The sequence below is a fragment of the Coregonus lavaretus genome (genome assembly GCF_964263955.1).
Source record: "Coregonus lavaretus genome assembly, contig: HAP1_SCAFFOLD_1843, whole genome shotgun sequence".
Classification (NCBI taxonomy): Eukaryota; Metazoa; Chordata; class Actinopteri; order Salmoniformes; family Salmonidae; genus Coregonus; species Coregonus lavaretus.
In genome coordinates, this window is record NW_028164227.1 from 29,903 (window position 1) to 95,112 (window position 65,210).

The following is a 65,210-nucleotide window of genomic DNA, read 5'->3' on the forward strand; positions in this document are numbered from 1 at the left end:
ATGTGGTCTTTCTCTCTGAGAAGGCTGTCAAACTGACGGTGATTCAGGCTTCTGGATCGGATGAAATGAACAGTTTGGATGACCACCTTCATGACGTTATCCATCTTTAATGACTTCTGGCCTCCTGGTGCAAAATACAGTGAAAAGTCCAAAAATCACGTCCTCCATTTGCAGATTGCACTTTCTCTCTGAACTTTGTCACAACGCCTGCTTTTTTCCCGATAATTGAGGGCGCACCATCTGTAGCCAGGCTGACAGCGCGGGACCAGTCCACTCCGACCCTGTCCAGCGCGCCGACGAGTGCAGTGAAAATATCAGCTGCTGTCGTTGTATCTGTCATCGGCACCAACTCCACGAACTCCTCGGTGACGGTCAATGTGTCATCAACTCCGCGGATGAAAATGGCCAGTTGTGCAACATCTGTAATGTCCGTGCTTTCATCAATTGCAACCGAAAACGCAATAAATGACTTTACTTTTTGCTTCAACTGGCTGTCCAAATCCACTGAAAGATCGGAAATCCTGTCTGCAACTGTGTTTCTTGTCAGGCTGATATTTGCAAAAGCCTGGTGCTTTTCAGGGCACACAATCTCTGCTGCCTTCATCATGCATGTTTTTACAAATTCACCCTCACTAAATGGTTTTGAAGCCACTGCGATTTCATTAGCAATGAGGTAGCTAGCTTTCACTGCAGCGTCACTGATGTCTCGGCTGTGAGTAAACACAGACTGCTGTTTCTTCAGACCCACCAACAGTTCATTCACCTTCTCTCTTCTCCGCTGTCCTTGAAAGTTGTCATATTTGTCGGCATGAAGACTCACATAGTGGCGACGAAGGTTATATTCTTTCAGCACTGCAACATGCTGTGAACACACCAAACATACAGCTTTCCCATTCAATTCCGTGAATAAATAGAAGGATGACAATTTTTCTTGGAACACTCTGCACTCTGCGTCCACTTTTCTCTTTTTTGACAGAGACATATTGGGGCAATTAGGGTGCCAAAGCACATAATGTTAAAAGTAGAAGCCGTAATAAATATCGCGGGCAAAACAAAGTAGCTCATCCGGACTGGCTTGCTTGACCTACTTGCTCTGCCCCGGTATAAACAGTTTGCTTGCTTAACACAATTGCTATTGCGCCATCCAGTGGACACAATTGGAACAGCCGTTTATTTTATTGAAAAATTGCAGCTCATTTTTATACTTTACAAAATCATCTCGCGGGCCGGATTAAACCCGTTTGCGGGCCTGATCCGGCCCGCGGGCCGGACGTTTGACACCCCTGCTCTACACAATGACTGCTTGTTTTGTCACATAAACAGAATCTAGGCAAACTATTAGAATTTTAGCAACCAGGAAATGGCGGTGTGATTTCTGCGTATTGCATATTTAAAGGTTTTAGGGTTAACTTGAGGGTTAAACTAATGGATTCTGGAAAATATAGTATCTTTCCCCATATTGAACAAAATGTAAGTGATTCATTAAATATAATTACATAGAATATTCACATACAGGTTTTGTTTTCCTTGTTCATTCATTTTAAGAGTTTGTCCTGAAAATCAATTGTTTCATCAATATTTCTATGCATGTGTATAATTACATTTTTGATGTTTTATGTACAAGATGTATACACTGAGTGTACAAAACATTAGGAACACTTGTTCTTTCCATGACATAGACGGACAGGTGAATCCAGGTGAAAGCTATGATCCCTTATTGATGTCACTTGTTAAATCCACTTCAATCAGTGTAGAAGGGGAGGAGACAGGTTAAATCAGCCTTCAGACAATTGAGACATGGATTGTGTATGTGTGCCATTCAGAGGGTGAATGGGCAAGACAAAATATTGAAGTGCCTTTGAACGGGGTATGGTAGTAGGTGTCAGGCGCACCGGTTTGTGTTATGAACTGCAATGTTGCTGGGTTTTTCACGCTCAACAGTTTCCTGTGTGTATCAAGAATGGTCCACCACCCAAAAGACATCCTGCCAACTTGACACAACTGTGGGAAGCATTGGAGTCAACATGGGCCAGCATTCCTGTGGAATTCTTTTGACACCTTGTAGAGTCCATGCCCTGACAAATTGAGGCTGTTCTGAGGGCAAAAGGGGCCGCAGCTGAATATTAGGAAGATGTTCTTAATCTTTTGTACACTGAGTGTACAATGTATAAGTATGTGTTTTCTGTGTGTGTGTTTGTATATAGTTGTTTTTGCTGTGTCCATGTGTGTGCATGTATAACTGTGTATCTCTCCATGTGTGTTTGCCGTGTGTAGCAGCGAGACCAGTCCAGGATTTGAGCTGCGCGTGGAGCTGTACAGCTGCTGTTCAGAGGAGGACTACTCGTCAGGGAGCACGCCCAGGAAACTAGCCAGCAAACTGAGCAGCTCTCTGGGCCGCTCGGCAGGGAAGAAGCTCCGCGTCGCCATGGACCCTGGAGCCTGCAGCCCTATCAGCAATGGAGGAGGAGCCACACTGCTGCTACCTCTGCCCTCAGTGGTGTGAGTGGGTTTATGTTGTACACACAGATATGTATTTCCAGGCATGTAGTGTACAATCATTCGTACAGACACACATATGCAATCATGCATGCAATGAAACACACACACAAAGTCACTGGCGGACACACAGACGTGTGTGTATTTAGTCCCACAGTCCCACAGCTCACCAGTGCCTCTGCCATGTGTTCTGTCCACAGGGGACCGAAGTACCATCTCCTGGCCCACACCACCCTGTCACTGTCACACGTCCAGGACAGCTTCCGCACGCATGACCTCAACATCTCAGGCAACGGTAGGTCACAGTGGGGATGTGGTTAGTCCATGTGCAGTAAATATGGGTCAGACTTCTCTTTCTATCTCCCGTTCTTTCTCTCCCTCCCTCTGTGTCAGTACCTCCCTCTCTCTCTCTCTCTCTCTCTCTCTCTCTCTCTCTCTCTCTCTCTCTCTCTCTCTCTCTCTCTCTCTCTCTCTCTCTCTCTCTCTCTCAGCCCTCCACACCTCTCTGATTCAGAGGGGTTGGGTTAAATGCAGAAGACAAATTTAGGCTGAATGCATTCAGTTGTGCAAATGACTAGTTTCCCATCTCTTTCTCTCTCTCTTTCTCCCCATCTCCCTCCCTCTCCCAGCAAGGATTTTAGCTGACTGACAGACTGTCATTGTCAAGGTCATAGTAATAAATCGGGGTCAGTGCTGTGTAAAACTCTAATGATGAGGTGTACAAGGGAGTAGACACCCTGACATGTGCTGCTGCTTTATTCATTGCCCCTTACGGCTGTAAGAAAGTTTGATGGGCACTCCACTGTTGTTCACGGCTCTCCCTGCAGCTGTGAGACTTTTATTCCCTGCTATTGTGTGTGTGTGTGGGGGGGGGGGGGGGGGGGGGGGGGGGGGGGGGGTAGATTATTATTTTTAGTTTAATTTCTTTCTCCCTCTATCCCCCTCTCTGTCTCTCCCTGTAGACGACTGTTCCTACTGGGTGCCTCTCTACGGCAGTGTGTGTTGTCGCCTGGCTGCTCAGCCTCACTGTATGACCCAACAGATGATGAGCGGCTGCTTGAAGGTCAAGGTGAGGGTGTTTGTGTCTGTCTGTGTGCGTGTGTGTGTGTTTGGGAAGATAGCAAGGCATGGCTCTCTCTCTAATTAGCGCCTCTGTCTCTCACAGCAGTTGGGAGGTGACCTTCAGAATTGGACAAACATCTACGGCGTCCTTAAAGGGACAAACCTTTTCTGTTACCACCGGCAAGAGGATATGGAGGCTAACGTAGAGCCAGTTTTTACCATTGCCATCAACAAGGTCAGTCAGTGGATGAAACAAAGTTTTTCCCACATATGCACACTCTCAACATGAAATAAAAAAGCATGCTAGCTGGTGGCCCCTGACCCACAGCACAAAGCCCGGTTTCAGCTTCAGACAGTGAGCGACAGTTCTGTGGAATCATGCATCAATCAGCTGCTCTCAGGATCAAGCTGAAACCTGTGAGGAACAGGACACTGCCTCCACCTACTGGTGGGGATGGGGAAATACAGTACCAGTCAAAAGTTTGGACACCTTTATTTATTACTATTTTCTACATTGTAGAATAATAGTGAAGACATCAAAACTATGAAATAGCACATATGGAATCAGGTAGTAACCAAAAAAGTGTTAAACAAATGCAAATATATTTTTTCAAATACCCACCCTTTGCCTTGATGACAGCTTTGCACACTCTTGGCATTCTCTCAACCAGCTTCACGTGGAATGCTTTTCCAACAGTCTTGAAGGAGTTCCCACATATGCTGAGCACTTGTTGGCAGCTTTACCTTCACTCTGCCTCCGACTCATCCCAAACCATCTCAATTGGGTTGAGGTCAGGTGATTGTGGAGGCCAGGTCATTTGATACAGCACTCCCATCACTCTCCTTCTTGGTCAAATAGCCCTTACACAGCCTAGAGGTGTGTTGGGTAATTGTCCTGTTGAAAAACAAATGATAGTCCATCTAAGCCCAAACCAGATGGGATGGCGTATTGCTGCAGAATGCTGTGGTAGCCATGCTGGTTAAGTGTGCCTTGAATTCTAAATAAATCACAGACAGTGTCACCAGCAAAGCACCCCCACACCATAACACCTCCTCCTCCATGCTTTACGGTGGGAACTACACATGCGGAGATCATCCGTTCACCCACACCGCATCTTACAAAGACACAGCGGTTGGAACCCAAAATCTCAAATTTAGACTCCAGACCAAAGGACAAATTTCTACCGTTCTAATGTCCATTGCTCGTGTTTCTTGGCCCAAGCAGGTCTCTTCTTCTTATTGGTGTCCTTTAGTAGTGCTTTCTTTGCAGCAATTCGACCATGAAGGCCTGATTCACACAGTCTCCTCTGAACAGTTGATGTTGAGATGTGTCTGTTACTTGAACTCTGTGAAGCATTTATTTGGGCTGCAATTTCTGAGGCTGGTAACTCTAATGAACTTATCCTCTGCAGCAGAGGTAACTCTGGGTCTTCCTTTCCTGTGGCGGTCCTCATGAGAGCCAGTTTCATCATAGAGCCTGATGGTTTTTGTGACTGCACTTGAAGAAACTTTCTTGAAATATTCCGTATTGACTGACCTTCATGGCTTAAAGTAATGATGGACTGTCATTTCTCTTTGCTTATTTGAGCTGTTATTGCCATAATATGGACTTTGTATTTTACCAATTAGGGCTATCTTCTGTATACCCCCCCTACCTTGTCACAACACAAATGATTGGCTCAAACGCATTAAGAAGGAAAGAAATTCCACGAATCAACTTTTAAGAAGGCACACCTGTTAATTGAAATGCATTCCAGGTGACTACCTCATGAAGCTGGTTGAGAGAATGCCAAGAGTGTGCAAAGCTGTCATCAAGGCAAAGGGTGGCTATTTGAAGAATCTCAAATATATTTTGATTTGTTTAACACTTTTGGTTACTACATGATTCCATATGTGTTATTTAATAGTTTTGATGTCTTCACTATTATTCTACAATGTAGAAAATAGTAAAAATAAAGAAAAACCCTTGAATGAGTAGGTGTGTCCAAACTTTTGACAGTGTACATTGGAGTACTGTCAGTTCCCACACCTTATACCAGTCATTTCCTTTCAAATCAGTGAAGGGAAGTGAGCAAGTGCACACTTTGGGAGGAATGAGAGATAATTGGGACGTAGCTGATAACTGGGACAGATTCATGCTTGAGGTTACTTGAGTGGACTTGACTTATATGTCACTCACCGCTCTTTGTGTCAGTAAGTGCATTCACGCACTGTGAGTTGACGAGAAAATAAATGACTATGCTTAAATGTATATTTTTGGGGGATATTGAAACATTTGGTGAAATGGCAACATCAGTAGCTGATTGTGTCTGTGTGCGTGTCCTGTATGTCAGAAGACAATAATAGGGGTGTCGGAGAAGGACCTCCACAGTAAGGCCCAGAGTATCTGTATCAGTAACCATTATGGAGGAGAGGAGGTGACACATACACTCTCGGCAGACAGTCGTGAAGAAACACACCGCTGGATGGAGGCCTTCTGGCAACAGTTCTATGACATGAGTAAGTAGGCTGATCACATGATTAGGGGCCTGAGTTCTTCATTCATTGGTGAGCTCAGGAAAAACTCCTGCCCTTGAGTAGACATGATACACACCTTACACTCTAGGTCCTGATATGCTCTTGTTCGTTTGCTCATTGGCTCCTGATGTGTCGTTAGTGGTTTTCTCAGCTTGATTGGATGTTGGAAGATGATTGACAACTTCCTTCTTCCCTGCAGGCCAATGGAAGCAGTGCTGTGACGACTTGATGAAGATTGAGCTGCCATCGCCCCGGAAACCAGCCCTGGTCGCATCGAAACAGGGTTCTCTTTACCACGAAATGGGTAAGACAGCGACCCAAACTGATTCAAGAACTGTTACTAATATTTTCCAAAATACTTTTTATATGATTCAGTAAGATGTTGTGGACACTTACACTTGAGTTTCTTTTCACTTTTATTTATTAAATCTAGTAATTTGATAGTTAGTTTATAGGTTTAGGGTTACAAAAATTCTAGCTTAATAATAGGTTAATAGGTTTACAAAAAACAAATAAAATCAATGAAATATATACTGAACAAAAATATCAACGCAACATGCAACAATTTCAACGATTTTACTCAGTTACAGTTCATATAAGGAAATCAGTCAATATAAATAAATTCATTAGGCACTAATCTATAGATTTCACATGACTGGGCAGTGGCGCAGCCATGGGTGGGCCTGGGAGGGCTGGGGAGCCAGGCCCAGCCAATCAAAATGAGTTTTTCCCCAGAAAAGGGCTTTATTACAGACAGAAATACTCCTCGATTTCATCAGCTGTCCGGGTGGCTGGTCTCAGACGATCCCGCAGGTGAAGAAGCTGGATGTGGAGGTCCTGGGCTGGTTTAGTTACACGTGGTCTGCAGTTGTGAGACCAGTTGGACGTACTGCCAAATTCTCTAAAACAACGTTGGAGGTGGCTTATGGTAGAGAAATGAACATTACATTCTCTGTCAACAGCTCTGGTGGACATTCCTGCAGTCAGCATGCCAATTGCACACTCCCTCAAAACTTGAGACATCTGTGTCATTGTGTTGTGTGACAAAACTGCACATTTTAGAGTGGCCTTTTATTGTCCCAAGCACAAGGTGCACCTGTGTAATGATCATGCTCTTTAATCAGCTTCTTGATATGCCACACCTGTCAAGTGGATGGATTATCTTGGCAAAGGAGAAATGCTCACTAACAGGGACGTAAACAAATTTGTGGCCAAAATTTGAGAGAAATAACCTTTTTGTACGTATGGATCATTTCTGGGATCTTTTATTTCAGCTCATGAAACATGGGACCAACGCTTTACATTTTGTTCAGTATATTTCCAGAGGATGATAGTCCCCTTAACAGCATACGTGTTTCTGACTGTTCTAACAGTGGTGGTCCATACCCATGAGCTCTCCATCAGACTCTATTCTACGCTGCCTGCTACCTCACTAGCACACCAACCAACCTCTCTGTACTATGGATGGAAGTGTTATTTTCTCTGACATGCTAACTCACTCTCTCTCTCTCTCTCTCTCTTCCTTTCTCTCTCTCTCCTTGTGTGTCTCTCAATCCTTCCTTTTTGGCTATCACTGTCCCATCTTTCTTCCCTGTCACTCTCCCTTGTTCCTGTGCTCAAATTACATTTCCCCCCTTTTTTCCACCGTTATCATTCTATTCCCATCATTGTTAATTTTACACTCCAATCGAATTCTAATCTTCATACATTCTAAATTAACTCATTTTTACCGTGTTATGCACATCATTTTATTCCCCAAATCATATATCACAACTTTATTTCACCTGTCAATGCACATAACACCTGCCCACCACCACCCTTCCTCACCCCCCTGCCTCATGGGTTGCCCCCTCCCCCTCCCCCTGGACCCTAGCCCCCCTCACCACCCCATCCTGTGAGGGTATCTTGCTGCAGGATAATGCTGTGTCTGCTGAGATTCGTGCTCTGCTCTCCTCCTATTACAATGACAGGTGAAGTACCAGTGGGGTCCACTCACACACTGCAGTGTTGAACCTGACCCCCCCCCCCCCCCCCCAACTAGCACCACCAAGTCTAGGCCTAACCTCTCTAAACTGTATTCAACTGTCTCAACATTATTAGCATGGTCTGTCCAACCACAATAATGACTTTCCTCCGCTCCTCCTAGTTATTGACACCTCTGATGACATCAACACGGTGACGAACATCCTGACGCAGCGGATGCAGGAGCTGGAGCTGAGGAGCCAGCTGGGGACCTCTCCTCACTGGATGTCCCTGTTCGAGGAGTCTCCTGGTCGCCCCCACACCCGCCACTGCCTCCCCCACAGCCCCCTGCGTTGCCCCTGGCCCGGCCTGCTCTCCTCAGACGCCAGCCTGACCTCTGACAGCGACAGCCCCTGCAGCACCAGCCCTTGCTCCCGCCACAGTGGCTGGGCCAAGCCCCTCTCCCTCTCCTCCCCCTCCTCACGCTTCCGTCCCCGCACCCTCTCCCTGGACGCCAAGCTCAGCACCCTCAGGGGCAGGGGGTATGGAGGGGTGTTACAGTGCTCCTGTCAGCCCCCCTCCTCCTCCTCCCTTGCCCCCATCCCAGCCCAAGGCGTTCCCCAGGCCACCCTGTCCTGCTCCAGCTCTACCTCCAGTAACAGCTCCAGCGAGGGCAGCCACAGCCCTGAGTTGTCAGACGGCACCTCTTTCTCACGGCCCTCTTCGGCCCGTCGGAGTCTCAGGAACTTGAGGGCTAAACTGGACCCCCGAAATTGGCTCCAGAGCCAGGTATAACCCAGCTCAGACCCCCAGATCACCCAAGGTCCTGGTAAGAACTGACAGGAAGGAAGCCCCCACTTCCTCTCTGAAGAAAGAGCCTTGGTATTAACTGGAATGACTTCACTCTAATGACATGATAATTGTGAATTGTCAGTGTATGGGAATGTTTAGTATCTGAATGTGGTCATAGGGTTGTTGGTGTTACTTGTGATCTATCCAAATGGCTACACCCACCATCGCCTGTAATAGCAATTCAAGCCTGACAGAAAAAGTCCTCTGAAACTACTAATACACTGATTTGCTTATTGCATGATTGTGCTCGAAGTCAAGGAATGTGTTGTTTCAGATCTTTAAACTGCTTAGAAAGTGAATGAATTGAAAGCTCAACTTAATGCAACTGTGCTCCCATTAATTTACTGTGCTACTTGTTGATACTGTGATAACATCAGGATCACTTACTCTGCTGAGTTTCCAGAACCTCCCCTATATTCATTAACACATTGTAGGCCTAATACACATCAACCAATATTTATGAGAGCTCACCAGGACATTCTGTTAAGAAACTGACTGCAATTATTTGTACCAATGTACAGTGAGGGAAAAAAGTATTTGATCCCCTGCTGATTTTGTACGTTTGCCCACTGACAAAGACATGATCAGTCTATAATTTGAATGGTAGGTTTATTTGAACAGTGAGAGACAGAATAACAACAAAAAATCCAGAAAAACGCATGTCAAAAATGTTATAAATTGATTTGCATTTTAATGAGGGAAATAAGTATTTGACCCCTCTGCAAAACATGACTTAGTACTTGGTGGCAAAACCCTTGTTGGCAATCACAGAGGTCAGACATTTCTTGTAGTTGGCCACCAGGTTTGCACACATCTCAGGAGGGATTTTATCCCACTCCTCTTTGCAGATCTTCTCCAAGTCATTAAGGTTTCGAGCCTGACGTTTGGTCATTGTCATGCTGGAATACCCATCCACAACCCATTTTCAATGCCCTGGCTGAGGGAAGGAGGTTCTCACTCAAGATTTGACGGTACATGGCCCCGTCCATCGTCCCTTTGATGCGGTGAAGTTGTCCTGTCCCCTTAGCAGAAAAACATCCCCAAAGCATAATGTTTCCACCTCCATGTTTGACGGTAGGGATGGGTTCTTGGGGTCATAGGCAGCATTCCTCCTCCTCCAAACACGGCGAGTTGAGTTGATGCCAAAGAGCTCGATTTTGGTCTCATCTGACCACAACACTTTCACCCAGTTCTCCTCTGAATCATTCAGATGTTCATTGGCAAACTTCAGACGGCCCTGTATATGTGCTTTCTTGAGCAGGGGGACCTTGTGGGCGCTGCAGGATTTCAGTCCTTCACAGCATAGTGTGTTACCTATTGTTTTCTTGGTGACTATGGTCCCAGCTGCCTTGAGATCATTGACAAGATCCTCCCGTGTAGTTCTGGGCTGATTCCTCACCGTTCTCATGATCATTGCAACTCCACGAGGTGAGATCTTGCATGGAGCCCCAGGCCGAGGGAGATTGACAGTTATTTTGTGTTTCTTCCATTTGCGAATAATCGCACCAACTGTTGTCACCTTCTCACCAAGCTGCTTGGCGATGGTCTTGTAGCCCATTCCAGCCTTGTGTAGGTCTACAATCTTGTCCCTGACATCCTTGGAGAGCTCTTTGGTATTGGCCATGATGGAGAGTTTGGAATCTGATTGATTGATCGCTTCTGTGGACAGGTGTCATTTATACAGGTAACAAGCTGAGATTAGGAGCACTCCCTTTAAGAGTGTGCTCCTAATCTCAGCTCGTTATCTGTATAAAAGACACCTGGGAGCCAGAAATCATTCTGATTGAGAGGGGGTCAAATACTTATTTCCCTCATTAAAATGCAAATCAATTTATAACATTTTTGACATGCGTTTTTCTGGATTTTTTTGTTGTTATTCTGTCTCTCACTGTTCAAATAAACCTACCATTAAAATTATAGACTGATAATTTCTTTGTCAGTGGGCAAACGTACAAAATCAGCAGGGGATCAAATACTTTTTTCCCTCACTGTATGGAGTAATTATAATGAATTGAAGGAAGCCAAAGGTAATGTACTACATAATCACGAGAAGCCACATTAACTCCTATGTTACACTGCCTCATTCAAGTACCGTGTGCAAATGTACTGACTTTGAAGAGTGTAGAACCTGGCAATGTGCATACATTGTTGATTTATAGCTTAGTTTGTGGTACTACAGTCATAAAGTTATGCAAACCGGTCCCAGAATTCTGCTGCAATACGATATGAAACATCGCAATCGATCAAGTATGCAATGCAGGAAAAATTGATCTATAGAAAATATTGTGTTGTGTTTTGTCTTAAGATAGTGTAGTCTTTCACCTAATGCCAACCAGCTGATTGTATTGGTTGTTAAGTGATGATGAGGTGGGCAGGGGTAGGTGTGTCCCTGGTCTGTGCAGTAAAGCCTATCAATCCCTCTGTGTTTCTAATGGACTTTATAACACGGTACTGTGTCCCAAGGGCTCACAGCTGGCCCACTCCTTTTTACTAAGAGTAAAACTTTAAAGGCTTCAAAGTGGCATTTGTTACTGGAAAGTTTTTTTCTAAGTTAACAAAACTCTTCTTCCTCTTCTTCTTTTTGTTATACATTATACATGATTGATTTTGTTATAAATACAGCTATATTGATTTATTTTAACAGATGATTGCATATCTATACCTGTGTCTAATAGATAACATTGATTGTCTTGCAAGAGTGTCTTGTGTTAGCAGACTGTCTGCATGCACATCATCCTAGGGGAGAAATAAATAAGAAGTATCAGTCGTTTTAAATACTGTATGTAACATAATGATAATAAATGATTTATCCATTCAGAACAGCCTTGGTTTATTTCTTCTGTCATGTCTTTCATTATAGTGGAAATGATATACATTGTATAATCACAGTAGAAATGGCACATCAGTAAGACATGGAGGATTAAAGCAATCCACTAACTCTAGATCAAACATCACCCTCGATCACACATCATGTGCTTTTTGTCAATGTTGACAAACTGTGTCAGTTGACCAAAAATGTATGCCAACATAGTCAAGTCACATTTTATTTACAGTGCATTTCACGACACACTTTACTAAAAATAAATAAATAAAACAAGAGTGCATGTCAACGTAGTGTTTTTAAAAAATAATTTAGAGACTGAATTAATATTTCATCCATTTAAAGTTGAAGTCTGAATGTACTCCAAGAGCCATTGACCTAGTTATCACGATCATTCTCTGCACAAGGAATCCAAGGCTGCATCCCGATTCTCCGTCTCCCAAAGGGTGCACTTTCACACATTAACAGTCATGGATTTTAAAGCATTGGATTGGTAAAATCATTGGCTAGACTGAGTTTCCACCATTGTTGAATCTATGATGTGGAGTGTAAAAGTGCACACTTTGGGAAAAGGCTGAAGAATCGGGACGCAGCCAAACTGTCACATGAATCTTTCAATGGGAATTTGTGCTTGTTGAAAATCTCCTTTAAAAGAAAAACCACACAATAACTGGATTGTCTCATTTCAAGAATGCGCTAACACTTTTATTCTATTGAGAGTGTGATGGATTATACAGTGCAGGGTTTTTTCTGGATTAAAATGGGTTTAGGTGGGGGGCGTGGCCAATGGTGCGGTCGTTGATTTAACCTCTTAAGGATCGGACCCTTTTTTTCAATTTTCGCCTGAAATGACATACCCAAATCTAACTGCCTGTAGCTCAGGACCTGAAGCAAGGATATGCATATTCTTGATACCATTTGAAAGGAAACACTTTGAAGTTTGTGGAAATGTGAAATGAATGTAGGAGAATATAACACATTAGATCTGGTTAAAGATAATACAAACAAAAAACATGAGTTGTCTTTTTTTTGGTTCCATCTTTGAAATGCAAGTTTAGGCTGCAATAAAATATTGCAGTTTAGGCGCAATTTATATTTTGGCCACTAGATGGCAGCAGTGTGTGTGCAAAGTTTCAGCTTGATCCAGTGAAGCGTTGCAATACTGCACTATTTTGTATCAAGTCTGCCCAAATGTGCCGAATTGGTCAATTGATACATTTTCAAGTACATATAGAGAACATATAGAAATGATATGGTAATACAACATGTAAGTTTACACACTCCCAGGAATGTCATACATGATGGATCATTAGCTTATACACTACCTTTCACACATCTAGATGGCCGGGCGGGGTGTGGAGCCAGAGACAGCAGGGGTTCAAACTGTAGAACCCAGTTCCTACATTTGAATACAAAAACAGATTTTATCAAACAAAACTATGCTACATTTTATCTCTGGGACACTTAGGATGACAAATCAGAGCAAGATTACTGAATGTAAGTACATTATTTACCTTCAGAGGTGAATGTATCAAACCAGTTGGCTTGATAAGTTTTCTGTTGTTGTGCACTCTACACAAACAATAGCATGGTATTTTTTCACTGTAATTGCTACTGTAAATTGGACAGTGCAGTTAGATTAACAAGAATTTAAGCTTTCTGCCCATATAAGACATGTCTATGTCCTGGAAAGTTTGCTGTTACTTACAACAGTCATGCTAATCACATTAGCGCACGTTAGCTCAACCGTCCCGTATATGGGACACCGATCCCGTAGATGTTAAACATTTAGAGGCCCTCCTGTTGGCCCCAGTGACAAAATGTAGCTGTTTTAAACCAAATGTCCTACAATTCTACACATTTTGCCATAGTTTATGCTATCTGAGTGACTCAGACAACAAAATCTATCCTCCCTGACTGTCTAGCATTTATTTCAGTGATTGTTAGTTCTCAAATATACATTTATTTAAAAATATATAGGCCCATTATCTTTTCTACATACTTTATATCTGGTTTTAGTCGTTTAAGTTTACACCCCAAAAACATTTCCATCCCAGAAAAATAAGCGGCCCGAAAAAACACTTAGGTGGCCCGCCCAAGACTTTTCTATGCAGAAAAAACCCTGCAGTGTTACAAAATATATAGTCTCCACCAGCTGGCTCTCTCCCTCTCGCTTAGCCTGGGGACAATGTTATAAAAGATATGGATGAGTCATGCCTTCTGTGTCTGTCTTTCTCTGTGTAGGTGTTGTGCTGTCACATTATTTCCCCTAAGGGAACTACAGTGGGGAGAACAAGTATTTGATACACTGCCGATTTTGCAGGTTTTCCTACTTACAAAGCATGTAGAGGTCTGTAATCTTTATCATAGGTACACTTCAACTGTGAGAGACTGAATCTAAAACAAAATTCCAGAAAATCACATTGTATGATTTTTAAGTAATTAATTTGCATTTTATTGCATGACATAAGTATTTGATCACCTACCAACCAGTAAGAATTCCGGCTCTCACAGACCTGTTAGTTTTTCTTTAAGAAGCCCTCCTGTTCTCCACTCATTACCTGTATTAACTGCACCTGTTTGAACTCGTTACCTGTATAAAAGACACCTGTCCACACACTCAATCAAACAGACTCCAACCTCTCCACAATGGCCAAGACCAGAGAGCTGTGTAAGGACATCAGGGATAAAATTGTAGACCTGCACAAGGCTGGGATGGGCTACAGGACAATAGGCAAGCAGCTTGGTGAGAAGGCAACAACTGTTGGCGCAATTATTAGAAAATTGAAGAAGTTCAAGATGACGGTCAATCACACTCGGTCTGGGGCTCCATGCAAGATCTCACCTCGTGGGGCATCAATGATCATGAGGAAGGTGACGGATCAGCCCAGAACTACACGGCAGGACCTGGTTAATGACCTGAAGAGAGCTGGGACCACAGTCTCAAAGAAAACCATTAGTAACACACTACGCCGTCATGGATTAAAATCCTGCAGTGCACGCAAGGTCCCCCTGCTCAAGCCAGCGCATGTCCAGGCCCGTCTGAAGTTTGCCAATGACCATCTGGATGATCCAGAGGAGGAATGGGAGAAGGTCATGTGGTCTGATGAGACAAAAATAGAGCTTTTTGGTCTAAACTCCACTCGCCGTGTTTGGAGGAAGAAGAAGGATGAGTACAACCCCAAGAACACCATCCCAACCGTGAAGCATGGAGGTGGAAACATCATTCTTTTGGGGATGCATTTCTGCAAAGGGGACAGGACGACTGCACCGTATTGAGGGGAGGATGGATCGGGCCATGTATCGCGAGATCTTGGCCAACAACCTCCTTCCCTCAGTAAGAGCATTGAAGATGGGTCGTGGCTGGGACTTCCAGCATGACAACGAACCGAAACACACAGCCAGGGCAACTAAGGAGTGGCTCCGTAAGAAGCATCTCAAGGTCCTGGAGTGGCCTAGCCAGTCTCCAGACCTGAACCCAATAGAACATCTTTGGAGGGAGCTGAAAGTCCGTATTGCCCAGCGACAGCCCCGAAACCTGAAGGATCTGGAGAAGGTCTGTATGGAGGAGTGGGCCAAAATCCCTGCTGCAGTGTGTGCAAACCTGGTCAAGACCTACAGGAAACGTATGATCTCTGTAATTGCAAACAAAGGTTTCTGTACCAAATATTAAGTTCTGCTTTTCTGATGTATCAAATACTTATGTCATGCAATAAAATGCAAATTAATTACTTAAAAATCATACAATGTGATTTTCTGGATTTTTGTTTTAGATTCCGTCTCTCACAGTTGAAGATGATGATAAAAATTACAGACCTCTACATGCTTTGTAAGTAGGAAAACCTGCAAATTCGGCAGTGTATCAAATACTTGTTCTCCCCACTGTATGTTATTAATCTCCAGTCCAAGCAGGCCTCCCTAAGGTTTCTTATATATGTTTTAGCCAAGCAATAGCACACCTGATTCAACTAATGATCAAGCACTTGACTAGTTAAACCAGTTGTATTAATGCAGGGTTAGAACAGACACGTGCAGCTGTGGGGGCTCCCGAGGTACTGCCATATGAGAGTCTGCCTAATGTGAAAGAGCATTCCAACGATCACACAACTTAATATTTATCTTAATATTACATAAAAAACAAGGTATATTTTCCAGTCTTTAATGAATCCCGTAATGATGGGAATCTCAATATTCTGTCAATCATTACCAATGAGGGCATTTTGATGAATCATTTAAAATAACATACATGGATCACATCAGTTTATAATAGACAGTACAAGGAAATCCTGTTCATTGAGGGGGTGAATTATCTCCCTCACGTCCCCCAGTCTAACTCTGCAACAGATTCAACCTGGGGGTGCCAGCCTCTTCACGGCTCCTCTTCAGATTCAACCTGGGGGTGCCAGCCTCTTCATGTGGCTAGCAGGCGCTGCGTGTGTTGGACGCCCGTAGCGCCAATCTGGCCAAGGTCCTCCAGGCAAAGGTGGAGAAGCGTGCCGAGCAGGTGCCGGCTCTGTCGATGTACCCCGAAGCGATGCGGTGGAGCCGTTTCGCACCAAATGTGTGATAGTGTCCCGGCATTACCTGGTCCACCTGCTCACTATCCACCAGCCCCACCAGGCGCTCACAGCTGCTGACGTAGTCACTGACCCGGCTGGTGGGCAGCCAGTCGATCATGGCACCGTCGTAGACCACGTCCCCGCTGAACAGCATCTTGTTGTCCCCGTCGTGCAGGCAGATGCTTCCGCGGGAGTGGCCGGGCATGTGCAGCACCGTCAGCTGCCTGTCGCCCAGGTTGATGACATCACCTGAGGGAGAGCAAGGAGAGCGAGAGAGAGACGGGGAAAATGGACACATTGAGCAATAACATACTCCAGCTGCATTGCAGCACTGACACAGCAGAAGTGTATTGACCGGTGCACAAATTACAAAAGGAAAGGACACTATGTGGGGGGAGTTTGCTCCAACTTTGTCAAGTGTGCAGCAATGTGTGAAAATGAACCACAAGACTGGTCAAAAGACCTGCTATGATGAAGAATATGGATTAGGAGTGTGTGTGTTAGATGTCTTCATGGGTCCAAATTCCAAAATGGACCTGGATCTTTCCCATCCGGACCCAATATGTATATATTCAATGCTCAAAAAAATAAAGGGAACACTAAAATAACACATCTGAATGAATGAAATAATCTTATTAAATACTTTTTTCTTTACATAGTTGAATGTGCTGACAACAAAATCACACAAAAATTATCAATGGAAATCAAATGTATCAACCCATGGAGGTCTGATTTGGAGTCACCCTCAAAATTAAAGTGGAAAACCACACTACAGGCTGATCCAACTTTGATGTAATGTCCTTAAAACAAGTCAAAATGAGGCTCAGTAGTGTGTGTGGCCTCCACGTGCCTGTATGACCTCGCTACAACGCCTGGGCATGCTCCTGATGAGGTGGCGGATGGTCTCCTGAGGGATCTCCTCCCAGACCTGGACTAAAGCATCCGCCAACTCCTGGACAGTCTGTGGTGCAACGTGGCGTTGGTGGATGGAGCGAGACATGATGTCCCAGATGTGCTCAATTGGATTCAGGTCTGGGGAACGGGCGGGCCAGTCCATAGCATCAATGCCTTCCTCTTGCAGGAACTGCTGACACACTCCAGCCACATGAGGTCTAGCATTGTCTTACATTAGAAGGAACCCAGGGCCAACCGCACCAGCATAGGGGTGGGCGATATGAGCTAAAATTCATATCACGATATTTTCCACTGTCCAGACGATATCGATATGATATCACGATATATGACGTAAAAAAATATGAATCACATTTTAATATCCCTTCTTGGTTAAATTATATTAGTTAAGGAAAAATATGTATTTGAACCTTATATAACCAGAAAGAGTGAGGCATTGGACCGTATGGACCTGAAAAGTTTTTATTTGTATTGTGCAAACATGCATTCCGTAAACATGAGGTAGGTAGGCCTATATATATATATATATATATATAAATTAGATATTAAGTAAAATTAAATAAAAAATAACAGGAGATAAAGAAAATAAGGTAATTACAAATTCAAATACGTGTGTTTGTTTTGGCTACGGTCCGTAGATATGTAAAAAACTAACCGTTTGAAACTAAACCTTTCAAGCCTCAACCATCAATTATCAACAATATCAACAAATCTTCACTAGAACTTTCTTCACAAGTTCCGTGCCAGGAATACCAGCATGTTGACTGTTTCTGGCTTTAGTGCTGCCCTGTGACATGTCACCACATTGCCCCCAGTGCTGAATGCCCTCTCAGAGGGGGCACTTGTGGCAGGGATGCATAAGTATTTCTTTGCCAGACAACTCACACGTGGAAAATTAGATCCGTGAAATCGCCACCACTCCAAAGGATCAGACTCGCTGTCTGCTGCCGTTGCCAGAATGTAGCTATTCAGCTCTTGCTCAATGATCTGCCTCTCTGAACATGAGGCAGGTGCACTGCTGGTCTGCTTAAAGAAGCTCCCAAGGCTCTTCTTGGGCTTCTTGCCTGATTGATGAGCAGTGGAAGCTTCTTTCTCCCTGTCAGTGTGATCCTCTGCAAGAGACGATTTTCCCAGGGCTGTGTTCTCCACCAGGAGGGCTTCGGTCTCTGAGGCAGCTCTCACCTTAAAAAATGAAAATAATTAAACTTTATTTGTATAGCACCTTTCATACATAAAATGCAGCCCAAAGTGCTTTACATTTGAAGCAATAAAACAAGAACAAATGAATAAATACCTTAATGTCCTCCAGTTTCTCAGCGGACATGTACCTGGTCTTGAACCTTGGATCTAGAAAGGTAGCCATGGAGAGCAGCTCATCTGTTGCAGGGTCAGTGTACTTGTTATTCAAGTAATCAAGAACCTTGATCTTGATCTCTTTGGTCAGTTCTGTATCGTCCTTGCTCAGATTTAGAACCTCTGCATTTAACAGATTGATGACAGGCTTCAAATAGGACACGCTCACATACGCTTCTCCTGACAGGGCATCTGTAAAGTCCTGGAGTGGCTTCAGTGCTGCTGTGACTGATTCCAAGACCTGGATGTCTTGCCAGGTAGGTACAAGGTGCCGTGTCTTTTTGTCCCCTGCCAGGACCTGTGTAATGGCCTTTTCCTGCTCCAGGACTCTTTCCATCATTTTCAGACGAGATCCCCACCTTGTCTGAGATTCTGTGATGAGCTTGTGCAGGGGCAGGCTTAGTTCATTCTGTGCTGTCATCAGGGCCTTCTGCTTTTTCCAGCTGTATGAGAACGTGCTAACCACCTTTTTGCAAACCCCTGTGGCCCGGGAAATCGCACACCCCTGTGGCCCGGGAGCGTTTTGGACACTCCTCTCTGGAAATTGGGAATAAGAAATCAAAATAATAGGGTGAAAAATAATCAAATCACAATACAATAATAATTAATAATAATGCATTTTTATATAGAAATCACAATACAATATAACTTTTAATCTTTGTTTGAGGATTTACGGCATTTACATTCAACTGTTACACATTTTACAAATCTGATGTGCTTAGATTTAGCCTACGGTACATGGCTGATGTGAGCTGTATTTTTTCTTAATAATAAGCATCATACAGGGTAGGCCTAGGCTACAGTCCTGAAACTTACCAATAGCATTGTGCAGCCTGTGTCCGAAACATCCAAGGTTTGCCCACTTGTTCAGCTGCAATGCCTTGATCATGTTCGATCCGCTGTCGGTCGTCATACAAACTTGACGCGACTCTTTTAATCCCCAGGACGACAGTATGTCCCTCAGCCCACCTGCAATTATTTCCCCGGTGTGGTCGTCTGGGAAATAAGACGTCTGTAGGCACTTACTTTTCAGTTTCCAGTCACCGTCTATGTAATGGATTGTGAGGCTTATATAAGGTTCTGTGGTACGACTTGACCATAGATCGGCAGTAGTGGAGAAGAATGGAATGTTATTTATCTCACTGTAAACTCTGTCCCAGCATTCTGTGTAAAGCTGTGGCAGGCATTTTTGGCTAAAATATTTGCGGCTCGGGATCTCATATCTTGGGTCCAGAGTTTGAATCAACTTTCTGAACCCCTCTTTCTCCACAGTTTGAATCGGTACCATGTCCTTCGCTATGTGATTTGTAATCGCAGCTGTGATGTCTATCCATTTTTTGCTCGTCTTCTCATAGCAAGTACCGGCAGCAAATGATGATATAATTGATTGTTGAGTGCGAGTCTGGCTTGTCTTCGGGCGAGCTCCTGGGCTTACTGTCTCACGCATTCTGGTGCATTGTTCATACTCACGGACATGTATGTTTTTTAAGTGATTGAACAGGTTGGTCGTGTTTCCACCTTTTGCTAAGACAACACGACGACACAACTTGCATAGGGTAGTGTTTTGGTCGGGGTCGGAGATTTTAAAGCCAAACCAGTTCCAAACAACAGAGGTGCCCCCTTTCTTCTTAACCAATTTATCCTCCTGCTCTTGAGCAACATCAATTTCTGTGTTTTCGCTCATCCTGGATTGTAAAGTTTTCCCCCAATAGTTAACCTGCCTCCTAACTGCAGCTGCCTGCACACTTCTTTGTTGCTAGCACTACATGCGTGCAACAAGTGCATGCGACGTGCGCTCATAAAAATAGGTCAACATATTAACATACATTCTTTTATTCGTAAGAACCAAGAAAGGTTGGATAAAAAATAAAAATAAAAGATGTAGCTACTTAGTACTATCACTCAGTTGAAATTTGGAACAAAAAAATATTGATGCAAAATTCGAATTTATGAATTCTGAATAAATCGCGGTATCCATGATATTGCTAAATCCATATCATGGCGCGGCACAATACCGGTTTTTACTATCAAACCGGTATATCGCCCACTCCTACACCAGCATATGGTCTCACAAGGGGTCTGAGGATCTCATCTCGGTACCTAATGGCAGTCAGGCTACCTCTGGCGAGCACATGGAGGGCTGTGCGGCCCCCCAAAGAAATGCCACCCCACACCATGACTGACCCACCGCCAAACCGGTCATGCTGGAGGATGTTGCAGGCAGCAGAACGTTCTCCACGGCGTCTCCAGACTCTGTCACGTCTGTCACATGTGCTCAGTGTGAACCTGCTTTCATCTGTGAAGAGCACAGGGCGCCAGTGGCGAATTTGCCAATCTTGGTTTTCTCTGGCAAATGCCAAACGTCCTGCACGACGTCCACAGGTGGGGGTTGTAAGCACAACCCCCACCTGTGGACGTCGGGCCCTCATACCACCCTCATGGAGTCTGTTTCTGACCGTTTGAGCAGACACATGCACATTTGTGGCCTGCTGGAGGTCATTTTGCAGGGCTCTGGCAGTGCTCCTCCTGCTCCTCCTTGCACAAAGGCGGAGGTAGCAGTCCTGCTGCTGGGTTGTTGCCCTCCTACGGCCTCCTCCACCCACACCATGTCTCACAACGACACAGCGGTTGGAACCAAAAATCTCCAATTTGGACTCCAGAACAGAGGACAGATTTCCACCGGTCTAATGTCCATTGCTCGTGTTTCTTGGCCCAAGCAAGTCTCTTCTTCTTATTGGTGTCCTTTAGCAGTGGTTTCTTTGCAGCAATTTGACCATGAAGGCCTGATTCACACAGTCCCCTCTGAACAGTTGATGTTGAGATGTGTCTGTTACTTGAACTCTGTGAAGCATTTATTTGGGCTGCAATTTCTGAGGCTAGTAACTCTAATGAACTTATCCTCTGCAGCAGAGGTAACTCTGGGTCTTCCTTTCCTGTGGCGGTCCTCATGAGAGCCAGTTTCATCATATTGCTTGATGGTTTTTGCGACTGCACTTGAAGAAACTTTCAAAGTTCTTGAAATTTTTCTAAAAAATTTCTTAAAGTAATGATGGACTGTCGTTTCTCTTTGCTTATTTGAGCTGTTCTTGCCATAATATGGACTTGGTATTTCACCAAATAGGGCTATCTTCTGTATACCCCACTACCTTGTCACAACACAACTGATTGGCTCAAACACATTATGAAGGAAAGAAATTCCACAAATTAACTTTTAGGAAGACACACCTGTTAATTGGAATGCATTCCAGGTGACTACCTCATGAAGCTGGTTGAGAGAATGCCAAGAGTGTGCAAAGCTGTCATCAAGGCAAAGGGTGGCTCTTTGAAGAATCTCAAATCTCAAATATATTTTGATTTGTTTAACACTTTTTTGGTTACTACATGATATATATATATACAGCTCTGGAAAAAATCTCGCTCCCACTGTGAAATTTGGTGGAGGATCGGTGATGATCTGGGGGTGCTTCAGCAAGGCTGTAATCGGGCAGATTTGTCTTTGTGAAGGACGCATGAATCAAACCATGTACAAGGTTGTCCTGGAAGAAAACTTGCTTCCTTTTGCTCTGACATTGTTCCTCAACTCTGAGGATTGGTTTTTCCAGCAGGACAATGCGCCATGCCACACAGCCAGGTCAATCAAGGTGTGGATGGAGGACCACCAGATCAAGACCCTGTCATGGCCAGCCCAATCTCCAGACTTGAACCCCATTGAAAACTTCTGGAATGTAATCAAGAGGAAGATGGATGGTCACAAGCCATCAAACAAAGACGAGCTGCTTGAATTTTTGCGCCAGGAGTGGCATAATGTCAGAAGGATTACTGTTATACTATTCCAGGTATTCCTTAAAGAGGTAGGGTTTCAAGTGTCTCCGGAAGGTGGTCAGTGACTCCGCTGTCCTGGCGTCGTGGGGGAGCTTGTTCCACCATTGGGGTGCCAGAGCAGCGAATAGCTTTGACTGGGCTGAACGGGAACTGTGCTTCCGTAGAGGTAGGGGGGCTAGCAGGCCAGAGGTGGATGAACGCAATGCCCTCGTTTGGGTGTAGGGACTGATCAGAGCCTGAAGGTACGGAGGTGCCGTTCCCCTCACAGCTCCGTAGGCAAGCACCATGGTTTTGTAGTAGATGCAAGCTTCAACTGGAAGCCAGTTGAGTGTGCGGAGGAGCGGGGTGACATGAGAGATCTTGGGAAGGTCGAACACCAGACGGGCTGCAGCGTTCTGGATAAGTTGTAGGGGTTTAATGGCACAGGCAGGGAGCCCAGCCAACAGCGAGTTGCAGTAATCCAGACGGGAGATGACAAGTGCCTGGATTAGGACCTGTGCCGCTTTCTGTGTAAGGTAGGGTCATGAACCTGCTCATCGAACATCTCATTCCAAAATCATGGGCATTAATATGGAGTTGGTCCCCCCTTTGCTGCTATAACAGCCTCCACTCTTCTGGGAAGGCTTTCCACTAGATGTTGTCACATTGCTGTGGGGACTTGCTTCCATTCAGCCACAAGAGCATTAGTGAGGTCAGGCACTGATGTTGGGTGATTAGGCCTGGCTCGCAGTCGCCGTTCCAATTCATCCCAATTCATGTTCGATGGGGTTGAGGTCAGGGCTCTGTGCAGGCCAGTCAAGTTCTCCCACACCGATCTTTCAATTTCTGTATGGACCTCGCTTTGTGCACGGGGGCATTGTCATGCTGAAACAGGAAAGGGCCTTCCCCAAACTGTTGCCACAAAGTTGGAAGCACAGAATCGTCTAGAATGTCATTGTATGCTGTAGCGTTAAGATTTCCCTTCACTGGAACTAAGGGGCCTAGCCCGAACCATGAAAAACAGCCCCAGACCATTATTCCTTCTCCACCAAACTTTACAGTTGGCACTAAGCATACGGGCAGGTAGTGTTCTCCTGGCATCCGCCAAACCCAGATTCATCTGTTGGACTGCCAGATGGTGAAGCGTGATTCATTACTCCAGAGAACGCGTTTCCACTGCTCCAGAGTCCAATGGCGGCGAGCTTTACACCACTCCAGCCGACGCTTGGCATTGCGCATTGTGATCTTAGCCTTCTGTGCGGCTGCTCGGCCATGGAAACCCATTTCATGAAGCTCCCGACGAACAGTTATTGTGCTGATGTTGCTTCCAGAGGCAGTTTGGAACTCGGTATTGAGTGTTGCAACCGAGGACAGACTATTTTTACGCACTGCACGCTTCAGCACTCAGCGGTCCCGTTCTGTGAGCTTGTGTGGCCTACCACTTCACGGCTGAGCCATTGTTGCTCCTAGACGTTTCCACTTTACAATAACAGCACTTACAGTTGATCGGGGCAGCTCTAGTAGCGCAGAAATTTGACTAACTGACTTGTTGGAAAGGTGGCATCCTATGACGGTGCCACGTTGAAAATCACTGAGCTCTTCAGTAAGGCCATTCTACTGCCAATGTTTGTCTATGGAGATTGCATGACTGTGTGCTTAGTTTTATTCACCTGTCAGCAACGGGTGTAGCTGAAATAGCCAAATCCACTCATTTGAAAGGGTGTCCACACACTTTTGTATAAATAGTGTATCTACAATACAAAATTCATGTGTACGAGTGTGTGTGTTATCATGTGTATGTCTGTGCCTGTGTGTGTAAAAAGCAAGAACAGAATCATAAATTATAAAATATAGGCTCTCTCTCTCTACTGCAGCAGTCATGTTTGGATCTGTATGGGCCCTTCCGGACAAGTCAGTTAAAATTACACATACCTGAGACCCGTGACAATCATATCAGATCTGACACAGACCATTGACATTATTTAGAATTCTGGATCCGGACCCACTCAGGTCCCGGATCGGGTCTTGGGTATTCAGGTACAGGTGGATCAATGAAGACCTGTAGTGTATGTGTGTGTCTTCAACAAGAAGATAACTTGTGGTCTGATCTCTGTGGATGCGATTAAAAATGAGGACGTTCTGCCTCTCAGGCTCTGTTGTAATTCAGTATGGCTGGGTCTAGCCTGCTGTACTTCCTTCGCTGAAATAAAACCCCTCAAAGTCATCGGCTGAGTATGAAAATAGCATCTCTGCAGATACAGGCATACTGCAGAATAACAACCACTAGGGCTATTTGTGAGCCACTGTCATTCACACATTAAATAATCCCTCCTATGGGACCCATTGTAAGCAACAACATTATACAGTTCATGTAACTGAGTCAAACTGATGTAGGGAGTGAAACCTCATCCAAAGAATGTGCAGTCAGAGACGCACCCTTCAACAATAGGCCTATCTGAAGCTCTGACTTCTATTGTGACAGTATGATGGAGATGGATTATACAGTTACAAAACTGTATAAAACAGGGAGGGATCATGCTTGGTCTGTGTGTGTGTGTGTGTGTGTGTGTGTGTGTGTGTGTGTGTGTGTGTGTGTGTGTGCGTGTTTGTGTGTGCTGGGAGGTCAGTGTTGGTACCCTGCCAAGTCTACTCTGCAGTATACATTTCCCTATGGGATGCAGCTTAATGTGAAAGCGTATTCCAATGCAAAGTCGATTTTCTGTAACAAGGGGCAAAGACACATCCTTTAAGGACTGTGTAATTACATTCATATTGACCATCTCCTTCTCTCAAATCCATATCATGCATTAGAGACTGAACACAGCAAATTGTCTTTTAGATTCCTGGTAACAATCATGCCACCACATTGGTGTACCATAACCACTAGATTGTATGGTTTGGTTATTACCTTCTTGTAGTATGTGTGTTGGTTGTACAGCCTTGACTCTGTATTCTCTTGCACTCCATCCCGGCCAGGGAGATTGGACTATCTCTCTGTCGGACAGCCAAGTGACGGTCTCGAAGTTGTCTCCGTTGGCCAGCGCATCGACCTCTGCACTGTGGATCCCGACCTGTTCGAACTGATGCAGACCACCTGAGTGGTCGAAGTGGGCGTGGGTGGCGATCGCCAAAAGGGGGTTCTTTCGCTGCGGGTCGTCTCCAAGCAGACCTTTGGTGTTAATGTAATCAGGTAAGCTCCTCAACCCCAAGCCTGTGTCTATCACAACATCTTGGTGAGATCCTCGAAGGAGCCAAATATTTGCTCTGTTTGACGATTCGAAAAACTTCTCCTGGATCCAGTACAGACCTTCTCCGAGGGATTTGTGCGCGTACCAGTCTGTTGCAGACATCCCAGTTCATGCACTTGGAGTAATAATCAAATATGTTATGCCGTCAATTTTGTTGCTACACACAGGTACTATTATGTCACTGTATTTACGCAAAAATAATGGTGGCCGCCGGATACACCCTTGTGGGAGGAACGCATGTTGACTGGACGAATAGAATGTGAACCCAAACACTATTGGTCAGCAAAGAACACACCTACCATGTCGTCATATAAACCATGCCCATGAATGCATCGCTATAAAGTATCAGATGTGTGCAGAGGAGAACGGGATGAGAAGTAAAATAGACTGGCTAGATAAAGTTAGCAACAATGTTCACATTACACAACCAAGCTAAACTTTGCTAGCTAACGTCGGCTAGCTAGCTAACTTAGCCAGCTGCCACCTGGTTAACAACGTCAGCTAGCTAACTTTGTTAGGCTATATGTTGTATCACAAATCTTTAGACATTATTCTTTCAGCACTTTGTTGATGGGAAACCAAGTCTTCAGTACCCAAATCATGCTGCTGCTGCTGGAGGAGATGCAGTCATACGATGCAGGCCACCTCCCCCCAAAACAGACTGTAAAATGAGGTTTAACCAAACCTAGCCTACATTACCAAATGTTGACAGACGCTCAGGGGCACATTTCATACGTGTATCCTTTATATGGAGGCTTTGTACATAAATGTAACTCTGCCACCCAGGAACATTCACTGTCTTCTTGGTAAGCAACTCCAGTGGATACTTGTGTTTTAGTTATTGTCCTGCTGAATGGTAAATTTGTCTCCAAGTGTCTGTTGGAAAGCAGACTGAACCAGGTTTTCCCATAGGATTTTGCCTGTGCTTAGCTTTATTCTGTTTATTTTTATCAAGAAGAAGAAGGCTGCAAAGCTGCAATGTCTGTGTACGCTATCCCTGATGCAGTGAAACAAATGAAAAAAATGAAGAAAGCTTTATGCTACATCTTTTTGAGTGAGGACCCATTAAACAAAAGGTGTATCATAAACTCCTCAGTCCTTGCCGGTGAGAAGCATTCCCATAATATGATGCAGCCACCACGCTTGAAAATATGAAGAGTGGTTCTCAGTAATGTGTTGTTGGATTTGCCCCAAACATACTGCTTCGTATTATTATTTTACCTTTATTTAACTAGGCAAGTCAGTTAAGAACAAATTCTTATTTACAATGACGGCCTACACCGGCCAAACCTGGACGAATTGTGCACCACCCTATGGGACTCCCAATCACGGCCGGTTGTGATACAGCCTGGAATCGAACCAGGGGATCTGTAGTGACGCCTCAAGCACTGAGATGCAGTGCCTTAGACCGCTGCGCCACTCGGGAGCAAGTGGACATAAAGTTATTTTCTTTGCAGTTTTACTTTAGTGCCTTATTGCAAACAGGATGCATGTTTTGGAATATTTGTATTCTGTACAGGCTTCCTTCTTTTCACTCATTTAAATTAGTATTGTGGAGTAACTACAATGTTGATCCATCCTCAGTTTTCCCCTATCACAGCCATTCATCCCTGAGCGGTTTCCTTCCTCTCCGGTATCTGAGTTAGGAAGGACGCCTGTATCTTCGTAGTGACTGGATGTTTTGATAAACCATCCAAAGTGTAATTAATAACTTCACCATGTTCAAAGGGATATTTAATGTCAGCTTTTTTTACCAATAGGTGGACTTCTTTGAGAGGCACTGGAAAACCTCCATGGACTTTGTGGTTGAATCTGTTTGAAATATACTGCTCGACTGAGGGACCTTACAGATTTGACCCCTTAGGTAGTCATGCAACTTATTATGTGACTTGTTAAGCACATTTTTACTCCTGAACTTATTTGGGCTTTCCATAACAAAGGTGTTGAATACTTATTGACTCAAGACATTTCAGCTTTTCATTTTTAATTAATTTGTCAAAATTTCAAAAAACATAATTCCACTTTGACATTATGGGTTATTGTGTGTAGGCCAGTGACCAAAAATGTCTTAAATTCAGGCTGTTACACAACAAAATGTGGAAAAAGTCAAGGAGTGTGAATACTTTCGGAAGACACTGTACATCTGGGGTGGACTCTGTCTCTGAAGCAGGTAACTCCTGAGGACCTGCAGGGGCTGGTGACATGACATGTCCCTGCCCGGTATCAGTCGCAGCCGTGCCCAACGATGAACACTCACACCCTAATATCACAGTCGTTGCCGGAGCTGAAGAGGACCAGAGTAAGCCCGGAATCTGGTCTGCTGTTACAAGATGCAAAGAAGACTGTATATTCTGCTCCATACGAGCCATACATGCTTCCTGTACTCCACCGGAAAGGGACGAATGCAGCGATGTGACTCCCTGGTAGTCCACACATTGGGGTGTCACTGCAGCCCCACCTGGTGCTGAGTAGTATCCCACAGGTGGAGGAGAGGGGCCATAGAGTCCATGCTGCACCGTCGGCAGATGTGGGGCTCCCATAGTCTCCAGAGAGGGGATATTATCCACATGGTAGTAGTCCACTGGATACCCCGGAGCCAGTTGGTAGAGAAAGGTTGTGGGTTCGATTCCCACGGGGGACCAGTACGAAAGAAAAAGTATGAATGTATGCACTCACTACTGTAAGTCGCTCTGGATAAGAGTGTCTGCTAAATGACTAGAAGGTAAAAATGTAATACTCCACTGGACCGGAGGTGGGCAGTGTGGAAAGTATCCTGTGGGCCGCCATACTGTAGTGGTGTCAGCAGAGTCACAAATCCGGCGAGACAAAGGACCATGAAAGAGAGCAACCTATACAGCTACTATGTAGCAACCTATACAGCTACTATGTAGCAACCTATACAGCTACTATGTAGCAACCTATACAGCTACTATGTAGCAACCTATGCGAAGAGAGCAACATAAACAACAACAACACACACAGTGGAAATTAGTCCCACAGCGCCCTCAGCAGGGGGATTCTGTGTTGCACATCCGGCTCGAAGGACCATGAAAGAGAGCAACCCGGCTCTAAGTATTTGCTGACCTGTGACCCACTGACACCACCGCTTACTTTGTTTATGCATCCTATGAACACACATTCACCCATTTTTGTCAGACTGGAAAAACACAGTTCAGGCCTTGCTAATACTTATACTTATACAGGCTTGAGTTGGCTTCCTTGATCACGCAGGTCGCCAGCCTAAGTAGGAAACGGGGGAAAACGCAGAGTGGAATGTTAAAATGTTCTATGCCGGTGGCTGGACGGCGTTCGCACTTGTTGGATGCATCTCCGCCTTGTCGTTTGTCGTTATCCGACTGGCCGGTGTTGCCCGGAGCTCCCCCATCTGATAGCGGAGTCGAAGGAGCACAGCAAGAGAAGCAAGGCAATCAACGATGGTCGCATGTCACGAGCCGTGGAAGCCGAAGACAGCAGCCTCCCACAAAGCAGTCTACACTCCCAACGAGAGGCCCGGAGCGGATACAAACAACGAATAGTTTTGCCGTCCTGGAGCCTGATCTTCCTGCACCTTCGTCGCTGGGGGTGCCTGTGGCCGCAGTGCCTACTACTACGATTTCGAAGTCGACGTTGGCAACCTTCCGTCCCTGCTCTGGATCGAGTGGGGCTTCTCCATCTTCCGGAGGCCTGCACCAGGCGCTGGGAGCAACGGGCTCAAGTTATCCTGCCTCTCGCCCGTCCATAAAGGGTTCTCCGAATCCTGTGAAATGTGGGTGTGGGAGGATTTCCTCGTCCTTCTCGCCAGCTGTGATTTAAGTATGCTCCCTCTAATTCTCTCTCTCTCCCTCCCCTCCCAGAGGTCCTGAGCCCTAGGACCATGCCTCAGGACTACCTGGCCTGATGACTTCTTGCTGTCCCCAGTCCACCTGGTCGTGCTGCTGCTCCAGTTTCAACTCTTCTGCCTGCGGCTATGGAACCCTGACCTGTTCACCGGACGTGCTACCTTGTCCCAGACCTGCTGTTTTCAACTCTCTCTCTCTACCGCACCTGCTATTTCAACCTCTTAATGCCCGGGTATGAAAAGCCAAGTGACATTTACTCCTGATGTACTGACCTGTTGCAACCTCTACAACCACTGTGATTATAATTTGACCCTGCTGGCTAGGGTCAGTCTGTTATATCTGGTGTTATTCTCCTGTCTTATCCGGTGGCCTGTGTGAATTTAAGTATGCAACCTCTACAACCACTGTGTACTATTATTTGACACTGCTGGTCATCTATGAAGGTTTGAACATCTTGGAGAAAAATCTGGCCTTAATGGCCATGTACATTGCTTGCTGTTTGGGGTTTTAGGCTGGGTTTCTGTATAGCACTTTGTGACATCTGCTGATGTAAAAAGGGCTTTATAAATACATTTGATTGATTGATTAATTAACCTAATTGATGTCCCTCTAACTGCCCTGAATGCCTCTGCTGATCCTACAGCTATTGTATGCAGTAATCATGTGCCTATGAACCATATTTATACTGTTAGCACTGAGGTGGTGTGCCCTAGGAGGAAGTCCACTGTGTGCAGCTCACCCTGCACTAACATAAATAACATGAGCATATCTACTTCTGCTAAGCTTCCCAGTAAAGCAATGAAAACAAGTAAGCATCCCAGAAGAAAAGTGCTAAAAATAGCCCACGTTAACATATGTAACTTAAGAAACATATGAAATCAATAATTTGCTAGTAACAGATGACATTCATATTCTGACTATCTCTGAAACTCACTTAGATAATACCTTTGATGATACAGTGGTAGCAATACAAGGTTATAACATTTACAGAAAATATAGAAATGCCAATGGTTGAGGTGTTGCTGTTTATATTCAGAACCACATTCCTGTAAAGATTAGAGAGGATCTCATGTTAAATACTGTTGAAGTAATATGGCTACAGATGAATCCGCCTCTCCTAAAGCCCATTCTGGTGGGAAGCTGCTATAGACCACCAAGTGCTAACAGTCAGCATCTGGATAACGCTGACACTACACATCCAAGTATATCTGACCAAATTATGAAAGACAAGCATTGTTATTTTGAATTCCGTAGCACTGTGCGTTTGGAAGAGGTGAAAAAAAGGATTGTTGTCTATCAACAATTTACATTTTAGTAGACGCTCTTATCCAGAGCGACTTACAGGAGCAATTAGGGTTAAGTGCCTTGCTCAAGGGCACATCGACAGATTTTTCACCTAATCGGCTCGGGGATTAGAACCAGCGACCTTTCGGTTACTGGCACAACGCTCTTAACCACTAAGCTACCTGCCGCCCCCACAATGACAAGCCACCGGGGTCTGACAACTTGGATGGAAAATTACTGAGGATAATAGCGGATGATATTGCCACTCCTATTTCCCATATTTTCAATTTAAGCCTACTAGAAAGAGTGTGCCCTCAGGCTTGAAGGGAAGCAAAACTCATTCCGCTACCTAAGAATATTAAAGCCCCCTTTTACTGGCACAAATAGCCGACCAATCAGCCTGTTACTAACCCTTAGTAAACTTTTGGGAAAAATTGTGTTTGACCACATAAAATGCTATTTTACAGTAAACAAATTGACAACAGACTTTCAGCACGCTTATAGGGAAGGACATTCATCAAGCACAGCACTTACACAAATGACTGATGATTGACTGAGAGAAATTGATGATAAGATTGTGGGGGCTGTTTTGTTAGACTTCAGTGCGGCTTTTGATAGAAAAACATATGTGTTATGGCTTTACACCCCCTGCTATATTGTGGATAAAGAGTTACCTGTCTAACAGAACACAGAGGGTGTTCTTTAATGTAAGCCTCTCCAACACAATCTGGAGGTGATCGATATCTCTCACGTGAGGGGTGAGCTAGACTACTCGGCGCCAGTCAGACATAAACAACAACACACACACTGGAAATTAGTCCCACAGCGCCCTTGGCAGGGGGATTCTGTAACACTGTTAAAAATACGGTTTGTGGTTCTCTGTAACTGCCGGATGGCTCATGATGAGAGGCAGGCTGTGTGTTGTGTACCTCCAAGTTGATTTGCGAATTTACATCGACGACCGGCACGACTATAATATATAAATCATTGGATACAATTCATCGTTGGAGTGGTTATGTGGTAATTAGGTCCTATATTTAACTTCATGACATTACACTATTTGATTAAGCCACACATGAACCGACACAGAACACGTTATTCTAGTTCAAAAGAAAGAAAAGAACAAACATGCACCAAACAAACATTCAGTAAATTCACACCATAGGCTGACTGTGATGCAGCTGTCAGTCAATTAAATGTTGTGTGTGTGTGCGCACGTACACTTGTGTGTAAGCCTTGTGTGTTTGTGTGAGAGAGTGAGACGTTAACCTACAGTTGAAGTCGGAAGTTTACATACACCTTAGCCAAATACATTTATTTTTCCACAATTCCTGACATTTAATCCTAGTACACAATTCCCTGTCTTAGGTCAGTTAGGATCACCACTTTATTTTAAGAATGTGAAATGTCAGAATAATAGTAGTAATTTATTTCATCTTTTATTTCTTTCATCACATTCCCAGTGGGTCAGAAGTTTACATATACTCAATTAGTATTTGGTAGCATTGCCTTTAAATTGTTTAACTTGGGTCAAACGTTTCGGGTAGCCTTCCACAAGCTTCCCACAATAAGTTGTGTGAATTTTGGCCCATTCCTCCAGACAGAGCTGGTGTAACTGAGTCAGGTTTGTAGGCCTCCTTGCTCGCACACGCTTTTTCAGTTCTGCCCACACATTGTCTATAGGATTGAGGTCAGGGCTTTGTGATGGCCACTCCAATACCCTCTGTGTTGTTGTTTTTATCGCACTGCTTTGCTTTATCTTGGCCAGGTCGCAGTTGTAAATGAGAACTTGTTCTCAACTGACTTACCTGGTTAAATAAAGGTGAAATAAAAATAAAATAAATAAACTTTGTTGTCTTTAAGCCATTTTGCCACAACTTTCGAAGTATGCTTGGGGTCATTGTCCATTTGGAAGACCCATTTGCGACCAAGCTTTAACTTCCTGACTGATGTCTTGAGATGTTGCTTCAATATATCCACGTAATTTTCCTTCCTCATGATGCAATCTATTTTGTAGGCCCTCCTGCAGCAAAGCACCCCCACAGCATGATGCTGCCACCCACGTGCTTCTCGGTTGGGATGGTGTTCTTCGGCTAGCAAGCCGCCCCCATTTCCTCCAAACATAACGATGGTCATTATGGCCAAACAGTTCTATTTCTCCAAAAAGTACGATCTTCGTCCCCATGTGCAGTTGCAAACCGTAGTCTGGCTTTTTTATGGCGGTTTTGGAGCAGTGGATTCTTCCTTGCTGAGCGGCCTTTCAGGTTATGTCGATATAGGACTCGTTTTACTGTGGATATAGATACATTTGTACCTGCTTCCTCCAGCATCTTCACAAGGTCCTTTGCTGTTGTTCTGGGATTGATTTGCACTTTTCGCACCAAAGTACATTCATCTCTAGGAGACCCACTGGAATTCTGATACAATTATAAGTTAAATAATCTGTCTGTAAACAATTGTTGGAAAAAATTACTTGTGTCATGCACAAAGTAGATGTCCTAACCGACTTGCCAAAACTATAGTGTGTTAACAAGAAATGTGTGGAGTGGTTGAAAAACAAGTTTTAATGACTCCAACCTAAGTGTATGTAAACTTCCGACTTCAACTGTATATTACAGAGGACATAGTGTTGCTATCAGGGGTTCAGGAGTAGCTCCCTCAGTATTGCAGACATGGCAGGTGGTAAAGGCTGTAGGATAGCTGCCTTCAGCTTCAACATCGAATCCCTGGGCCTCAGCAGGGGGAATATGCCCAGGGATTAATTTGAGCACCTCTCCGTTTTGGACTGTTTCGTTTAGGAACCTATTTGGCTGGATCCAGTACCTCTCGTGGCATGAAAAATAATAGTCACTTTTTTCAATGTAAAAATTATAATAAAAGCGATCAAAGTTTGTTCAAGTTGCCTCTTTGTTACGTTTTGTGAAAAAGTAGATTTTTTATCCCAGGCCTGATATTCTAAGAGTTGATTCGGGTTGGGTGGGCCTGGTTTATGGTTTGCGTAACATTGTAACCTATGTTTGAGACCAACGCGTGGCCATGGCTGTGTGAGAAGCCTGTATCTCTCACAGAACTAGAATGAAATTCACTTTCTATGATCTCTCTCCCTCTCTCTGCTCTGATAGACATGAGCCTGCAACTCTCATCTCTCCAGCATTACACTTCATCATTTATTTATAGGCCAGCAGCATACCACCCTGCATCCCACTGCTGGCTTGCCTCTGAAGCTAAGCAGAGTTGGTCCTGGTCGGTCCCTAGATGGGAGACCAGATGCTGCTGGAGGGCCAGTAGGAGGCACTCTTTCCTCTGGTCTAAAAAAACAATATCCCAATGCCCCAGGGCAGTGATTGGAGACATTGCCCTGTGTAGGGTGCTGTCTTTCGGATGGGACGATACATGGGTGTCCTGACTCTCTGTGGTCACAAAAGATCCCATGGCACTTATTGTAAGAGTAGGGGTGTTAACCCCGGTGTCCTGGCTAAATTCCCAATCTGGCCCTCATACCATCATGACGACCTAATCATCCCTAGCTTCCAATTGGCTAATTCATCCCCCTCCTCTCCCCTGTAACTATTCCCCTAATAATATAGAATCATAGTGAAGGGTTCTGGAGGAGCTGCAGCACCCCTGATTAATTGAAATACATTTTCCAAAGTTATATAATAACGTCTATCTGTTCAGAAAAAAATGAAATAATTCAGAATAGCCTACTACACCATGTAAATGGCCATAATTTAGCCACATAGGACCAATAGCTTATTTCTTTTTTTAATTGCCTAGCTGTGGATTGTGTGTAGCCCAATAACAAGGCATAGCCTACAGTCGGGAACGTGCGTCAAATCTGTCAGTGAACAGCATGCAGACAGAACAGGCCTGATGGCGTGGGGGTGCTTTGCTGGTGACACTGTCTGTGATTTATTTAGAATTCAAGGCACACTTTACCAGCATGGCTACCACAGCATTCTGCAGCGATATGCCATCACATCTGGTTTGGGCTTAGTGGGACTATCATTTGTTTTTCAACAGGACAATGACCCAACACACCTCCAGGCTGTGTAAGGGTTATTTTTACCAAGAAGGAGCGTGATGGAGTGCTGCATCAGATGACCTGGCCTCCACATCCCCGACTTCAACCCAATTGAGATGGTTTGGGATGAGTAGGACGGCAGAGTGAAGGAAAAGCAGCCAATAAGTGCTCAGCATATGTGGGAACTCCTCCAAGACTGTTGGAAAAGCATTCCAGGTGAAGCTGGTTGAGAGAATGCCAAGAGTGTGCAAAGCTGTCATCAAGGCAAAGGGTGGCTATTTGAAAAATCTCAAATATAAAATATATTTTGATTTGTTTAACACTTTTTTGGTTACTACATGAATGAGTAGGTGTGTTCAAACTTTTGACTGGTACTGTAGATATATATATATATACACTGCTCAAAAAAATAAAGGGAACACTTAAACAACACAATGTAACTCCAAGTCAATCACACTTCTGTGAAATCAAACTGTCCACTTAGGAAGCAACACTGATTGACAATACACTTCACATGCTGTTGTGCAAATGGAATAGACAACAGGCAATTAGCAAGACACCCCCAATAAAGGACTGGTTTTGCAGGTGGTGACCACAGACCACTTCTCAGTTCCTATGCTTCCTGGCTGATGTTTTGGTCACTTTTGAATGCTGGCGGTGCTTTCACTCTAGTGGTAGCATGAGACGGAGTCTACAACCCACACAAGTGGCTCAGGTAGTGCAGCTCATCCAGGATGGCACATCAATGCGAGCTGTGGTTAGAAGGTTTGCTGTGTCTGTCAGAGTAGTGTCCAGAGCATGGAGGCGCTACCAGGAGACAGGCCAGTACATCAGGAGACGTGGAGGAGGCCGTAGGAGGGCAACAACCCAGCAGCAGGACTGCTACCTCCGCCTTTGTGCAAGGAGGAGTAGGAGGAGCACTGCCAGAGCCCTGCAAAATGACCTCCAGCAGGCCACAAATGTGCATGTGTCTGCTCAAACGGTCAGAAACAGACTCCATGAGGGTGGTATGAGGGCCCGATGTCCACAGGTGGGGGTTGTGCTTACAGCCCAACACCGTGCAGGACGTTTGGCATTTGCCAGAGAACACCAAGATTGGCAAATTCGCCACTGGCGCCCTGTGCTCTTCACAGATGAAAGCAGATTCACACTGAGCACATGTGACAGACGTGACAGAGTCTGGAGACGCCGTGGAGAACGTTCTGCTGCCTGCAACATCCTCCAGCATGACCGGTTTGGCGGTGGGTCAGTCATGTGTGGGGTGGCATTTCTTTGGGGGGCCGCACAGCCCTCCATGTGCACGCCAGAGGTAGCCTGACTGCCATTAGGTACCGAGATGAGATCCTCAGACCCCTTGTGAGACCATATGCTGGTGCGGTTGGCCCTGGGTTCCTCCTAATGCAAGACAATGCTAGACCTCATGTGGCTGGAGTGTGTCAGCAGTTCCTGCAAGAGGAAGGCATTGATGCTATGGACCGCCCGTTCCCCAGACCTGAATCCAATTGAGCACATCTGGGACATCATGTCTCGCTCCATCCACCAATGCCACGTTGCACCACAGACTGTCCAGGAGTTGGCGGATGCTTTAGTCCAGGTCTGGGAGGAGATCCCTCAGGAGACCATCCGGCACCTCATCAGGAGCATGCCCAGGCGTTGTAGGGAGGTCATACAGGCACGTGGAGGCCACACACACTACTGAGCCTCATTTTGACTTGTTTTAAGGACATTACATCAAAGTTGGATCAGCCTGTAGTGTGGTTTTCCACTTTAATTTTGAGGGTGACTCCAAATCCAGACCTCCATGGGTTGATACAGTGGGGGAAAAAAGTATTTAGTCAGCCACCAATTGTGCAAGTTCTCCCACTTAAAAAGATGAGAGAGGCCTGTAATTTTCATCATAGGTACACGTCAACTATGACAGACAAATTGAGATTTTTTTTCTCCAGAAAATCACATTGTAGGATTTTTAATGAATTTATTTGCAAATTATGGTGGAAAATAAGTATTTGGTCACCTACTAACAAGCAAGATTTCTGGCTCTCACAGACCTGTAACTTCTTCTTTAAGAGGCTCCTCTGTCCTCCACTCGTTACCTGTATTAATGGCACCTGTTTGAACTTGTTATCAGTATAAAAGACACCTGTCCGCAACCACAAAACAGTCACACTCCAAACTCCACTATGGCCAAGACCAAAGAGCTGTCAAAGGACACCAGAAACAAAATTGTAGACCTGCACCAGGCTGGGAAGACTGAATCTGCAATAGGTAAGCAGCTTGGTTTGAAGAAATCAACAGTGGGAGCAATTATTAGGAAATGGAAGACATACAAGACCACTGATAATCTCCCTCGATCTGGGGCTCCACGCAAGATCTCACCCCGTGGGGTCAAAATGATCACAAGAACGGTGAGCAAAAATCCCAGAACCACACGGGGGGACCTAGTGAATGACCTGCAGAGAGCTGGGACCAAAGTAACAAAGCCTACCATCAGTAACACACTACGCCGCCAGGGACTCAAATCCTGCAGTGCCAGACGTGTCCCCCTGCTTAAGCCAGTACATGTCCAGGCCCATCTGAAGTTTGCTAGAGTGCATTTGGATGATCCAGAAGAGGATTGGGAGAATGTCATATGGTCAGATGAAACCAAAATATAACTTTTTGGTAAAAACTCAACTCGTCGTGTTTGGAGGATAAAGAATGCTGAGTTGCATCCAAAGAACACCATACCTACTGTGAAGCATGGGGGTGGAAACATCATGCTTTGGGGCTGTTTTTCTGCAAAGGGACCAGGACGACTGATCCGTGTAAAGGAAAGAATGAATGGGGCCATGTATCGTGAGATTTTGAGTGAAAACCTCCTTCCATCAGCAAGGGCATTGAAGATGAAACGTGGCTGGGTCTTTCAGCATGACAATGATCCCAAACACACCGCCCGGGCAACGAAGGAGTGGCTTCGTAAGAAGCATTTCAAGGTCCTGGAGTGGCCTAGCCAGTCTCCAGATCTCAACCCCATAGAAAATCTTTGGAGGGAGTTGAAAGTCTGTGTTGCCCAGCGACAGCCCCAAAACATCACTGCTCTAGAGGAGATCTGCATGGAGGAATGGGACAAAATACCAGCAACAGTGTGTGACAACCTTGTGAAGACTTACAGAAAACGTTTGACCTGTGTCATTGCCAACAAAGGGTATATAACAAAGTATTGAGAAACTTTTGTTATTGACCAAATACTTATTTTCCACCATAATTTGCAAATAAATTCATTAAAAATCCTACAATGTGATTTTCTGGATTTCTTTTCTCATTTTATCTGTCATAGTTGACGTGTACCTATGATGAAAATTACAGGCCTCTCTCATCTTTTTAAGTGGGAGAACTTGCACAATTGGTGGCTGACTAAATACTTTTTTTCCCCACTGTACATTTGATTTCCAATGATAATTTGTGTGATTTTGTTGTCAGCACATTCAACTATGTAAAGAAAAAAGTATTTAATAAGATTATTTCATTCATTCAGATCTAGGATGTGTTATTTTAGTGTTCCCTTTATTTTTTTGAGCAGTGTATATATATATATATTTAATATTTAATTTAATTTAATATGCCATTTAGCAGACGCTTTTATCCAAAGCGACTTACAGTCGTGCGTGAATACATTTTTGTGTATGGGTGGTCCCGGGGATCGAACCCACTACCTTGGCGTTACAAGCGCCGTGCTCTACCAGCTGAGCTACATTATTTTTGAATTCCGGTATGCTCCCCAGGTCACCCCCCTCTCGCGCTCACTTTTTGTTCCGGCACCTTCCGATTTAGAAATTAAGCACTGAACATGCTTCAGACTAGAATGGGGCCCCTGTGAGTACTATACAGACTGTGCATTTACCAGGGGTATATTCATTAGTCGGAATCCATTGCAAAACGTTTTGCAACGAAAACTATTTTCTATTGGACAAATTCAGATAGGTCCCTCCCTGTTTAGTTTAGTTTGCTCCCGTTTGGTTCCTAGAGTAAACGGTAAACAGTTTCCGTTACAAAATGTTTTGCAACAGACCAAACATTTTCCAACAGTCTGCGACCTAATGAATACATCCCAGGTTTATGGATGCTTTTGTCTCCATTTCATGGATCAGTAAGAGACTGTCTTGGGAAGAATGGGCTTGTAGTACGGCCGTATTTTCACTGATGAAAAGTTATGAAATACCTTGTTTACTATAAGTACAACCTCTACTGCTTCTGGGTGGATTAATTATTTTCCCCATTCATGATGTGGAGTTCAAGCCTGTGCCACTGAAAGCCGGAGAAGATGAGGACTACATGCTGGCCCTGAAACAGGAGATGAGGGGAACCATGAGTCGACTACCCAACAACATCAGGCCTCTGGCTAGGAAAGGAGGTGAGAGTGCATTACCAGCAATAGTCAGTGTACAGTATGTCATCATCCCTTAAGACAATAGCATGAGGTGAGTTACTGCTACACTCAGGAACTGGAGCCATTTAATCATATCCTATCTGGAGACAGAGAGGCAGATCTAGGAGAGACTATTGCGTTAGAAATCCCTGGCCTGACTAAGTTTGCATTTAGAGCACATTCTCTTCTGGGGTAAAATGGTGTATCCGTATCAAGTGTAGCCTTTTTGTAGCTTCTTGATATAGAAGGATAACTAATTTATCTGGAGCTTTGAGTTGTCCAATGTCTTTGGTAAGTTCACTTGGTCATATGCTCAATGTACTACAGGAGAAAGCGGTATTTAAGAAAGCGATTTTTAAAGATGATTCAAAACGTGCTTGCTGACTAAATTGAGCATTTTGTGTCTGTTTGTGTGAGCATGCATAACCTTTACTGTTTACAGTGGGGAGAACAAGTATTTGATACACTGCCGATTTTGCAGGTTTTCCTACTTACAAAGCATGTAGATGTCTGTAATTTTTTATCATAGGTACACTTCAACTGTGAGAGACGGAATCTAAAACAAAAATCCAGAAAATCACATTGTATGATTTTTAAGTAATTCATTTGCATTTTATTGCATGACATAAGTATTTGATACATCAGAAAAGCAGAACTTAATATTTGGTACAGAAACCTTTGTTTGCAATTACAGAGATCATACGTTTCCTGTAGGTCTTGACCAGGTTTGCACACACTGCAGCAGGGATTTTGGCCCACTCCTCCATACAGACCTTCTCCAGATCCTTCAGGTTTCGGGGCTGTCGCTGGGCAATACGGACTTCAGCTCCCTCCAAAGATTTTCTATTGGGTTCAGGTCTGGAGACTGGCTAGGCCACTCCAGGACCTTGAGATGCTTCTTACGGAGCCACTCCTTAGTTGCCCTGGCTGTGGGTTTCGGGTCGTTGTCATGCTGGAAGACCCAGCCATGACCCATCTTCAATGCTCTTACTGAGGGAAGGAGGTTGTTGGCCAAGATCTCGCGATACATGGCCCCATCCATCCTCCCCTCAATACGGTGCAGTCGTCCTGTCCCCTTTGCAGAAAAGCATCCCCAAAGAATGATGTTTCCACCTCCATGCTTCACGGTTGGGATGGTGTTCTTGGGGTTGTACTCATCCTTCTTCTTCCTCCAAACACGGCGAGTGGAGTTTAGACCAAAAAGCTCTATTTTTGTCTCATCAGACCACATGACCTTCTCCCATTCCTCCTCTGGATCATCCAGATGGTCATTGGCAAACTTCAGACGGGCCTGGACATGCGCTGGCTTGAGCAGGGGGACCTTGCGTGCGCTGCAGGATTTTAATTAATGACGGCGTAGTGTGTTACTAATGGTTTTCTTTGAGACTGTGGTCCCAGCTCTCTTCAGGTCATTGACCAGGTCCTGCCGTGTAGTTCTGGGCTGATCCCTCACCTTCCTCATGATCATTGATGCCCCACGAGGTGAGATCTTGCATGGAGCCCCAGACCGAGGGTGATTGACTGTCATCTTGAACTTCTTCCATTTTCTAATAATTGCGCCAACAGTTGTTGCCTTCTCACCAAGCTGCTTGCCTATTGTCCTGTAGCCCATCCCAGCCTTGTGCAGGTCTACAATTTTATCCCTGATGTCCTTACACAGCTCTCTGGTCTTGGCCATTGTGGAGAGGTTGGAGTCTGTTTGATTGAGTGTGTGGACAGGTGTCTTTTATACAGGTAACGAGTTCAAACAGGTGCAGTTAATACAGGTAATGAGTGGAGAACAGGAGGGCTTCTTAAAGAAGAACTAACAGGTCTGTGAGAGCCGGAATTCTTACTGGTTGGTAGGTGATCAAATACTTATGTCACGCAATAAAATGCAAATTAATTACTTAAAAATCATACAATGTGATTTTCTGGATTTTTGTTTTAGATTCTGTCTCTCACAGTTGAAGTGTACCTATGATAGAAATTACAGACCTCTACATGCTTTGTAAGTAGGAAAACCTGCAAAATCGGCAGTGTATCAAATACTTGTTCTCCCCACTGTACATATCAAATAGATGTGGAAAGATACAAGGAGAGGTATCAGAGACAAAACATGTTGGCTGAGGAGTGGATACCAGGTAAATGGTCAATTTGGTCATCAGATTACCAAAACCTGAGTTTGATTTCCAACATTTTTTTTTCAAGATAACTTCTGTTTGGCATTACAGGCAGCTCTTTCCAAAAAAACTGATGCCTCAAAAGAAAAAGTTGAACTTAAAACTGGGTACTATAGTTTTTCATCACAGGTTTTTTGTTTTTTAACAACAATATGATATCATACTAATAGATATTTCCAAGTAAACATAATATTAGCATGTGCAAAGAAGAAACCCACAAAGGTATCAAGCAAAGAAAAAGCAGATGTGCTCAGTAAATTAGATGTCACTTTCATTCTTATTTAAATGTATTGATTAAACAAAGCTGTTTGTATGTCTGGATAATCTTACAATATGGCTGTTTCTTCAGGAACTTGAAAATAACAATGTAAAATCAGATGAAGAGAAGGAAGAATAAATGACAGAGGAAAGAGAGGAAGAAATTAAAGGAGAGGAGTTGGACCAGGAGGAATTAGAAGAGGTAACCCTCCCCCCTCGTAACAGAAAGCCCAATTTGATCTGATTCACCTTAGTCAACTTCTATCACACAATGTGTTGGATTTTTTTTATATATATATATTTTTTTTTTGGGATAGAAGTTGGATATAAGTTGTTCGCCTGCGCACTTCCATACAATTACTGAATTTGGTATTGAGGCATCTCAGATGGTTTCTAGGGATGACAAATGACATGTATTTGTAATACCGGAAGATCACGATGCGTAATACGATGAATTGGATAGCTACTTATACATGCACGTAGCATTCACACACACCAATTAAGTTTAATGTAGGAAAATGACTACATTGCCAGATATTTTGAAGATGATGATTTTGGTGCAATGATGACATAGATGAAGCCACATATTAACCCCAGACTGCATGTTAATGGATTCTGGCTTAATGTAATTCTTCCAAATGTATGTTTTTCCTGCAAGTTATGGTTTATCTTTTACCAAAAAGCTGTTGGCTATATGACTAACACTGTCAGCAAGTTTACATATTTTGTTTGATGAACCTACATGAACAATGAGAGAATCATCAAGACGCGTGTGGCGGAACTGAGTTTGCATTTGAATAAGTATATCTTTGTAAATTATAAAACAAAGTAGATTTTTTTATTTTTAATGACCAACATGAAAACACAAGTCTGAGCATCAATAATTTATTCAAAATATACTTTATTTTCAGCCTGTAAGCCTGCGTTTACACAGGCAGCCCAATTCTGCAATTTTTCACTTATTGGACTTTTGACCAATCAGATCAGCTCTGAAAAAGAGCTGATGTGAAAAGATCTGTGATTGGTCAAAAGACCAATTAGTGGGGAAAAATATCAATTGGGATGTCTGTGTCTAAGCAGCCTTAGTGTTCCACAGGTTGAAGGCACATACTGTTCATAACACATTATGATTTCATCATATGAAATGGACATAGTGATGAGGAACTACAATATAACATTTCACTGGAATATACCTAGCTAGTGTTGGGCAACACTGTGCATTACCCGTTTCGTCACCCTTGCCCTTAGTAGAAACTGAGTCCAAATGCAGTTCTCCCCAGACAGGCAAAAATATTCAAGCAATGTTCCAAAAAAAAATTAGACAACAATTTTTAGACAACTTCAATACTGATATTGTAATAAGATGAATATTCCACAAATAAATTACTTATTTTAAGTGATAAGTGGCAGAAATCAGTACTGTTTTGACCAAGAACAAACCCCACTTCAGACAGTGTTATGGTGGAAACAGTCCCATCAGCTGGCAAGAGGAACAAGAAGTTGGGTCCCACTGTGCAAAAACACTTGCTTTAAAAATGTCCACTGAAAGAATTCAACAGATTGTCCTCATTTTCCCCTCTCCATAATTTCCCAATGGGATTCTGTTCCCCATAAAGTGATTCTCAGAGAGCTTTGAGAATCTCTTTTTTCATAATTGTTCAGATATCTCCCGCTCCTTCAGTTTGTCTCAAGCCCTCACTACGTTTTCTCTTTCTTAGGGCCAGGGTGGTCATCCACCTCGTTGTGTCTCTGTGAGTCTGGTTTGGGTGCGTTTCCAGCCTGAGGTCCTGAGTTGGGCTTTCCATTGATTTCCACAGGCTCAGGCATCTGGGCATGCTGCATGCCCTTGGGATTGGTCGACGGTGTGGTGGTGGTGTGGTGGCTAACGTCCGCCTTCATCAGCACCTCGTAGTACAGCAGGTAGAACACTGGAGTGACGATGACAACCACCACCATTATGGCCACCGCCGTCCACCACCTCATGCCCCAGTCTGCCCCATGGTAGGGGTCCTTCCTGAGGACAGGCTTGAAGTCAGGCTCCCCCAGTAGTAAGGGCTGCTGGAGGGTCAGGGAGGAGACCACCTCGTTCAGGCTGATTCTGGAGGTGCCGGAGGACTTGACCAGGAGCTCGATGTCCTTGTCCTTCTCCTGCAGGAAGCTGCCCACGCTGTCTGTGGACGAGGAGTCGTCTGTGGAGATCTCTGTGGAGATGGGGGGCTGGGGGAAACGTCGGGGGCCTGTGGGGGAGGCAGATTTGAGAGGCGTGGTGCTGTGGGTCTCTGTCAGCACGCTGAAGCGTTTCACAGGGATCTTGATGGATCTCAGCGCAAAGAAGTCCTGCTCTGTCAACAGGTTGTTGGCCCTCTTGATGTCCGCTACCTACGGTGCACAGACAAAACAAAGGATTTCACTTTACATGTGTATCAAAAAAAAAGTGGTGTGAGAAGTCTAAACTGGTCTGTCTGTAAGGGCCTTGTCATTAGAGAGTAAGACAGGGATTAGGGTTGACTTACTGAGCAGTGGTACTGCAGGGAGAAGCTATTCAGAGTGTCCCCTTCTTTGATGTCTCGGACCAGGTGGACAATGTCGTCCAACCTCTCTCTGGAGGTGCTCCTGCGCAGCCTGTCCCGGCCTCGGGAGCGCAGCTCGTAGCTCTCACCATCCTCCTCCGAGAGATCATTCTCAGAGCTGTTCCCAAATAGGTAGGCGTGTCCTCCATTGGCAGGCTGCACCGTCGTGGCCGACTGGAAACCATAGTGCGGGCTTCTCCCAGTCATTTTTCACTCTAAACAGAGGAGTGAGACATTGTACCTAATGTATGGGGTTGAGGTCAAGTTTCACCTGTTTGATACTTCTCAAAGGAATGTTCCAGATTAGCAAAGTATATGTCCAGGGAATATTGGCTTTACTGTCAACAGCTGTCAGTTCTTTCAATAAAGGAATAACCCATGTTTGTCAGGTTTCAGCTTTTTTGCCGACATTTACTGACATTGGCCATATTCAACGGATGTTGAGCGATCGTAAATTCATCAGTTATTCTGCGCTCTGGTACACTCAGACGAGAGTGATCTAAAATCGGAGTAGATAGCCAGAGTGAATTTACGAATGCACCCTATTTTCTGGTAGGGTAGCCATGACTTGAAACCCCGGGAAATCTAGCTAATTCGGGAGAAAGTTTTTATGCACTGATATTAGGAGCTGGCGGTTAAAAGTTTGATGAAACAATTCAGAGACAAACGAATAAATCAGATGACCTATATTTGAGGAGAGCGAATCGATATACAATCCCGAAATCAGTTGTAACTGTCAATAGTAAAACAAAGCTTAAAACGATGTTTAAGTGAACCCTTAATACAGAAAATGAATGAAATCGTTTCCGGACATGGTGGACTCCTCACACCACTAATTGCCATGCGAAAGAAGCAGACTAGCTAACGTTAATTCACTTTCACTAATAATTGATGCCAATTTATACAGAAGCACGGAGCTACCGCACTGGCTAATCGTAAACTAACACTCTATGCGGGCAAACAACTAGCTAGCTAGCGATTGTGTTCTCACGAAAAACTAACTTTAGATACACCTAAAACGCAAGCAACCAATCACTTTGTAACCCAACTGATTGAGGCAGCTGCCAAATACCTAGCTAGCCAGCTAAACTACTAGTTAGCTTGGCTGGCAAGCTAACGGAGCGCTAGCTAACCTTAGCTAGCTAGCATCTGTATCCAGTTTTCAGCTAACGTGCCTTTAGTTAGATAGCTATATATAGTACATTGACGATTATTGTTGCGTGGAAAGGTTCGTGTAACATTTAGCAAATTAAAAGTCATGAAGTACCAATACTTTACCTGAAAACATGAACAATGTTCCTTCGACGAACTAAGCCATTTCCATTCTTCCTCAGGCTACTACCAAATACATAATTGGCTACTACTAGCGAAACAAACGAACGCCACCAGTGTGTCGTGAGCAGCAATTGTGGAATCGGCAGTTCGCATTAAAAGTAAAGGTCCCCCATTGAAACTGATGCAAACGGATAAAAATTGTGAAAACATGCAACAATTCGACTAGATAATACTAAACAAGTTTGGAATGTTGTTATATAAATTCAACAAAATACAATTATTAGTTAATTAAAAATCCATTGAAATCGCACTGTGGATGTATTTGAATTCAGAATTGCATTGGGGGGCATACTTACAGTGCCTTCAGAAAGTATTCACACCCTGTGACTTTTTCCACATTTTGTTGTTAAAAATGGATTATATTGAGATTTTGTCTCACTGGCCTACACACAATACCCCATAAAGTCAAAGTGGAATTATGTTTTTAGATTTTTTAAACTAATTAATAAAAAATGTCTTGAGTCAATAAGTATTCAACCCCTTTGTGATGGCAAGCCTTAATAAGGAGTAAACATATGCTTAACAAGTCACATAATACGTTGCATTTACTCACTCTGTGTGCAATAATAGTGTTTAACATGATTAACAACATTGCTGTTACTCCACAATACTAACCTAATTGACAGAGTGAAAAGAAGGAAGCCTGTACAGAATAAAACATATTCCAAAACATGCATCCTGTTTGCAATAAGGCACTAAATAAAGCACTTCAGTCTGCTTTCCAACAGACACTGGGAGACAAATTCACCTTTCAGCAGGACAGTAACCTAAAACACAAGGCCAAATATACACTGGAGTTGTTTACCAAGAGGACATTGAATGTTCCTGAGTGGCCTAGTTACAGTTTTGACTTAAATCGTCTTGAAAATCTAAGACTTGAAAATGGCTGTCTAGCAATGATCAACAACCAAATCAACAGAACTTGAATAATACAAAATAAAAACAGAATAATGTGCCAATATTGTACAATTCAGGTGTGCAAAGCTCTTAGAGACATACCCAGAAAGGCTCACAGCTGTAATCGCTGACAAAGGTGATTCTAACATGTTTTGACTCAGGGGTGTGAATACTTATGTAAATGAGATATTTCTGTATTTCATTTTCAATACATTTGCTAAAATATATCAAAAAAACCTTTTCACTTTGCCATTATGGGGTATTGTGTGTAGATGGGTGAATTCAGGCTGTAACGCAACAAAAAGTGGAATAAGTCAATGGGTATGAATACTTTCTGTAGGCACTGTATGTGCACTGTACAGCCAAACCTATGGATTGTGCATCCATGAAAGGACGTATCAGCCTACTCAGTAACACTCATAGAACACACCTGTGAAGAGTTACACAAATATTATCGTCGTAGCTCTTATTGCGGGACTCTGAAGCCACTGTGAAATGAGCAAAATTAAGCTCACCAGTCAACCTATGTGTATTAAACATTCATATCACAATATACAGCCTAACCTAACCCAGTGGTCTAAGGCACTGCATCGCAGTGCTAGCTGTGCCACTAGAGATCCTGGTTCGAATCCAGGCTCTGTCGTAGCCGGCCGCGACCGGGAGACCCATGGGGCGGCGCACAATTGGCCCAGCGTCGTCCAGGGTAGGGGAGGGAATGGCCGGCAAGGATGTAGCTCAGTTGGTAGAGCATGGCGTTTGCAACGCCAGGGTTGTGGGTTCGATTCCCACGGGGGGCCAGTATGAAAAATAAAAAATTAATAATGTAAGCACTCATGAAATAGGGTATCGGCCTACTCAGTGACACCCATAGAATACAACTAATTTTACACAAATACACAAATATTAGCATCTTAGCTCTTATTGCAGGACTTTGACTGTGGGAAGTCACAGTGGTTTCAGAGTCCCGTAATAAGAGCTATGGTGCTAATATTGTGTGTAACTCTTCACAGTTGTGTTCTGTGAGTGTCACTGAGTAGGCTGATACTCCATTTCATGGGTGCACGTTCCTGGGGACCCCAAGGGGTGCACATTTAGATTTTTTGCCCTAGCACTACACAGCTGTTTAAAATAATCAAAGCTTGATGATGAGTTCATTATTTGAATCAGCTGTGTAGTGCTAGGGCAAAAAACAAAATGTGCACCCCTTGGAGTCCAAGGACCGAATTTGAGAAACACTGGGTAAGGCTGTACAGTGCATATAATTATGCTCCCAATGCAATGATGAATTCAAATACAGCCACAGTGCGATTTCAACTGATTTGTACTTTTTAATTAATTTTTAACTAATAACTGTCTTATTGTTTTCACTATTTTCCGTTTGCGTCAGTTTCAATGGGGGATTATTATTTTGAAGGCGAACCACCGATTCCACTAATGTTGCTCACGCTAATGTTGTTCACAACACACACGTACGAACGCCAGTAAGCCACGTCAACAGAATACTAACGCGATGACGTATGTGGCTATTAACTCAAATTCTTGCACTGACCACTGGATGGCGCAAGTGCTGTTCCTTTATCAGAGGCCACATGGATAAGGGCCCAATAGGGGCCAAATGGCATAATTGAAAACTTTAATTGATAGGCCTATTCTTTTTGTTGTAGTATTTCTTATCTATGGTATTTCAAATGTCATACAAATGATAATTTTATAATGCGTGTCAATTGTGGACTAGGCTATAGGAACAACTAAGACGTTTCTTGGTGAATACTTTAAAAAAGTCAATGATGCAAATTAGGCTACACATCAATATTGTAGTTTTGATCCGAAAACTTAATGGACACTGTTCTTTATGGTGTGGTGATGAACTTCAAGTCATTTTTATCATGCACATACCCACCTCTACTAGCTACTAGGCCTATCTAAATAGCTGGGTATAAGAACAACGGTTCGCTGGGTGGAGCTGCCCGCTGCTACTGTCGACCTCCCTGAGGCAAATGCGATTAGCAAATCTTGTCTTCCCTCGACAAGTCCACACAGTAGTTTTGTTTAGGCACCAATGAAGCTGAATGACATGGCTGCGCAGCTTCTTTCTCCCAGCGAACGCTCGAGCAGTCAACTGGATTGAAAAAAGATTGCTTTATCTGGCTTTAATCTACCATGTTTTATCCACAGAGGAAATACCGTTAGTTTATTTCCCATAGTCCGCCCCGAGTGTGACGTGCTTTTTGTGTGGTTGTTCCCTGGGGGTAGCGACAGCTGTCAGGAACACCCCAAGAATTGGAGTAGGCTACGAGTATCAAGATGCATTCATTGACCAAGAATATCATCTGACAAAAACGTTCGGAGATTATTGATAGGAGTTATCCATGAAATCGTCAACAATAGCGGTATTTCTATAATTTATCCTGGACTGATAGCCAGCAAGGTGTCAGGTAAGTATGGATACATTTAATAATTTCTTGAACAGGTGTTGGAACACATTATACAGCAAGTTGATTTGTGACAATCATTAGGCTAATAAAAAGTTTTTCCTGCAGGATTGTTGGCTTTATAGGCTTCACACGCACCTTTCATTATTTGGGGCAATTCGTTTTATAGAGTATTGCAGTGGCTCCAATTTATCCAGTTATGACATAACATTGTTTTTGTTTTGCCTAATAATAATCCGATATTCCAGAGGTATATGAAATCATAATAGACTATTAAGTGGAGGTTTGGAGATCTTTGTTTTGTGCTCCTCATTGTCCTCATCAGTTGCCAGACAGCTCACGCAGATGACTTGTTTAACACTGTAAAAAAACAAACAATGAAAGTATTGAGACACTACTAATTAATTTATGCACAGTGCCAAAAATCCCCTCTGAGTGGCTAATATATTTGAAAAGCCTAAATATTGATTCAGTGAAATGACTAAATGAATGGCGGGGTAACCCATTGACTAATGAGACAAACGCTTCCATGGTTACTCTCTGGCTCTTCAGTGTGGTCACTGTGCTTTGTGTGTGACCTCTCTTTTCCATTGAAATAAAACCACAATCAGAGGGGAACCGCCACACATGGTGCTCATGAGCTGGGACCCGCTCATAAAGGCTGTGTAGACTAATCTTACACTCAGTCATAATCTTGGCTCACATTGAGTCAGGCATATGCAGGGCCGGCCCTAGCCTTTTAGGGGCCCTAAGCGAGATTTGGTTGTGGTAAAAAAACTTTTGTGGCCCCCTTCTTGACAGCGGAGAGAAAAATATATTGTAAATTCTGCAATTCTACACATTTTGCCATGGGGTGTAGAGAAAATGTTGCAGTTTTGAAGCAAGATTTCTGCAATTCTACACATTTTGCCATAGGTCGAAGAGAAAATGTTGCAATTTTATAATACATTTCATGTAATTCTACTCATTTCACCATGTGGCAGATAGAACAAATGTGCAGTTTTTCAGCTAATTTCCTTCAATTCTACCAATTTTGCCATGACTTATGCCATGTTAATGATATCTGAGTGAGAGTGACTAACAAAATCAATGTGGGCCCCCTGAAGCTTAGGGCCCCTGGGCACGTGCCCTGCGTCCCGGTCGGTATTCGGCCATAATTACTACAAGTTTATGGCTAATTGAGTGACTGTTAGTGACTGACATAACAAGAGAATAACTGCTGATGCACCACCACATTTCTAAATTGCACCTCGTACTAATCTAACTATCAAGAATAAGTTGAGACCTTGACTGAGTTGAGACCCCTAGTGGCTGGGGGTCCTAAGCGACCACTTATGTCGCTTATGCCTGCTCATATGCTACTGTAGAATGAGCTCACATTATATGTATGTGGCTATTAGTAAAATAACTGCTTTGCACCCGTTACGATTTCAGTACGCTGTTTTAACATTTAGATGTGCCTGCCCGATTTTTCTAAGTAATTAATCATATCCACATAATCTTTAATTAATTTGACATGATTTCCTGTTGGTGCCTTTTAATTTAATAATTAATAATTAATTAAATAATTAATATAATATGCCATTTAGCAGACGCTTTTATCCAAAGCGACTTACAGTCATGTGTGCATACATTTTTACATATGGGTGGTCCCAGGGATCGAACCCACTACCCTGGCGTTACAAGCGCCATGCTCTACCAATTGAGCTACACAAGAGTTTTAAGTCTCTTGTGTTGCTTCCTCGATGGTGCCATAGCTGACTTAAATCCATTTTGTCAGTCGGCAGTGAACCAGTCCTGGCACTATGGATTTATTTTCCCTGGTTGACACAGACATGCTCAGGAAAGTGATATCACAATTTAAGCCTTCTACCTGCGTTTTCGATCCTATCCCCACCACCTTCTTCAAAACAGTTTTTTATTGCATATCTGAAGAAGTGCAAGCTATTGTTAATCACTCCCTGTTCACAGGCACTTTCCCCACTGCACTAAAAACAGCTATGGTGAAACCCCTTCTGAAGAAAAGTAATCTAGATTCTTCAGCTCTTAGCAATTTTCTGCCAACCTTCCATTCTTAAGCAAAATACTGGAGAAATTGGTTTTCAAACAGCTAAATGAATTCTTAAGTGCCCACTGTATAAAAAAAAAAATTCCAATCTGATTTTCGGGCCCACCACAGCACAAAGACAGCCTTGGTTAAAGTTGTAAATGATCTTAACGCCAACACAGATGCCAAACAGCTCTCTGTCCTTGTACTCTTGGATTTAAGTGCTGCATTTGACACTGTTGACCATGATGTCCTTCTGGACAGACTGGAGAGGTGGGTTGGCCTCTCTGAACCAGTTCTAAATTGGTTTAGGACCTATTTAACTGGTCGAGAGTTTTTAGTCACCCTTGGTGAACATAACTCAGAGAAAATACGTATCACATGTGGCGTTCCACAAGGTTCGATTTTGGGTCCGGTACTGTTCAGTTGATATATGTTACCCCTTGGCAGCGTTATCAGAAAGCACAGCATTGATTTTCAAATCAAATCAAATCAAATTTTATTGGCCACATGCGCCGAATACAACAGGTGCAGACATTACAGTGAAATGCTTACTTACAGCCCTTAACCAACAGTGCATTTATTTTTAATAAAAAAGTAGAATAAAACAAAAAAGTGTTGAGAAAAAAAGAGCAGAAGTAAAATAAAATAACAGTAGGGAGGCTATATATACAGGGGGGCACCGGCTAGTTGAGGTAGTTGAAGTAATATGTACATGTGGGTAGAGTTAAAGTGACTATGCAGACTACCAGATTTTCACTGCTAAGCAAACAATACACAACTTTACATTGTCACCAGAGGATTTTAGCTCCAAGGATAAATTATTAGGCTGTATTAATGATTTAAATACTTTGATGGCTCATAACTTCCTCCAGCTAAATCAAGACAAGACCAAGGTACTTATTATTGGAGCCAAAGCACAGAGAGAGAATCTGGCCGCACATTTTAATTCACCGGCAATAAAGATAAAACACCAGTTAAAAAACCTAGGTGTCATTTTAGATTCTGAACTCAATTTCGAATCATACATTAGGAATGTGACCAACATAGCTTTTTACCACCTGAGGAACATTGCCAAGGTGCAGCCGTTTCTCTCTCAGGCTGATACAGAGAGACTCATCCATGCTTTTATTACAAGCTGTAAGGGTTGGGGTGAGGTGTGACCCAGGTGTGGTGCAGGATATACAGTAGGCAGTAGGCAGAGATGGTGAAACAAGGATCTTTACTGGTGGTCCCGAAACCAAAATACAAAATAACAGACTTATCACGATAGAAGAAAGGCGGAGCAAATAAGTCTCCAAAAACCGTCTGATAGCCAAAATACGAAATACTACCAAAGACTGAAACAAATAACGAAACAGGGAGAACACTTCTCAAGTACCTGTACATAGATCTCAGATCAGACACTGAGTAGTACTGCTGGACATAGAGAAACTAGCAGAGAAAACTGAGCAAGGGAACACAGGGAAGTGAGGGCATAAATACACAGGTGAACCGATAGACACAGGTGACACCAATAGGATCATGATTAGTCCAGACTGTGAGTGAGGAGGTGCCTAAGGATGTCGGAGGAGGACACCTAGTGGATCGCTCTGGAACTGCGACCCCCTCCTGTAACACAAGCAGGCTTGACTACTGTAATGCTCTCCTGTCTGGTCTACCCAAGAAAGCCATTGGTCAACTGCAAAACATACAGAATGCTACAGCACGGGTACTGACCAAGACCAGACGGAGAGCAGACATTACACCAGTTTTAAGGTCTCTGGACTGGCTGCCTGTGAGTTTGAGAATATATTCACATTTTTCTATTAGTTTTTAAATCAATCCACGATTGTCCACCCCAATACATGTCAGACATGCTTTTAAGTTATGTACCCAATATGTCCCTCAGGTCCTCTGGCACTGGCCGTTTAACTATCCCAAAGCCTAGGACCAAGAGGCATGAAGAGGCAGCCTTTAGCTATTATGCCTCCAGCCTCTGGAATAGCCTGCCAGAGAACCTGAGGGGGGCCGAAACTGTGGACATTTTTAATAGAGATCGTAAAACACACCTTTTTAGATTTGCTTTTCTTCAGGGTGCTTTTTAGTCGTTCAGTTTTTATTGTTATTCTTTTCTTTTTTATCCTCTAATGTTTGTTGTGTAGTAAATATTTCCATTTTTATTTTCATTGTTTTTCATAGTTTTTTCCTGTGAAGCACATTTTGTTGCATTCCATGTCTGAAATGTGCTGTATAAATAAAGCTTGATTTGATTTGTATCAATTCAGCATGCACCTGCTCCTTCTTCTTGGGATAATAATGATTCTTCTCCATTAAGCCCTTTCTACTGGCCTTGGAACAGTAATGTTTATTTCCGTGGTCAAGCAGAAATGTTGAGGTTTCAGTGTAGAATAATTTACACTTGCAGGCAGCAAACCAAGAACGGTGTTTTCTCCACTCTTATTTGAAACCACAGCACTTGCATTAAGAGTATTGAACCCCAGAGTCTGCGTACATTTTCAGGAAAGCCACTTTCCACCGTGTTTTGGGCAGACTTGGGTCTAATTTCTTGCCGTAGTTGCACAGGGTGTCTTTTGTTGGTTTGGCTTCTTTGTTTGTTTGCTTTTATGTCATTGCCTGGCACGGCTTACAGCACAGAAGCCTGTGTGTGTATGTGAATGTGATTCACTGGGCGGAAGCTGTTTTACTGCCTGTCCTGCTCTGCCTTTGTGGCTTCCCCTTACTGCCGCGGCACACAAAGGGGACAGTGCCATAAACAGACTGTCCTCATTGATAAGGTGCTAGAGTGCCTCATGGCCCGACTGTTATGGATGTCTGCTGGAGAAAGGCCTCACAGGGCGAGGAATGATGGAGCACCGGACAAAGAGACCGCCTCCCAATCAGCACCATCACAGAGGGCCAAGGCGCTGTCCCTAACCCCCAACGAGTGGCAGGGGATGTAAGGAAATAAGCTCATCTGGGCGCTGTCTAGATTTATCACAGAGATGGCTGTTTCTGTATTTGGAACGGTGGTGGGAGTGGGTATCCTTTGATACCCAGCAGCAGTCACTACCTCCCTCTCTTTTTCCATCCCTCTTCACCCCTAGAATGCTGCCCCCTCCTCCTGCTTGATTAAACAGCGAGGCTAAAGTGTCTGCATGTAGCTAGGAACCACAGCAGGGGCAGCTGCCTCACCCATATGTCAAGAGCGTTGATTTAATTATGTTTGAAAATGAATCGTTGGAAGTGGAGCTCTGTGCACCTCCAGCCTTCTGATGGAGCATGGAGGGGAGGGGAGGTGGGGCTGATGTGTGCCTCATCCTGTGGACCCTGCCTGGGTCAGGGCGACTCTCAGACTCACATGCCCAGGCGGGGCTCTTTCGGCAGGGGGTGGGGGAGGTCAGTACTCCCTAATTTCAATATTTTGAAGTGTACACAGCCCTCTTGGATTATAATAATGTGTTCCTTGCGTATTCATTGTGCATTTCTTATCGGCATTCGTCATCACCGGCCTTCTAGCCACTGCCGCTCCTCATCTCATCATTCCATTTGTTTTGTCTTGTTTATTACACACACCTGGTTCATATCCCCTCATCAGTACCTGTATAAGTATTCCTTCTGCTCCCTTGTCTTTGTGTGTAATTGTTTATTGTGGAGGATAGTGAAGCTCGGTGGAGCTCCGTGTATTTTGTATCGCCGGGATATTTCCCTGTGTGCCTTGTATTTTCCAGTGTGCCTGTTTTGAGTGTTTTTGACGCATTTCTGCGTAACTCTGTATTTGCGGAATAAAGCCTGTTATTCTGTGATTTACCCTCCTGCGCCTGACACCTTCGACATCACCTCATCACAGTCTGATGCAACACTCCATCACTCTCCTTCTTGGTAAAATAGCCCTTACACAGCCTGGAGGTGTGTTGGGTCATTGTCCTGTTGAAAAACAAATGATAGTCCCACTAAGCCCAAACCAGATGGGATGCTGTGGTAGCCATGCTGGTTAAGTGTGTCTTGAATTCTAAATAAATCACAGACAGTGTCACCAGCAAAGCACCCCCACACCATAACACCTCCACCTCCATGCTTTACTGTGGGAACTACACATTCGGAGATCATCCGTTCACCCACACCGTGTCTCGCATAGACACAGCGGTTTGAACCAAAAATCTCAAATTTGGACTCCAGACCAAAGGACAGATTTCCACCGGTCTAATGTCCATTGCTCGTGTTTCTTGGCCCAAGCAGGTCTCTTCTTCTTTTTGGTGTCCTTTAGTAGTGGTTTCTTTGCAGCAATTTGACCATGAAGGCCTGATTCACACAGTCTCCTCTGAACAGTTGATGTTGAGATGTGTCTGTTATTTGAACTCTGTGAAGCATTTATTTGGGCTGCTATTTCTAAGGCTGGTAACTCTAATGAACTTATGCTCTGCAGCAGAGGTAACTCTGGGTCTTCCATTCCTATGGCGGTCCTCATGAGAGCCAGTTTCATCATAGCTCTTGATGGTTTTTGCGACTGAACTTTCAAAGTTCATGAAATGTTTCGTATTGACTGACCTTCATGTCTTAAAGTAATGATGGACTGTCGTTTCTCTTTGCTTATTTGAGCTGTTCTTGCCATAATATGGACTTGGTCTTTTACCAAATAGGGCTATCTTCTGTATAACCCCCCCTACCTTGTCACAACACAACTGATTGGCTCAAACGCATTAAGAAGGAAAGAAATTCAACATATTATAAAAAAAAAAAAAAAAAAGAAGGCACACCAGTTAAGTGAAATGCATTCCAGGTGACTACCTCATGAAGCTGGTTGAGAGAATGCCAAGAATGAGTAGGTGTGTCCAAGAGTTGTACAGAGATGTACAGTAACTAGCTGGCATGTACAGCATTCACAAATCAAAAGATAAAAAGTTAATAAATGACTGAAAAGCATAGATATCACAACGTACTTGTAGAAGACTATAATATTACAATGTCAGTGACTATATCAACTGAATATCTGTGCTTTTACATGATAGATTGATGAGTATTTTTATTGGGACAATTTTACAGTAACCTACCTCTTCCACATGGGTACAGTAGAAAGGTAAGTGGTAAGGGGGGGGGCAGGGGATGTTTATGAGGGGGGGTGTGCGACATTAAAAAGGGCACTGACAACAACAAAAGGGATGTACACTAATATCAGGCATGGGAACTATTCCGATTTTGTGTCATTATATTAGATGAAATTCAACACTTGTTACGTGTGTGCTGGTTGGTGGTGGGGCGCGCCTCGATTATGTGATGTTTGGTCAATGTGGAAAAGCACAGCTGGGGACAGACAGCATAATTAGGGCTCTGACTCCAATAAGGAGACAGTGAAGAGACCGCGGGGTGAAACACACACATACACACACACACCCACACACACAAACACACACACACACTAATTTGTCAACTTCTTAAACGGACTTCAACCAAGACTGGAGAGCGGAATATTTGAATAAGCAGCAGTAGCTAAGGAGGGCCAAAAGAAAACAATCACTACCGATCCACTACATTTTAGTCATTTAGCAGAAGCTCTTATGCAGAGCGACTTACAGATAGTGAGTGCATACATTTTCATACTGGCCCCCCTGCCCCCCCCGTGGGAAACGAACCCACAACCCTGGCGTTGCAAGCACCATGCTCTACCAACTGATCCACTACTGATTTACTACTGATCCACTACTGATTTACTACTGATCCACTACTGATTTACTACTGATCCACTACTGATCCACTACTGATTTACTACTGATCCACTACTGATTTACTACTGATCCACTACTGATTTACTACTGATCCACTACTGATCCACTACTGATTTACTACTGATCCACTACTGATCCACTACTGATTTACTACTGATCCACTACTGATTTACTACTGATCCACTACTGATTTACTACTGATCCACTACTGATTTACTACTGATCCACTACTGGTCCACTACTGATCCACTACTGATCCACTACTGATCCACTACTGATTTACTACTGATCCACTACTGATTTACTACTGATCCACTACTGATTTACTACTGATCCACTACTGATTTACTACTGATCCACTACTGATCCACTACTGATTTACTACTGATCCACTACTGATTTACTACTGATCCACTACTGATCCACTACTGATCCACTACTGATTTACTACTGATCAACTACTGATCCACTACTGATTTACTACTGATCCACTACTGATTTACTACTGATCCACTACTGATCCACTACTGATTTACTACTGATCAACTACTGATCCACTACTGATTTACTACTGATCCACTACTGATTTACTACTGATCCACTACTGATTTACTACTGATCCACTACTGATTTACTACTGATCCACTACTGATTTACTACTGATCCACTACTGATCAACTACTGATCCACTACTGATCAACTACTGATCCACTACTGATCCACTACTGATCCACTACTAATCCACTACTGATTTACTACTGATCCACTACTGATTTACTACTGATCCACTACTGATTTACTACTGATCCACTACTGATTTAATACTAATCCACTACTAATCCACTACTGATTTACTACTGATCCACTACTGATTTACTACTGATCCACTACTGATTTACTACTGATCCACTACTGATTTACTACTGATCCACTACTGATTTACTACTGATCCACTACTGATCCACTACTGATCCACTACTGATCCACTACTAATCCACTACTGATTTACTACTGATCCACTACTGATTTACTACTGATCCACTACTGATTTACTACTGATCCACTACTGATTTACTACTAATCCACTACTAATCCACTACTGATTTACTACTGATCCACTACTGATTTACTACTGATCCACTACTGATTTACTGCTGATCCACTACTGATTTACTACTAATCCACTACTGATCCACTACTGATCCACTACTGATTTACTACTGATTTACTACTGATCCACTACTGATTTACTACTGATCCACTACTGATTTACTACTGATCCACTACTGATTTACTACTGATCCACTACTGATCCACTACTGATTTACTACTGATCCACTACTGATTTACTACTGATCCACTACTGGTTTACTACTGATCCACTACTGATTTACTACTGATCCACTACTGATTTACTACTGATCCACTACTGATTTACTACTGATCCACTACTGATTTACTACTGATCCACTACTAATCCACTACTGATTTACTACTGATCCACTACTGATTTACTACTAATCCACTACTGATTTACTACTGATCCACTACTAATCCACTACTGATTTACTACTGATCCACTACTGGTTTACTACTGATCCACTACTGGTTTACTACTGATCCACTACTGATTTACTACTGATCCACTACTGATTTACTACTAATCCACTACTGATTTACTACTGATCCACTACCGATTTACTACTGATCCACTACTGATTTACTACTAATCCACTACTGATTTACTACTGATCCACTACTGATTTACTACTAATCCACTACTGATTTACTACTGATCCACTACTGATCCACTACTGATTTACTACTGATCCACTACTGATTTACTACTGATCCACTACTGATTTACTACTGATCCACTACTGATTTACTACTGATCCACTACTGATTTACTACTGATCCACTACTGGTTTACTACTAATCCACTACTAGTCAACTACTAATCCACTACTAATCCACCACTGATTTACTACGGATCCACTACTGATTTACTACTGATCCACTACTGATTTACTACTAATCCACCACTAATCCACTACTGATTTACTACTGATCCACTACTGATTTACTACTGATCCACTACTGATTTACTACTGATCCACTACTGATTTACTACTGATCCACTACTGATTTACTACTGATTTACTACTGATCCACTACTGATTTACTACTGATTTACTACTGATCCACTACTGATTTACTACTGATTTACTACTGATCCACTACTGATCCACTACTGATTTACTACTGATTTACTACTGATTTACTACTGATCCACTACTGATTTACTACTGATCCACTACTGATTTACTACTGATCCACTACTGATTTACTACTGATCCACTACTGATCCACTACTGATTTACTACTAATCCACTACTGATTTACTACTGATCCACTACTGATTTACTACTGATCCACTACTGATTTAGTGCTGATCCACTACTGATTTACTACTGATTTACTACTGATCCACTACTGATCCACTACTGATTTACTACTGATTTACTACTGATCCACTACTGATCCACTACTGATCCACTACTGATTTACTACTAATCCACTACTAATCCACTACTGATTTACTACTGATCCACTACTGATTTACTACTGATCCACTACTGATTTACTACTGATCCACTACTGATTTACTACTGATCCACTACTGATTTACTACTGATTTACTACTGATCCACTACTGATCCACTACTGATCCACTACTGATTTACTACTGATTTACTACTGATCCACTACTGATTTACTACTGATCCACTACTGATTTACTACTGATCCACTACTGATTTACTACTGATCCACTACTGATCCACTACTGATTTACTACTAATCCACTACTGATTTACTACTGATCCACTACTAATCCACTACTGATTTACTACTGATCCACTACTGATTTACTACTGATCCACTACTGATCCACTACTGATTTACTACTAATCCACTACTGATTTACTACTGATCCACTACTAATCCACTACTGATTTACTACTGATCCACTACTGATTTACTACTGATCCACTACTGATCCACTACTGATCCACTACTGATTTACTACTGATCCACTACTGATTTACTACTGATCCACTACTGATTTACCACTGATCCACTACTAATCCACTACTGATTTACTACTGATCCACTACTGATTTACTACTGATCCACTACTGATTTACTACTGATCCACTACTGATTTACTACTGATCCACTACTGATTTACTACTGATCCACTACTGATTTACTACTGATCCACTACTGATTTACTACTGATCCACTACTGATTTACTACTAATCCACTACTGATTTACTACTGATCCACTACTGATTTACTACTGATCCACTACTGATTTACTACTGATCCACTACTGATTTACTACTGATCCACTACTGATTTACTACTGATCCACTACTGATTTACTACTAATCCACTACTGATTTACTACTGATCCACTACTGATTTACTACTGATCCACTACTGATTTACTACTGATCCACTACTGATTTACTACTGATTTACTACTGATCCACTACTGATTTACTACTGATCCACTACTGATTTACTACTGATTTACTACTGATTTACTACTGGCTCCCCTTCCTCTGCGGAAGCATAGCTCCCGCTCAGCCCAGTCAAAACTGTTCGCTGCTCTGGCACCCCAATGGTGGAACAAGCTCCCTCACGACGCCAGGACAGCGGAGTCACTCACCACCTTCCGGAGACATTTGAAACCCCACCTCTTTAAGGAATACCTGGGATAGGATAAAGTATTCCTTCTAACCCACCCCCCCCCCAATTGTAAAGTGGTTATCCCACTGGCTATAGGGTGAACGCACCAATTTGTGAGTTGCTCTGGCTAAGAGCGTCTGCTAAATGACGTTAATGTGCCCTTGAGCAAGGCACTTAACCCTAATTGCTCCTGTAAGTCGCTCTGGATAAGAGCGTCTGCTAAATGACTAAAATGTAAATGTAAATGATCCACTACTGATTTACTACTGATCCACTACTGATCCACTACTGATTTACTACTGATCCACTACTGATTTACTACTGATCCACTACTGATTTACTACTGATCCACTACTGATCCACTACTGATTTACTACTGATCCACTACTGATTTACTACTGATCCACTACTGATTTACTACTGATCCACTACTGATCCACTACTGATTTACTACTGCACTGAAGGAACTGAAGGTCATTTGGTTTTAGTACTACTTTAGTCAGTTAGTTGGTGTGTATTGAGTGTCCCTATCGTCAAATGTAAGCGAGATGATGAGAGACTTAGGTTATGTCATCACCACATGTTTTAAGTTGCACTTATAAAGTCTAAAAGCTTTTGCCATCACTTTGATAGAACAACAGTAATGTCCTCTCCCCTTTACCTGATTCTAGCTCATTCTCTGTTGAAGGTTCTTATAGACTGTGTTCAGAGTCATTTTGTCAGCTCATGCTGACCATTAGGACACAGTATCATGTTTTAGTAGCAGTTGACATTGGAGCAGAGCGACAGGAAAGTGGCGGAACATCATGAGCCTTTGGAAGGTTCCAACAATCCTGAGGTCTCTTTATTTTGCTTGACTTGCCGCAATTGTTATGCTACGGTTTCTGATGAGCGGATCGTTTGGTTACTACACCCCACTCTCGGCCATGACCTTCCTGTAAACTAAATCCATTCCCTATGCAAGCACAACAACTAAACACAAATGCACATACATACTGTCTGAACACACACACACACACACACACACACACACACACACACACACACACACACACACACACACACACACACACACACACACACACACACACACACAAACACACATACACACACACACACACACACACACACACACACACACACCACACACACACACACACACACACACACACACACACACACACACACACACACACACATTGTTCTGTGTTGTACTCTGAAGGGCCAAAGAAGAGACCCCCCACAACTGTTTCCTGGGGCATTGAACATGAACTCTGATCCTCTCTGATGTTCTTAAGGCAGACTCAGAGGCTTGGCACCCTGCTAGGCCCTGCAATGCATGACCGGCTTGTCCACTCTCGCTGAGGTCCATAGCCGCTATTTACTCCACCTACAAGAAATAACTTTCAATAAAGACCGAATTTACCATGCCACAAACCTATAAATCAGACAATATTGGTCATTTTCAACGTGTTTTGCAGTTGTTACACTGCAAATATTATTCAAGTGATACAGGAACATCAATTAAGCAAAATAAGTGTTTCAGCACTGTTGGTCATACAAAACACCAGTGTTATTCCCCAATCCCCTGTAAATGATAGTACCCCGTACTTAACAGTATCTATCCATGTATAGACTCCCCCATGGTCACAGTAGTAGGTCTCTCCATCTGGCCATAAAAACCTGTGGGTTGTACATCTTCTCCTGGTCAAAGGGGAGCTACGTGGAACACAACTCGCCGTGCCCCCTATTTCCTCTCCTGATTTACAAGGGTCGGTTGGAGTCACGCACAGACTCCCATTGGAGGGGGTTACAGACAGATCACGCTCCCCATATCTCACTCTCATTAGCCCTCACCCCACCCCAACCCTGCTCCTTATCCCAGACCCCACCCCACTGTCCTGCATTAATCACCCCTGATCAGTGTTTTTGTCAGTGGAAATACAGTCAGAAAAATGGGTTCCAAAGGTTCTTTGACTTTCCCCTTAAGATAACCCTTTTAGGTTCCAGGCAGAACCCTTTTTGGTTCCAGGCAGAACCCTTTTAGGATCCATTGTGGATTCCTCTGTGGAAATGGTTCTACATGGACCCCTAAAGGGTTCTACCTGCAACCAAAAATGGTTCTTCGAAAGGTTCTCCAATGGGGACAGCCGAAGAACCCTTTTAGGTTCTAGATAGCACATTTCTTTCTAAGAGTGTAGACAGGCTGGATGACAGCACCACTGGTAGTGTGTAGCATGCTTAAAGGCACCTCTGTGTGTATGTGTGTGTGTGTGTGTGTGTGTGTGTGTGTGTGTGTGTGTGTGTGTGTGTGTAGCTTATACGGAGGAGCATTCTATATGTCGTTACAGTTCAAGAAAGAGGAGCAGGCTTATTATCCGACTCTTTTCTATAGTCTAGTTACCCCTCCACTCTTTACAACACCCTATTTCTCTCTCATGTTCTTTCTCTAGTCTACGTGTCACTGGCTCCATTCTACCAATCAGGCCCCTCCTCATTGTAGTGTGTCATGCTGCAGGAATTCCACAAGTAGGCCTTTTAAATGGAGATCTGGTGTGTTTGTTATTGCAAAACATTTAGAGTGTTGATCCATTTTCTCAGTCCTTTCATTTGTAAATGAGGCTAGAGAACCATCTGTTTCTAGAGATCAACCGGAGAAAACTGGGTGGCTCTTGTGGACTCCAGAGAGGAGCTGTGACTTGAGTTTGTCAGTACATATGAGCATTCAAAATGGCACCCTGTTCCCTATATTGTGCAATGCTTTTGTCCAGAGGGCCCCCCCCCCATAATTGGTCCAAATTCAAGTCTCCAATTTAAAGCAGTTCAAACCCAAGAGCTTTGTCCAGAAACGAGCCCTCTCAGTCAGCTGGTGTTGGACCAACCAAGCGGACACCAGCACTGCTTCAAAAGAAAGAATTCTAATTAACAAAATCATGAACCAATCAAAGGACTCATATTTACAACATTGGAAAAAACGAAACAAATCCCAAAGCCGACTAAATGCAGGCCCTAAACAGAGAATATGAATTGGCTGATTATCTCTACTCTGTCAGAGATACGAAGCAGAGACAGATCCTTACAAAGTACAGGCTGAGTGACCACCAATTGGCAATAAAAACCAGCAGACATAAAAAGGCTATCCAAAGAGCAGCGTGTATGTGGTCACTGCACAACATGGGAGGTAGAAACAGAGATGCACTTTCTCCTTTACTGTGATAAATATTCCTCACCAAGAGATTCATTATTCACAGAAATTACTACATTTATTCCAATGTTTAACTTATTAAACCCAGAGTAAAAACAAAAAATACTCATGGGCGAAGGAGCAATGGCGCTTCTTGCAGCCAAATATGTATTTTCCTGCCATAGCCTGAGGGACACTGAATAATAACATCTGCATGGTAAACAGTACCTTAGTTATTATTATTATTATTATTATTATTATTATTATTATTATTATTATTATTATTATTATTAGTATTATTATTGTTATTACTATTATTATTATTGTTGTTGTGATTATTATTCCAAATAGTAGTGGTATGGGTAGTAGGGGTGATGGTAATGATGGCAGTTTAATTATGGTGGTAGTAGTAGTAGTAGGAATGATGATGGTAGTTGTAGTACTGATGTAATGGTGAGGATGACAGTTAGTTAGTTAAAAGTTTGTTATAGTTTCATTTTCCATGTTTAGCCTTTTATATTTATTAGATTTCTACTATTGACTGTTAACATTTTATTGTTGTTATTATTATTATTATTATTATTATTTTAAATTATTATTATTTACTACCATTTTATATTATTATTCTTTATTCTTTATTCTTTTATTTTATTACAATGTATATTGTATACATTGTTGCTTTGGCAATATTGACGCAATGTTTTTCATGCCAATAAAGCAGCTTGAATTTGAATTTGAGAGAGAGACACACAGAGAGAGAGAGTGAGAGAGACACACAGAGAGAGAGTGAGAGAGACACACACACAGAGAGAGGGAGATACAGAGAGAGAGAGATACACAGAGAGAGAGAGAGACACAGAGAGACATTCAGAGAGAGAGACACAGAGAGAGAGAGACACACACAGAGAGACACACAGAGAGAAAGAGAGACACACACAGAGAGAGAGAGAGTCACAGAGAGAGACACACACAGAGAGAGAGGCACACACAGAGAGAGACAGAGAGAGACACACAGAGAGAGACACACACAGGGACAGCGAGAGAGAGAGAGACACACACAGAGAGAGGGCGAGAGAGAGATGCACACAGAGAGAGAGACACACACAGAGAGAGAGAGAGAGAGAGAGAGAGACACACACACACAGAGAGAGAGAGAGAGAGAGAGAGAGAGAGAGAGAGAGAGAGAGAGAGAGAGAGAGAGAGAGAGAGAGAGAGAGAGAGAGAGAGAGAGAGAGAGAGACACACACAGAGAGGGAGAGAGAGACACACACAGACAGAGAGAGACACACAGAGAGAGGGATAGAGAGAGATGCACAGAGAGAGAGACACACACACACAGAGAGAAAGAGAGAGAGAGACACACACACAGAGAGAGAGAGAGAGAGAGAGAGAGAGACAGAGAGAGACAGAGAGAGACAGAGAGAGAGAGAGACACACACCGAGAGAGAGAGAGAGAGACAGAGAGACACACACACACAGAGAGAGAGACGTACACAGGGAGAGAGAGAGAGAGAGAGAGAGAGAGAGAGAGAGACGTACACAGAGAGAGAGACACACAAACAGAGAGGGAGAGAGAGAGACACACACACACAGAGAGAGAGAGAGAGAGAGAGAGAGAGAGAGAGAGAGAGAGAGAGAGAGAGAGAGAGAGAGAGAGAGAGACACACACAGAGAGAGGGCGAGAGAGATGCACACAGAGAGAGAGAAAGACACACACAAAGAGGGAGA

At 43.4% G+C, this 65,210-nt stretch overlaps 3 protein-coding genes and 1 pseudogene across 4 annotated transcripts in view; 2 read left to right on the forward strand and 2 right to left on the reverse strand.

Annotated features, from left to right (window-relative positions):
• Nucleotides 1–9,359, forward strand: part of LOC311117307 (rhotekin-like) — a 19,640-nt gene extending 10,281 nt beyond the window's left edge. The window contains exons 5-11 of the mRNA XM_084192272.1: nt 2,275–2,499; nt 2,697–2,791; nt 3,459–3,565; nt 3,662–3,793; nt 5,892–6,057; nt 6,275–6,379; nt 8,222–9,359. Coding sequence (XP_084048398.1) covers nt 2,275–2,499; nt 2,697–2,791; nt 3,459–3,565; nt 3,662–3,793; nt 5,892–6,057; nt 6,275–6,379; nt 8,222–8,832 — 1,441 coding nt within the window. The 3' untranslated portion in view covers nt 8,833–9,359. The remainder of the gene's footprint in view (nt 1–2,274; nt 2,500–2,696; nt 2,792–3,458; nt 3,566–3,661; nt 3,794–5,891; nt 6,058–6,274; nt 6,380–8,221) is intronic.
• A 6,496-nt stretch (nt 9,360–15,855) lies between these two features.
• Nucleotides 15,856–25,769, reverse strand: LOC311117306 (acyl-coenzyme A thioesterase MBLAC2-like). The gene is made up of 2 exons (XM_084192271.1): nt 25,244–25,769; nt 15,856–16,518 (listed from the first exon to the last, which is right to left on the reverse strand). Exons 1-2 carry the CDS (start codon nt 25,683–25,685, stop codon nt 16,130–16,132), a joined length of 831 nt encoding a protein of 276 aa, XP_084048397.1. The 5' UTR covers nt 25,686–25,769; the 3' UTR covers nt 15,856–16,129.
• A 7,609-nt stretch (nt 25,770–33,378) lies between these two features.
• LOC311117304 (DNA-directed RNA polymerase III subunit RPC7-like) lies at nt 33,379–42,129 on the forward strand (annotated as a pseudogene). The gene is made up of 7 exons: nt 33,379–33,463; nt 38,944–39,120; nt 41,196–41,265; nt 41,349–41,404; nt 41,494–41,561; nt 41,647–41,757; nt 42,070–42,129. The product of its transcript is annotated as a DNA-directed RNA polymerase III subunit RPC7-like (transcript).
• Nucleotides 42,130–42,424: 295 nt separating this feature from the next.
• LOC311117305 (lysM and putative peptidoglycan-binding domain-containing protein 3-like) lies at nt 42,425–45,490 on the reverse strand. Its single transcript, XM_084192270.1, has 3 exons — nt 45,404–45,490; nt 44,069–44,340; nt 42,425–43,934 (listed from the first exon to the last, which is right to left on the reverse strand). The coding sequence occupies exons 2-3, from the start codon at nt 44,330–44,332 to the stop codon at nt 43,254–43,256; spliced, it is 945 nt and encodes a 314-aa protein (XP_084048396.1). The 5' UTR covers nt 44,333–44,340; nt 45,404–45,490; the 3' UTR covers nt 42,425–43,253.
• Between the last annotated feature and the right edge of the window lie 19,720 nt (nt 45,491–65,210).

Bases quoted from the DNA above. Each gene is read 5' to 3' on its own strand.
- LOC311117305 (XM_084192270.1), bottom strand. From the start codon at position 44,332: ATGACTGGGAGAAGCCCGCACTATGGTTTCCAGTCGGCCACGACGGTG. The intron at 43,935-44,068 runs GTAAGTCAACCC...TGTGCACCGTAG, and splicing joins CCCTGCAGTACCACTGCTCA to GTAGCGGACATCAAGAGGGC.
- LOC311117306 (XM_084192271.1), bottom strand. From the start codon at position 25,685: ATGTCTGCAACAGACTGGTACGCGCACAAATCCCTCGGAGAAGGTCTG. The intron at 16,519-25,243 runs GTAATAACCAAA...GCTCTCCCTCAG, and splicing joins AACACACATACTACAAGAAG to GTGATGTCATCAACCTGGGC.